Genomic DNA, 71,380 nt, shown 5'->3' on the forward strand with positions numbered 1-71,380 from the left:
TAATATGGGGAGATGTAGACCAATATTCTAAAGATATTAAATGCAGAGGATGTGAATCTTATATTGGAATATGTTTGGAGAAGATAGAGATAACAATAACGTGAAAAGTCATCAATAAATGTAATATAATACTTTTCATCGCCCCAAGATGGAACGCCAAAGGGTCCAAAAATATCACTGTGTATTGATCCTAAAAGTTCATTACTTCTTGTAATAGAATTCTTTGATATTTGTTTGGTTTGCTTTCCTTTAATGCAATCCAAATATATATCCAAGTCACCAAAATCCAATTGAGGAAAAATTGCATTTTTCATTAACCTTGCTATCCTTTCTTTGGATATGTGACCTAATCTTTGATGCCACAAATAAGCATAACTATCATCATAAACATTCTTCTTACTACCAGCATCACATTCAACATTAAACAAGGATTCCATAAACTTTACATCAAGATTGAAACAGTACAAACCATATATTAAAATACCAAATCCATAATAGTACATATCCTTAAACAAAGAAAATACATTGTTTTCCAATCTTGAAACTAAAACCTAATTCATTACACTTTGCAACATAAACTAAATTCCTAGCACATCCAGGTGCATAAAGACATCCTTCCAAATCTACATGACACCCAGTGTCCACGATTAATTTGAAAGTCCCAATGCCCTCTATTCATGTCTTCATTTTGTTTCCTTTGTAGAGAAACTTTTCAGTTCCTCTTATGGTTTGAATCGAAAAAAATCCTTGCATAATGTGTGACACATGAGTAGTTTCTCCTGAATCAAGCCACCATGTATTATAAGGTACCTTGACAAGATTGGATTCAAAATTTACAGGTATATAAAATATACCTTTCTTTTCAACTCATTTCTTTCTTTTTGGACAATCCTTCTTGAAGTGTCATTCTACTTGTAGAAGTAGTACTTTTTCACTTTATGGACTCGTCCCTCTTTAACCTTTGATTGGGATTTGCCCTTGTCCTTTTTACTTGGCTTGCTCTTACTAGTACTAACTCCATTGTGAGTCATGATATGAATCGAGTTGTCCTTCATTTTCTTTAATCTCCCTTCCTACTGAATTAACATGGCCTTAATTTCTTGAAAATTCCATTTTTCCTTAAGAGTATTATAGTTCACTTGAAAATGGACAAATTCAGCATGAAGAGAATTCAAAATAATTTGTACGAAAAAGGAATTACTCATTTGCATTCCCATGGAATTCAACTTTGCTTCCATATTAGCCATTTTTGCCATGTGATCATGAATTGGTTGAGACCAATCAAATTTCTTGTTGGTTAACTTACTTGACAGGTTCCCCATAATTGACTTGTCAGTAATATCAAATTATGAGCAATCCTTGACGAATTTCACAAGCTCCCTTGCATTGTCTATTTTGGGCATAGATGACTTCACATTTGTAGCCATAGTCATTCTTATCATGTTCAATATCAATATGTTAGACAACTCCCAAGCCTCATGGGGAGACTTGTCAGCATCAATACTAGTCTCTATAATGATTTAAGGGCTTGCATCCATTATCAATGTCATATCTAAGTCCATTACACCTAGTTGAAACAAGATTATTTCAGGCTAGTCATTATAATTCAGCCGATTGAACTTGATTATTAAGTTGTCGAAAGCAAACATATTAACCATAGTTGCATACATTTAAACATACTCACACATTAATGCTTTGAGTAAGCATGATGGATTCAAACTATATAGACTTTAATTATGCATGTAAGTTCACCTTTGGGTGAAAAATAAATACATCGTCATATCAATACTGATGCCAAACATATATAACTTTGACATACATGATATCTTTGGATAAACATACACTCAACAAGCATGAAAACAAATCCTTAATATCATTAACTATAAGCAATGGTTCACCTTTGGATAATCCATATATGCCTTATAACTAATGATTCCATCCAACCCAAACATAAATTTACAACATCATTATATCAATCAATCATATAATTTGGAAGTAAAAAATCATATAGATTTGACCACTTTGGTGATTAAGAAATCTCTCTTTAATATATAATTCCAAATTAATTCCTTTATGCAAAAATAAATTTTCAAAAAAACATTACAATTCCATTTTCCGAAAATAATTTTACAAATAACTTTTCAACTAGAACTTCAAATAATCACCAAAGCATCTATTCATGTTCATGTCCAGGCCATAACTATTCTCGGCCAAGCATTTCACATCATATCTTCAAATATGAATACAAAGCATGTATGTTCCAAAAAATGCACTGAACATAATTTATATATATCTGGTGCATATAGCATTTCGTAATGGAAAATAAAAAAACAGAGTAAAAGAATCTCTAATGGAGAAAAAGGTATCCAAAACCTTGCTCTGATACCAATTCTCACATTGTACTCTATAATTTCTATGAGAAATTTAGAGCATGAAAATATCAAATTTTCATTGTTTGACAAGAGAAATAAGAAATAAGTGTTTTGATAGGGTCCATACACAACAAAATTTCCCAAAAAAGAGTTGCTTTCTATTCTCTAACAGATGTCGAAGATGGAGGAATGAAAATCATATAGTTAACTAAAAATACCAATTTTAACCTCTTGATTATTTACCTTCCTATTTTTATTGACTTTCTCAAATTTGCTACTTTTTCACTACTAACTTTTTTGTCACTGCTATTATTCGAATGCCAACTAGCAATCTCAAAATTGAAAGAGGTAAAAAGTTGTAGAGAAAACTTAAATGTTAATACATATAAAAGTTTGAATTCTAAAACCCAATGAGTAATTTCTTGATAAGGTGAACTTTTGTTAAATTTATTGATTTGTGTAATAAAATTTTGTCAGAGTCATAATTTTTGAAATTAGAATAAGCAAAATTTGTATCTACTTGATCTGACTTGTGAGTTTAATTTCATCAATCCTTTTTATACCAATTAAAAATATTTTTTTTAAAAAAATTAAAAATCAATCTTGTTTCTAGAGTTATGCATATTTATAGTTTGAATAGACAATTGTTAATTTGTGAATTTTAGTACAGGTAGGGTATCCTAATGATTAGATGAATGATACTGTTTTATTGTTTCTGAAATGACTATGACCTCTGAAACATTGATGTCTTTCTTTTAATTTAGAATTGGTGCCTTTACACTAATTTGGTATTGATTTTAGAGTAAGTACTCAACTTGATTCTCTAAATTAAGTGTTGTTGATTTGGTTCTCTAATAATAAATATATTAAAATAGTGCTTCAATATCAAATGTTGACCTCCAATTAGGCCTTTAGAGGATGTTTGGTAGGGGAAATTTTTTTTCATACCCAGACATCATAATTCTTAGGAAAGTCAATTTTTGGAAATCATCATTCATGAGATTGATTAAAATATATTTGGTTAGTCATAATATGTTTCTTGGGAATTAAAGGTTTTTACATTTGGTTACATTAGAACTTTTTTGAGTGTATAAGAATTTTTTACAAATATACGTTCATTAAAATAATTTTATCAAATATTTTTTTACTCAAATTTTATAGGTTAAAGAAACATTAACCCAGGATACAAAACAATTCGATGGACCAACCTACACTTATAGCCCCTGAAGCATAAAACAACACATGAATAATGTCTTTCTCTCAAAATTACAATTCAAGAACCAATACCTTTTCCTAGTGCAACACCCCTAAAGCTTTAAAGTCACAATGTCCTCTAGCACGGGGTTCTTTAAAGTCATCCACCTAGTCATCTGTTCCCACAAACACAAGGTTTGAGATCATCATAAGATCCAAACACAAATAGCACACAGGGAGTGAGTTATCACATTTTTTTTAAAAAAATACAACTAAATAAAGACATGATCAAAATAAATTATAGAAGTATTTATAACATAGTTAAACTTAATACAATCCACGTCACTTCACTACTTTATCATTTAAAATTCATTTTTTAATCATCAATCACATTACACATGAATCACACACTCGGGTCAAGACTAATAACACTAATCAATTTCATAATAAACAATTGGCAGACATTATGCAAAAATTATACTAAGACTCAAGCCTATATGCAATGTGGTATCATATCAGTGAAAAACCACACTGGGGCGCTTAAGGGTACATAACAAGACACACTATACAATGGGTATGTCAGGTCACTCTCACTAAGCAAAATCATAAGGTTACTAGTCAGGGTCACATTGTTTTGCGAGAATGCTCCAACCATATGGGATCAACATAGGCTTAAAGGAGCACTCAAACCGAGTGTCTTTACCCTCAAGGCCTAGACTCCGAAAAATCCGTTAGGGCCTCACCTTCCTGATTCAGGTCCAACCCCTAAATCAATTTTTGCATGCAGACACTGCTCATGAATTATACAATACCCACGACCTCACACTCGTGTTTCAAACACATTTAACACATTGCGCTACAATTTAATGCTTTAGGTTCCTAACTAGAAATCCTACACTTTCCCTTTAACACTGCACATAAACACTTTTCTCAAGGTAAACACCAGTCGGGTTATTGTATAATTCATAGCTCACAACACAAGTATTGTCACATCAAGTGTTAACCACACACATATTCACAACCAAATCTCATGTCCACAATTTAACATCTCATAATATCACAAGCCACCATCACATGTTTACATGTATCTCACAAATTAACACATGTTCAATTTGTCACTTACTCACAATTTGAATCACCATTTCATAATCTCAATATAAAAATTCATACAAAAATATTTCTCACAACATGGGGAGTAAAACCCCTCAAAAAATTTGACACAATCATATTAAAATCAATAAATCAAAGTCATAGGTCAAAAACACGAAAACACCAAGAGCACTTAATTTTATCAGCCAATTTGCATCAGGATAACAATTGGTCCGTCAAACACAACAATATCATATTTATAATCATAAAAGAAAATTATAATTCAATAAACATCCCAAAATAAACCTCAATTTAATCCTCTAAGGATCTCTACACATGTTCATTCTAACCCCCAATTGCGATAAACTCATCCCTTACCTCTAAGCGGGCTCATGTGTGTATTCCGACAGCGATAACAGCATCTCTAGTGGTTTCCTAAGATTTCTCAAGTTTTTCCTCTGGTTGCTCTGCTAGGATTTACAAGCGTTAGAGAGAAGGAGAAGGGATTGAAGCCTTCATTCCACTGTCTGCGTGCGATGAGTATTTCTCCCTCCACAGACATTAATTTGAAAATTCCAACGGTGGAGATGTGAGGAAATGAATTTCGAACCTGGTGTCAAATTTCACAATGATCCAATGGTTAACAAATTCGGGATCGTGGTTTTAGTGGCACAAATTTGGGTGTATGTGGGAAAAACGAAATCCCAGTGCGAGAGATATTTCTTTCACTATAGACATTATCTCGAAAATCCCAATGGTGGGTGTGTGTAAAAATAAGTTCTAAATATGATGTTCAAATTTCACAAAGATCCAATGGTTAAAAAATCTAGGATCATTGTTTTACTGAGATGGGTTTGAGTGTTTATAGGAAAAAGAAAAGATTTTGGGAGAGGAGAAGGGAAAACGAATTTGAGAGGAAGAAGAAGTGTAGAGACATATGGTCAATCTAGAAGCTGACCTAATATGTCTCTATTTATAAGTAGGGTACTTTCAGTCTATTATTCACTCTATTTTTTTTTCTTTATTTCTATTATTTTATAAAAAGGAATTCTAATTTATTTCATATCAAATGAATAAATAAAATATTCTTTTTATTTTCCTTCAAACCATTATTTTAATTAATAAATTTATTTCTCCTTATTTATTTAATTATAAAAATCTCATCATTTTTCTAAAACTCTATTTATTTATAAATGAAAAATCTCTTTTAATTTATTTTACGAAAAATGGAATGTTACACCCCCCAACGAACGTTAGCCCAATAATCCTAACATGGTTGTTATTCTATACCCTATATATTGAGAAATAAAATCACTAAACAAAAGATTTCCATAATAAGTTTCTCCCACCAAAAGTCCAAAAATCAAACCTCATTCTAGCCAACATCAATAAAATAAAATCTTGAGAGCAATAGATGCCAACCCCAAATTGCAACACCAATCGTGCCAACCTTTCAAAGCTACATCCACAATTACGAATTCATTCCCCATAATTTCGATCATCACATAAAATCACCTTATTAAAACAACACTAAATAACAATTAAAACACCACATAACTTTATAGTCTATTTATATTATTAAAACATTCCCCTAGGTGGGAAAGTTAGATTCCCAATCCCTTATTTTCATGGGAAAGTGAGAAAAATTTTGTACAAAAAATATAGTTTCCTAGGAATATTTTTTTTCCAAATGTAGACCAAATATGAACCTATGATTTATGGGAAACTCCATACCAAAAGTCCCCTTAATGCTATTTTTTGACATAAAACATTGAAGGATCATTTTGACATACAAATCAAAAAAGGCGTTTACTCTTAATTTTTATGTTGTATCTTAACTATATCAAAAAATTGAGCTTTAAAGACGGCTATTAGAAAAATCGTCTTTGAAAGTTGCATTTTACAATAGTTCACACTAAAATCGTCTTTAAAAACACACATTTAACAACATTTTTTGCTGGAAACCATCGTTAAATGCCGACTTTCAAAGACAATTTTCCCCAAAATTATATTTGAAAACAAAGTTCAAAAACATTTAAGATACCTATTTGAAGACGATTTTAAAAACCGTCTTTGAAAGGTGACATTTAATGACGATTTTAAACTATCATTAAAAGACATAGACCTTTAATGACACTTGTTTGAATGACAATTGAAAATCATTGTTAAAAGATATTTTTGTAGTATTGTGTTATGATAATACTAATTTACTATGTCATTCACATTTGCTATAGGGTATGTATGATGAGTCCGTTTGTTATTATGTTCTAGCACTTGCCATGAATCCAAAAGCAGCAAATGAAATGCAATATTTGAGAATTTGATTAAGGTACGATAACAGAGAAAAGTAGATCAGGATTTGACTGAGGCGAACAAGAGAGTGAAAATTCAAATTAATTGTTATTTTATATTTCCGAGAATTACCTTCTATCTCGTCTTGTTTTCCTACTATGCTACTAGTAATGATATGTCGAAAGCTTGTGACAATCATAATTTGGACCTTCTCCAGATGGAATTTCCATTATAGTAAGGTGTGTTTTAGTGAACAACTTCAAAGTGCTTAGTGAATAAGTACTTATCATATAAGCAATGATGTATAAGTTATTTTTATAACATCAGAGGATATAGGGTTAACTTCTTTTCAAATAAACTATGAGCTATTTTTATAAGTTATACTTGCAAGTTAATTGAAATAAGATGAAAATAGCTTGTGTCATAAGTTTAAATAAGCTATCGAAAGCATTTTCAAATGAATATTAAATTTTGACTATTTTGAGTGGATGAATTACAGGAGGGTCAGTTCCACTATGGAGGTGGTTACTTGAACATGAATCCTAATTTTCCTTACAACTTTTGGATGAGTAAATGACACATTTTTTATCATTAAAGCTTGCAGTAGAAGTAGTCATCCATTTTGGAGAACATTATTTTTCGGTCTTGGACTTGGCTGAAAGAACCAAATAAAGGCTTCCCTTATTCTTTTGTGCAGTGGGCATCTAATCCCGGCATGTGCATTAAGAACATAGTTTGATTTGAATCCTTTGGGGGGACAATAGTTTTCGCTGGACTATGCTGGAGTTATATATCTCTATGCGTTCTATATTGGAGTTATTTCTCTAGCTTGTGCTTCTCTAAAGTCTTCTAGCCTTCGTGTTTTGTTTTTAGATCACTTGTTTAGGATGGTGGTATTAATCACATGGGCTGTAAGGAAGAGGATGTATCACCCAGCACTTTATGTGAAATGTCAGTTATGCCCCTGGGTTAATTTTTAAAAAAAACTTCTGACTCTCTCTCTCCCGCTACTCTCTCTCTCCTCCTCGCGCACCCAACACTCTTCTTCTTCCCCGCGTTCGTCTTCTTCCTTCCTTGCAGCCTCTTCTTCCTTGCATTCTTCTTCTTTCCCCCCACAAAGCCATTCTTCTTCGTCGCATTCTCCTTGTAGCCAACCATTGTTCTTCCTCGCGTGCTACCATCTTCGTCTTCTTCCTCGGCCACGAACCACGAACCACCGTGAAGGGAGCGGTGTTGCCGTCAAGAGGAGCCACGAGCCACGAACCAGCGTCCACCGTCTAGCATCGTCAGCGTCGGCCGTCGAGGTAGGCATTTCAATCGTTTTCCGCCATTGATGTCGGAGCAGGGAAGCTTGGAGTTGTTTACGGATCAAGTGATCCGTAAGCATTTTCCTCTTACGGATCAAGTTGATCCGAAAAATGCTTACAGATCACCTGATCCGTAAACAACTCAGACATAGTTTACGGATTAGGTGATCCGTAAACCACTCAGACATAGTTTACGGATCAGGTGATCCGTAAGCATTTTCCAAATCAAGTTGATCCGGAAAATGCTTACGAATCACCTGATCCGTAAACAGCCACAGCTTCATTTTATCCTCTTTTCAGAATGAATTAGATTGATTAGCATGATTATGATTATATATAGATGTATCCTCTTTCAGGGAATTATTGAAATAGTATATATTGATTAGCATGAATTATGATTATATTGATTAGATTGATTATCATGAATTATGATTATATATTGATTATCGAAATAGTATCCTCTTCTTCATTTAAAAAATTCCAAAAGATACCTAGTATGTGATGATTATACTAATCTTTAGGAACCACACATGGGGTAAAGAATTATGTATAGGCTTAAGTTATGGCAGAAAAAGGGGAGTGAGAGACTTAATATAAAAGCTTTATAAATATCAGAATATTGTGGTGAAATTAGTGGAAATATAACAAAATATAAAAGCTTAGGAATGAATGTGTTAAGACAAAAACTCAGAGTACCACTTATGAATGAAAGATGATCTGATACTAATATGCTGGATACCTACTAAACAATGTAAGAATTTGTTACATTGCTCCTATATAAAGACTACATTGGTCCTATATAAAGACTACATTGGTCCTATATAGCATAGAGCATAGACAAATGAGGAGCCCAGAGTCGTCCCTCAGGCCCTGCAGACGGATATCCCTCGCGTGCCGGAGCCAGGAGCATCGTCGACATCTACGGAGGAGCCCAAACATGCAGTGGTAAGTAATACTAATAATTTACGTCATTTACCTCAATATTTTCATAATAATTTGTGTAATTAGTTTGTTTTGTATGTAACAGGAAGTTTGTGATGACATTGTTGAGCGGTTGGAGCGCCATCTGAGTCTAGGGGTGGTCACGCCTGGCTCATCGACACATGAGGTGATCGAAGAATGCCTCAGATTGGCCAGGAGTGTCACACAGGACCATCTAGTATACGTTAGGTGTAGACGTAGGCGGCGCACTAATCACACTTAGTTTATATACATATTTTACATTGATATTCCTTGTATATACATATATTGTACATGAACTCATTTCATGAGTATTGTTGGTTTTATTTATTTTCATTACTAATGTTAGTTTTATTTATTTTCATTGATTGTGTATTCCATTTGTGTCTATATACACGCGTGTTATAACTTTAAATATAATTGAAATAAAGAAGTTGAAAAGGGTGTAAAAAAAATAATTAACCAAAAAATGGACATCATTCGTTATCTAAGATCGTATATAACGTACTAATATTTTTAAATTCTCTTATAATTACTATTTTCCCACCTATACTAATGATCATGTAAAAAAATGTATTGTAAAGTAGTTAGTATTTTAATTTTTTTATATAATACTAATTATTTTTTTATATTCTTTATAATATTAATAATGATATGATTAATTCTTTATAATATTATCTTTTATGTATTTATTGATTTTTATTAATATGTATAAAATAACCTTAAACAATAATTATAATGGGACTGAGTAAGTATTTTAATATCATCTTCTAAACAAATTTATTCTAAAAAAATATATTAAAAAATTAATTATTTATAATAAATCAATATTTATAAATATATTATATTTAATAAAATAAAAAATAGATTCAATTATATTATAAATAAATATGTTGTATTTAAAAGTATATTATAATTTTTTATCCTCTTATGGATCAAGTTGATCCGTAAGAGACTTCTGGATCAACTTACGGATCAAGCTGATCCGAAAGTGGAAAACTAAGCAAGGGTAATTTTGGTATTTTTCAAAAATGCTGGGTGCACCAACAATAATGCTGGGTGCACCTAGTAACACTCTTTTTTCGGGTTGTTTAATGAGTTTGGTGGGCTTAACAATCATTGGCTCATGATTGGATTAAACTAAAAAATCCACATTTAATTTGACTAAAAATTTTAAGTTCATCGAACAAGTTCAGAATAGTTACATTTACGCATTTTGCCTGTCACCTCTACCGGGAACGTTCCTATTTTTTAATTAGTTAACTTTTTAGTTACTTTTGTCTAATATAACCTATCTCACCTATGCAAATAAACATTCTCTATTACACTTTTTTAATTGTTGATTGAAATTTGTTTAAAATCACAACATTATGTAGATTTCATTCCTTATTTAGTGAATCACACTCATGACTATAATTTTTAATTAATTTTTACAAAGTACAAAGAATATATTAGAAAGAGCACGTGTGTTTCATAGTTTAGGACTAACACTCCTCTCTCTTATTACACCCTGTACGTGTATCATCAGGTGTGGTATATATATATATATATATATATATATATATATATATATAAAAGACTTGACCAATAGCTAAAAAACATACTGGTAGTTGCAGAAAAATGTGAATCACGTGTATGCCACAATGCAACCTAATTTTCCTTTCCATTTCTACTGGTCATGTTGGAACATATGTTGCCTCTTCCTCTACTTCAGTTTCAATCTTTCTTGACTTGGGATTCCCTGAAAATGAACATGGACATGGAGGTATCAACGTCGTTCCATGATTTTCTCTATCGCATGCGACACCCTGCTTCCCTCGACCTCGTTCGATCCATCAAGAGGCATATATTCACCCATTTCTCTCAATTTTTGTTGTTGAATTTCATTGCTTGTATGGTATCTTTGAATTTGTTAATTATGCATTCGTTTGTTATAGTTTTTTTCCCCATAAAATACAACATAATTGTTTTTTCAAAATTAAGCCTTATTAGTGATGAACTTGTGCTATTTTTTTTCTCCTTTTTTATGTTTTATGCTTCACTTAATCCTTACGGAAAATTGTTTTATCAGCTTTATAGTATCATTTTCATTTCACCAACCAAAACCTGAAAATGATGGGAAAAGAGTACAAGACTTCTTTGTGTCAATGGAAGCTGCAATCAGAGATCATTCACTGTGGACTACTGCCTCCGAAGAAGACATTGATTGTGCAATGCAGGTTAGTTCATCAAATAATTGCACATATTATTCTGTGTGGAGGAGTTTGAGGGGATATTTGGCACTTGTGTATTACATAACATTTACTACTTCAATTGAATGAATATATAAATAAATCAAAATAATGGTCTATGTTACAAATGTGTTAATATGGAAGGCAAGAGTGAAAAAGAGTTGAGTTAGATTAAGTTCTATGAAATTTAAATTTAGCTTGATTCCTGAATTTAAGGTCTAATTTTGACTTAAAATTTTATTTCAAATCCTATTTTATATATGGTAAAATCTTTTAAATAAGTAAACATGTTAACTCTTAAATATATAGGTTAAATAAGTCTAAAGACTAAAATTATACGCAAGAGTTGTTTAAGGCTTTAAATATATCAAGTACATAATATTATCATGGGCTTATATAATAATAATAATAATAATAATAATAATAATAATAATAATAATAATAATACATTATTTATATTTCATAGAGGAGTTTAGCAGATTTCAAACTAAGTTCAATGATAGTCAGTGAAATTTCCCGTTCAAAGTTGTTATTTCTTCCTTTTTCTCTTGTCTGCTTCCTTAGGCAAACCCTATACAAATTCATTATGGATTATAGGAATATTATGTATGTAGCTTCCTTAGTGAAATTTATTAATGTAATCTCCTTAAGCTGAAATTTACTCTCTCCTTCATATTTTTTTTACCATAGGGATATTTCTGCTTCCCTTTAATCATGGAGGGGATGTCTTTGATTTAGCATAAGGATCTAACTATATTATGTATTATCTGCAGGGTTTAGAGAAATATATAATGACTAAATTGTTCTCTCGAACATTCTCTGCTTCTGCTGAGGATGCAAAGATTGACAACGAAATCTCATCGAAAATATGCTTGCTCCAAACCTTTCTAAAGCCTGAACATTTGGATATACCACCAATTCTCCAAAATGAAGCCTTATGGCTGGTACGACTCATTAGGATTCAAGATTATTAATTCTATCTAGTTATTATTTTCATTACATTCAATAGGCTTGGTCTTGGACAAAATGGCTGGTATGACTTGTTGTACTTCAATACAATAATTGATCAAGGAAACTGTTAATTTATTAGCATTGTTGAAGGCTGGATAAAAGTTTATGGGGATAATTTTATTCTGACAGCAGTAAAACACTGACATAGAAGAGAAGAAAGGACAAAATGCTTTCTCATAAGCCTTGGAAAACAAACTTTCTTTCACAAGTAATATAAATCATTTGTGTTTTCACATAATAGATTAAGCTTCTAATATTTTTACTTCGTCACCTAATATCCTCTATAGTTAAGTGATCAAGAGTTTGTCCTTGGAACTCCCATTCTTCTAATTTAGATAAAAAAAAAACATTCAGTTTTTCTATAAATAAGAACTATTTATGGGAAGGATTGCAGAATTTGTTGATGGCTATGATCAATATTGACACCATTTTCCTTTTCCATTCAGCTTGCAGAGAAAGAATTGCTGAAAATCAATGCCTTCAAAGCTCCTCATGAGAAACTCTTGAGCATTATGAATTGCTGCAGGATCATCAACAATCTATTGCTCAATGCTGCAATGTCGGAGTATGTTCCAGCTGGGGCAGATGGCTTTCTCCCTGTGCTCATATATGTTACAATCAAGGCAAGCCCCCCTTGGTAATAAGACATTCTGCTGAGTGTCAAATATAGTTTTTGGATAATCAGACACTTTTTTTAATAGTATAAATGCTTAGTTTCTGTTAGAGATCTCATTGACTATTAAGATGGCTAAAATAGTCTAAATAGTCTATAAATGAGTGTGTGGGGGTAACTCTCTTCCTACGAACTATCTTTTTGGATACGAACTATCTTTTTGGATTGAATTAAACTTAAACTCAAATTCTAATTAGATGATATTTGAAGATAATTTAATATTTATGTACGGAGAGTGTAAAATAATTTTACATTATTGTCCAATTACAAATCATCATTGATATTAAAATAATTATCATAAAATTCAATAAATTTATTATATGTGTTGGATTATGATGAGATGTCGGTATAAAATTATTTTACACTATCACTGTATAACCTATTTTTTCTATTTGAATCTATCTTGTATTTGTTGTTGGGGCTATCAGATCACGCGGAAATATCTGGTTGAATAACCTTCATGTACATATAAGTTGGAGGCAACTATTAGAAAAGAAGGACTAATGAGTGTTGTTGCCCAAATTAAAAGGATATTTGTAGAGAACTAAAACAATATGATTTTTTGTTCATCAAAAAATAATATTGCATTGTAATTTCAATTTGTCTAGCTTGTAAAGCATCATTGTCTTGAGACTAAAACTTTGTTTAGGTTAAATATTAAACTTTTTCTTTCATTGATTTTAGGCCTATAGAGTCCACTTTACACTACCCTTTGACACGGGTTGACTATTTTTTGTGTGTGTGTGTGACATAAAGGGGTGATTTATTCCTTTTGGTTTGTCACTTTCAGGCAAATCCTCCAAAGTTGCATTCTAACCTCAAATTCATCAAGTTGTACACAAGGCAAGCAAAACTCATCTCCGAAGCTGAATATTATTTCACAAATCTTGTGTCAGCTAAGACATTTATAGTTGACTTAAATGCCAAATCACTTTCAATGGACGAAATCAAATATAAGGAGAGCATGCAAGCAGCCAAGTTGACCAATAAAGTCACAAGTGAATTATCCTCTGCATGTCAAATGAGCCAGCAAGAGAAGGACGATAGCAGTTGTTCAAAGAAAATGCACAACAAACTTGATGATACTGGAGGTTAGTTTAACTTGTTTTTTTAATCCCTGCAGGTTATTTAATTTTGTTAGTATGTGTACAGTTATTATTTCGAAAACATAATTTTTTCAATCCGTTTGAAAGAGCTTTTTTAAAATAACAATTGTTTCTCAAAATAATCCATACCAAACGTGCATGCTCATTTTTAGATTAACTTTTATATCTATGAAGCACTGATAATTTCATTTGATTCAGTATTCATATCTGATATGTGTTCAATATTTATACTCTTGGATACTTCATCCATATCTATCTATAAAGTATCCATTTTTTTTTTAACTTATAAAATCTGATACAACTATGAGTTAAGAACATAAAATAAATTTAACTTTTCTTGTAAGTTAAAATTAACTAGTGTTACTCAATGGTTTAAAAAACCCACTCATTTATCTTATTTACGAACCAGATTCATATGTTGATTTTAACTTGTGTAAGAAAAGTTTGATTCATTTTATCTCTTTAATTTTCATTTTTTTTTCTATAAATTCTTGTTACATAGCTACCATCCCTTAACACCATCACAGTAATTAACATCTTGCTGTTTTTCAAGTTTTGCAACATGGATCAAACTATCCTTACATGGAAGCAAAGAGCAAAGAGCTAACAGTTGGAGATGTGGACATGTTATTAAGTGATTACAAGGATTTAGTTGCTAAGTACACAATCCTGTGCAAAGCTATTGGTTGCCTTTCCACCGCAGAGAGAGAACCCCTCCTTCGTCATCTAGAAATGCAAGGACCAGAAACTCTACTTAATTTCACAGCACCGTCGGATCATCACAGACACAAGTGATCCACACCCACAAAAAGATAATTAATTGACAATAATGCCCATGTGTGTATATATTTATGTAATTGTTTTAGACTTTTAGTTCTATCAATTTTTTTAAAACTGGACTGGTTATTTTAATATAATATACTTAATAGTTTTAAATAAAAAATAATATACTATTTATAATTTTATAACAATAAAAATTAAGCTTTCTCTAAAAATATCATTACTTATACCGGTTAGCATCCAAAACTATACATAAAATCAAATTATATATCATATAATATTAAACTTTAAAGCATAAAATAATATAAAAGTTGAAAATAAAGTTGAGATTGCACGCATCTTATAATATTTAAACGTTTTTGGTACAATTTTTTTATAGTACAGATGTAATATTCAGCTTCAAAACTGTCGTAAAAAATCTTATATAACCGACTTAGAATCCTATATTTGTAGTAGTGTGTGTATAGTAGTAATATTTAACTTAGCTTGTTGGAAGTTACGTGATGTACTTGTAAAATGTTGTCTCTAATGGTTCAAGTTTTCTGTTAACAGTGCATCCATTTCAAACGGAAGGAACAACACAAGTCCCAAAAACTCACATTGCAAGCATTTTTTAAAACCGATCAAATCGGCGAACCACTGGTTTTTTTAACCAATTTGTTTCTAGGGTGGTTTGACGAATCTTCTTTGGACTGGACGAGAAGTTGGTTCTTGGATCAACCAGTTGAACCGCACGGTCTGATTTTAAAAACCATGATATTAAGTATATGAATCCCACTCTTCTAAAAACTAATTGAAAATGATACAATAAATGATTTTAATTGTCATTGAAAAACTAAACAAATAAAATTAAATACACATGCATGATGAATCATCAATCAATTAGAATATCAATTATATCATGTACCAAAAGGAATATCAATTATTGGTTTTTGATTAAGAATTGGTATTACTTGCACTAGATTTAAACGCGCGGATGATTTAATTGTTTCTTTCTTCTAATAATAAAGGAATTGGTTTTATTATTCTTATGCTAGGAGAGAAGAGTTTTGTGTATGAAATGCAATAAGTATTTTAGAAATTTATGTGATTTAGCTTCGCCAAAGGACTAAAGTCAAATGATGTAAATCACTTACCTTCATACTCCCTCATCTTCTTAGTATGTGATATATTAGCAATCACATTATCTAAGTTTAAAATTTTTATATTTGATAATATTATAATATAAAATGTTATACTTGTATCTATTAATTTGACATTGATAAGAACACAGTAAATATATCAACTTGTTTCTTACAAGTATTTTTTTTTTACAATATGTTCCTTAAAAGTATAAAAAAAAAATTATTTTTAATTGTACATTATTATTAGATTTTACTTTATTTTTTATTTGATAATTTCTTCAATCATTTTGAACTCATTGTTCATTGATGGTTATTAATGATCATACTAACAAACGTTTGCCTTTCATTTTTTACTAATTAAATTATAATCAATAACAATTAATTACAAATTAATCATTAATAGTAAATGATAATTAAATATAATTTGAAATTATATTGTAGGTTACAAATTGTAACAACATTTCATTAAGATTTAAATTTCAAATTATTAGTTACTTAATACAAATTTGATCATGTCACAATTCATCATGACACAATTGTTTGTATTAATTTAGGCAATTAAATTATTTAATACAGACTTTAGTTTTATTAACATTCTCTTTAATGTATGATATCCTAGACATATATTTAAATTAATTTAAATCAATAAATAATTTAAAATAACATTTAAATTTATACTTTTAAAATATACCTAAATTTAAAAGACGAATGCATAAAATACCAATATTATCTCTCTCAAAACAAAATACCAGTATTACTTCAAATTCAAACAACATTGCAAGAATCATGATAATGATATCAACTGGCATTTGAATTTCAACATGGATATAGCTCTTAATCGCTTGAAAAGACTGGATATTCTAATCCTTTTGAATTTCATCTTACATAATCAATTTCATAATATATTTTAATTCATTTATTATAAGATAAATTTTAAAAAAAGTTTTATAAACTAATATACTGAATCTAAAAATAAAAGGATGATAAAACATGTAATTAATTTATTTTACTTTTCATACTATGATTCTCAACTAATAATAAAAAAGTAAACATTTATCAGTATGATCATTAATAGTAACCAATATACCGTATGAGTAAAAAATGATTGAGGAGTTTATATAATAATAGTATAATTAAAAACTAATATTTTAATTCTTGTATTGATTGAATTCAATTAAATAAATTAAATGAGTTATAATATAATTAAATTCAATTAAATAAATTAAATGACTGAGGAGTTATTAAAAACGAAGTATATCGTTAGATTATACATGAGTCTTTTAAATCAATTTAGGTGTATTTTAAAAATATAAACTTAAATATTATTTTAAATTTATTACTTGACTTAAATTAATTTAAATACATGTTTATGGTATCATACACTAAAGTGAATGATGATGAAATTAAGCTTGTGCCAAATAGTTTAATAATAAAAATTGATTCAAGACAATTGTGTCATAAAGAAATTGATAATTGTAATAGAATTTGTATTAATAATTGATAATATTAAATTTTAATTGAAATTAGATATTGTTTATAATTTAATATAGAAATGACAAATAATTTGATTTGTTTATTGATAAGCTATCTTTTTAAATTTGGTTATTCTTCCTCGTGAAATGACCTCTCTTCCGCTAGCACTGCATCCTCCTTACTCGAGGAAAAATAAATCTTTGATTCATCTCCAATATTTTTATTACTCAATTGTCCACTAACATACGAGGCATAATGAGTGAAGGTGTTGTTTTTTAAAAAGGGGCAAAGGTGTTGCGATTCATGATGTTCACAACATAAGTAAGGAGTGCAAACTAAAGAAAAAAGATTTTAATCATTCACGATTGACATCACACTTTAACCCAAAACTTTAAGACTAAGTTTATTTGTCTTCTCCTCATTTATATGGTGTTTAACTTTTTCTCTTCTACTCATGTGGGACTTCATCTCACACTTGTACAACTTTTCCATTTCTACTCGATGTGTGACTTCACCTCACGCTTGTACTTCAACAATCTCTCCCTCAAGTGTGAGTCTTTTTCACATGATAGTCTTCCCCTCGAAGTCATTATCATCCACGAGTATAGCCATTAGAACCCACATGCTCTAGGTACTTGCGATACTTGCATCGCCACTCCTCTCACGGGAGACACCACTCTGATTCCCCAATTGTTGGAGAATTGAGGGGAATAAACACCGAGGAGATTTACTCCCCTCGAATTCCCCAACATCTGCATGCAGTAATGGGATAATGTCTTATGTAAAATAGGAGGCAGTGATCAGCATTGGAGTGGTGCAAATTGAACATGAGGTGGAGACCAAATCTATGAAATGGCATATAATAGATTGAGAGGATGTGCACATTGAGACGTTATTTGGAAAAATCAAAAGAAATAAGTGAAATTACAATTTATAAACAAAAAAAAATGAAGTAATATCACCTGTGATTTCTTGTGAGAATTGCAGTTTGGAAAAATAAGAGTGAAATTATAGACAAAACACTACTAGAAAATAAGTTTTCTACATCAGTTATTAAGAACTTTTAACATAAATTATTAATCAATGTTGAAACTACTAATGTTAAAGTATCAACGTTAACATCGGTTGTTTAAAACCCGATGTTGTTTTAGCAAAAAACAATATCGATTTTTATAAAAAAACGATGTTGTTTTCTTCTCACCAAAAACCGATGTTGTCAACAACATCAAACCGATGTTTTTTGCTAAAGCAACATCAATTTTTCAAAAAACTGATGTTGTTGTTTATTTTATGGTTTATTTTTAGATATCATATATTTTTTTTAATTACCAACATGTAATTAATTCATATCACAACTTATCATTCAAAGTTGGAAAAAACACATAAAATTAGTCATGCACCAAAAGTTATAAACAAAGTATATCAATATATCTTGCACCAAGAGTAGTTATAAACATTTATAAACAAAATATATCATAAATGTGTTCAACATGTTCCAATATTTCTCACAAAATAACTTATAAACAAAAATTTATAAATTGATAATATTAGTGTAGTAATGTACTTTAATTACAAACAAAGCCAAAATAAAACAAAGTTAGAAGTTATATCTGGGAACTCAAATATAATTTGAGTTTCAGGAAGCAAATTATGTGATTGTGCAAAATTCCTCCATCCATTTCCAATTTGCAGTCTTCCTATGATGATTATAAACTATCTTACACTTTGTAGTCTCTTCCAAGTTCAGATGCATGAATCTTGCAGCTTTCATAAACGAGTACATGGTACTCGACACATCCTGAAATTAACATGAAATTCTTATTAGATATGTATATGATTTTAAATTTTGACATACAGAGGAGTGCTTAATTACTCATCAAACTTCTGCAAGTCACTTTGTACTTAGTCAGAAGGACTTTAAAAGTGACTGAGTTAGGAACTTGGTGGTACAAGGAGTGCCATTTAGGACAAGCTTTTGGTTCAAAAGTGCTTTTGAAGATGGTGAGGAGGAAAAAACTCTATCCATAGTGGGTTAAGGTCACCTTATGATTTCCAGTGTGCCCATAGAACTCTCTAAGTTCTGTCCATCCAGCAGATAGAGTTGGACTCACCATATCTTGGTTATATGTGACAGAGTGCATGTTGCCACTAAAGTGTAGCAGATGCCAAGTAGACTCTAGTTCATCCTTTCATCTTATAGAAAATGATCTACAGACTTCACCGTAAGGTTACATTTAACAAACAAAATAATATAAGCAAAAGTGTTATATCATGTCATGTTTATTTGATAATAGTGTTGAAATTTCTAACCTAATCTATAACATGAACAATGTTGAACATTTCTTCTACTTTTTTTGTTAATTTTCATCATTGTGTTGGTCATTTCCTTCTAGTTCTATTGATGTTCGTCCATAGTTTCTAAACTCCATTTACAATATAAACATGACATTAAGTACACGTTGTCAAACCATCTAAATCCACTAAACGATCCATGCACAAACTGACTATGCACCATGCTTATCTAGGAACCAGAACTACGCAAACAAACAATAATGAGACCTACAATGTCAAAAACAACCAAAACTAGAACCATGCAAACAACCAAAACACCAATAAATTTTCAAAACAAACAGAATAGACAATGATTTCACTGAAAATTGCTAAGTGCTCTTGTTATGGAGGAACCAGAACCATGCAACATTTCCTCTGATATTTTACAAAACCAAAACCAGAACCAAAAACAGAACTGTGCCACCAAAGCCTATTTTCTAGTAGTGTGTACATGAAACTACTATGATATGCATAACCCACAAGGTTGGGGTAGATTTCATTCCTATTTTTGTTAGACAAATGGCCTCAGATATCTTAAGAAGGGGGGGTTGAATTAAGATATTCCAAACTACTTCCCCAATTAAAATCTATTTCACTTTCTTTTCAAGTTATAAATTCCCTTAACAATGAACTTCTTAAATATTAATTCAAATAAAACAATTTGAATATGAATATAAAGCAATAATAAACAAAGGAGATTAAGGGAAGAGAAAGTGCAAACTCAGATTTATACTGGTTCGGCCACACCCTTGTGCCTACGTCCAGTCCCCAAGCAACCCGCTTGAGAGTTCCACTATCTTGTAAATTCCTTTTACAAGTTCTAAACACACAAGGACAATCCTTCCTTTGTGTTTAGAATTCCTTTACAACAAGAGACCAACGGTCTCTTAATCCCTTAGAGAATGAGGAGAAGAAAAAGAATGAATCTCTCTAGAAAGAGATAGATTTTACAGATTGAGCACTCAAATAATTCCTTAATGAATTGCAATTGAATTGGCCAAGAAATTTTTAAGAGGATAGAATGATTTTTGCTCTTTGAGAGGATAAACACTTGTTGTTCTGAAAAACTCTGTCAAAATCGTGTCTCAAGTCACATATATATAGGCCTATGATAGCCATTCAATAACCACATAAAAAGATGTGACTGTTGAGAATGTTTTCTGAAAAACTCCTCTGGTAATCGATTACAATAAGTGTGTAATCGATTACACTCTTTAAAATTTGAATTAAAACGTTCAGAAACTGCTGGTAATCGATTACCATATATGTGTAATCGATTACATAGTGCAAATTTTGAATTCAAATTTTAATAGCTGTTGTAAATCAGTTTTGACCACTGGTAATCGATTACATCCTCTGGTAATCGATTACCAGAGAGTAAATTTGTTGAAAAAGACTTTTTTAACTTAAAATTCTTGGCCAAACCTTTTGCGATTTCAATTGGAATTCCCTTCCTATTTAATATCCTTTCTAAGACTCTATAGACTGTCTTGATCATCCATCTTGAATATCTCTAATTGCTTTGTCTTGAGTAAATCTTTGAGAAGCATATGATTCATGTAATCCTTTGGCATCATCAAAACATTCAGCTTGATCCTTTGTCTACAATCTCCCCCTTTTTGATGATGACAATACCTGAAATCAAGACAAGCTATATACAAGATGATAGCACGTTCACACAACCCTTACTCCCCCTATCTTTTGGCATGTATGCCTAATTGATTTCTAACCCATATGTGTTCTCCCAAGTTCTCTCCCCCTTTGGCAACATCAAAAAGAACTAGATCAAAACAATCAATATCCAAACATTAACATAATAAATATCCAAACAAAGCCAACCATTAAATCGAAATAAATCCATACAGCGTCATAATTAACCAAAACAAAAGCGAGAATTATAATAATAGTGCAAGACTAGAACAAAAAACCAAATACATGGCATAAAGCAAAGTACTAATACTATTTGACTACTAGTTAAACTAAGTTAGAATAATAACATATAATCTAAGAGGATGAAGGAGGCGGTGGTGGTGGATCAAAGCAAGTTCGGATGAAGGAGACATCTTCTTCAACCCTAGTGATCCTTGATTCCATAGCATCGAACCACATGTCAACTTGCAATTCCATGGCATCAAACTTGTCACCAACAAAAGTCTGAAGTCCATCAAACTTGTCCATAAGCCTTTGAAGAAGAGTGGAATTATCTTCAACTGGTATGTGGCCTTCATCATCAGCAGGTGGAACACCCTTTTTGACCCAAGAGCCATCACGCTCTTTGCGGTAACCAAAAGAAGCAATCACAACAGCACCAATTAAAAAAGATCGCTTGATTGGAACATAAGGTTCAGAATCAAGAGGAATTTGAAAATGGCGGAAAAAGAGAGTGACAAGCTGTGGATATGGTAGTGGAGCATTTAATCACAATGCCTTATGCATGCGATATCTGGCTAAGTGTGCCCAGTCAAGTTGACGCCTTGTATGAAAGGCCCACATGATAATTAGATCTTCCTCAGAAACCTGGGCAAGGTTGGAAGACCGTGGAAGCAAAATACGCACAATTAAATAGTGAAGGATGCGGCTTTCAAAAGCCAATGACCCGGCAAGAAGACGTCCGGTCATATCCGCATTGTTGGTGCAAACCAACTGGCGGGCATCATGGGCAGAGAAATCAAATTTCCAGTCGTCATTCAGTGTACCTTCAAATGGTACATCGTCACTGGGTAATTTGGTTAAGTCATGGAAAATGGACTGGTCAATAACCATTTTTATCCCAAAAATTTCAGAAATCAGAGTGTTGTCCTGAATTTCAAGATTACAATAAAAAGCTTTAACCAATTCAGGATAAATAGGCAATTGTAATGACATAAAAGGTAGAAGACCTAAGTTCTTAAAGGCTTGAATGCAATCAAAGGTTTCAGCAGAAAAGAATTCCATATCAATAAACTTAGGGTCGATAATGGAACGAGATGAGAAAAGATTGGAGTACCATTTCTGCTGTTCGTCGGAAGAAAACACTGGGGAAGAGGACAATGAGGGTGGAATTGGTGTTGTGGATGCGCTAGTGGCTCCAAAACGATGAGCTCTTGAAGCCGAAGCGGAGGCGGAAGAACCCTTTCGTTTCTTTGACGATTCTGCCATTTGAGGGAGTTTTTGCAGATTTTAATCAGTGAAATCAAAAGAAAAATGAAAAAGAAGAAGATTGCAATTTACGGGAGTTGATTTGATGAAGAAATGAGTGAGATAGGAAGGTTTGGAGGTTTGGGAATGGAGGTACGGCACAAGGAGGAAGGGGCAGCGCAGGAGATTCTGAAAACGTGATATTTATAGAGCAGGACGCGTGGTAATCGATTACAAGTAATGGTAATCGATTACAGGAGGAAGCAGCCTACTGGTAATCGATTACATGAATACTGTAATCGATTACAGGCCATCTGTTCTGGTGTAATCGATTACAATATTCATGTAATCGATTACCAGAACAAAAAGTAGCCTTTTCCTAAAAGAAAACTTATTTCTTAAGTCTAAAAACTTATGTTATTTAAAGAGTTAATTATACTAACAAGAAAAGTAAACTAAATTAAACAAGACAAGCGTCATACTTCATCAAAAACACAATCAATCATTCAAAAAAAAAATTACCTATTCAAATCACTAAGGTCTAAAAGCCCTAATTCTCTTCTTATTGAAAAGAATATTTATTTTGGGAGAGGTTTTGTAAAGATATCAGCAAGCTGATTCTTTGTATCAACAAACTCTAATATACAATCTCCCTTTAGGACATGATCTCTAAGAAAATGGTGCCTAATTTCTATATGTTTGGTTCTAGAGTGTTGAACAGGGTTTTTGGATAGATTTATGGCACTAGTGTTATCACACCTAATAGGTATACGATCAAGAAGGATACCATAGTCAGATAATTGTTGCTTCATCCATAAAATCTGTGCACAACAACTGCCGGCAGAAATATATTCCGCTTTAGCAGTGGACAAAGCAACACTGTTTTGTTTCTTACTATGCCATAAGACAAGAGCGGATCCAATGAATTGACAAGTTCCACTTGTGCTTTTTCTATCAGTTTTAGATCCGGCAAAGTTAGAATCAGAATATCCTATTAAGTTACATGTTGAGTTCTTAGGATACCATAATCCTAAATTTATTGTACCTAATAGATATCTCATGATTCTCTTAACTGCACTCAAATGTGATTGTTTGGGGTTGGATTGAAACCTAGCACACATGCATACACTAAACATAATATCAGGCCTACTAGCAGATAAATAGAGAAGAGATCCGATCATACCTCGATACTGTTTCATGTCTATAGATTGACCAGATTCATTTTTATCTAAGTAACAGCTAGTGCTCATCGGTGTAGCCATGTGTTTTGCATTTTCCATCCCAAATCTTTTTATTAATTCTTTGTAGTACTTGGCTTGATTGATGAATATACCTTCTTGAGTTTGCTTGATTTGTAATCCCAGGAAGTACTTTAGTTCTCCCATCATTGACATTTCAAATTCACTTTTCATATCAAGGGAAAACTCCTTGCACAATGAATCATTAGTGGATCCAAAAATTATATCATCAACATATATTTGAACCAACAAAATATCATTATGTTTTCTCTTTATGAATAATGTGGTATCCACTTTACCTCTAGAGAATTCTTTTTCTAGAAGAAAATTACTTAAGCGTTCATACCAAGCCCTAGGGGCTTGTTTCAAACCATAAAGAGCCTTTTGCAATTTATAAACATGATTTGGTTTATCTGGGATTTCAAAGCCTGGGGGTTGTTCAACATATACTTCTTCTTGAATTAAACCATTTAGAAAAACACTTTTAACATCCATTTGATAGAGTTTAAAATTCATTATGGATGCATATGCTAAGAGCATTCTAATGGCTTCTAATCTTGCAACTGGAGCATATGTTTCTTCATAGTCTATTCCCTCTTCTTGATTATACCCTTTTGCTACTAACCTAGCCTTATTTCTAATAATTATGCCATGTTCATCTAATTTATTTCTAAAAACCCATTTTGTTCCTATGACAGGATAATTTTCAGGTTTTTCTACTAGTTTCCACACATTATTTCTTTCAAATTGATTCAGTTCTTCTTGCATGGCAATGATCCAGTTATCATCTATTATGGCTTCTTTTATATTTTTAGGTTCAATCATAGATACAAAAACCATATTATTGCATAAATCTTTAAGAGAATGTCTAGTTGTTACCCCTTTTGAGATATCACCAATAATGTTGTCGAGGGGATGATCTCTTGAAGCTTTCCATTCTCTTGGAAGTTCATCATTTGATTTGACTTCTTCTGGAGGATCTTCATTGTTTCCTTTATCATTTCCTTTGGAATCTTGTTCATGAATATTCATATGTTCTAAAGAATCTGCAATATCATCTAGCATATTCTTTCTTGACAAGATAGCATTAGATTCATCAAAGGTAACATGAATGGATTCCTCGATATTCATAGTTCTTTTATTATATATCCTATATGCTTTGCTTTGTGATGAATATCCAAGAAAAATACCTTCATCAGATTTTGCATCGAATTTTCCTAGATTATCTTTACCATTATTAAGCACAAAGCACTTGCAACCAAAAACATGTAGATGAGAAATATTTGGTTTTCTACCATTATATAACTCATATGGGGTTTTCTTTAAAATAGGTCTTATTAAGGCCCTATTCATGATGTAACATGCAGTATTGACAGCTTCAGCCCAAAAATACTTTGGAAGAGAAGTATCATTTAATAAAGTTCTTGCAATTTCTTCCAATGACCTATTTTTCCTCTCAACAACTCCATTTTGTTGAGGGGTTCTAGGTGCAGAAAAATTGTGTTCAATACCATGTTCATCACAGAATAATTCAAAATCTTTATTTTCAAATTCACCCCATGATCACTTCTAATGGATGCAATCTTGAGATTTTTCTTGTTTTGTATGACTTTAGCAAGTTTTCTAAATGCTTGGAATGAATCACTTTTATGTGTAATAAATAATGTCCAAGTATATCTAGAGAAATCATCAACTATAACTAGAGCATAGTAACTTCCTCCAAAACTCATGGTTCTAGATGGACCAAATAAATCCATATGCAATAATTGTAAGGGTTGAGTGGTTGAAACAACATTTTTAGGTTTGAATGAGACTCTTGTTTGTTTGCCCTTTTGACATGCATCACATAATTTGTCTTTTTCAAATTTCAATTTAGGCAAACCAACTACTAAATCTTTTGAAATTAATTTATTTAAGTGATCCATGTTTACGTGAGCAATTCTTTTATGCCATAACCATGGATCATCATCTTTGCTAAGAAAGCAATGTTTGTTTTCTAGTTTTATGCTTAAGTCTATCATGTAAACATTATTGACTCTATGTCCTACATGCTTTATATTAATGTCATGCTTATGTTCTATAAGACATTTTTGAGAATCAAATGATACTAGATAGCCTTTGTCGCATAATTGACTAACGCTAAGCAGGCTGTGCTTAAGGCCTTCAACAAGTAGAACATTTTCAATGGAGTTTGAAGAATTTGTACCTATTTTACCAACTCCAAGGATTCTACCTTTGTTGTTGTCACCATATGTTACGTGCCCGCTTTTCTTTGGAGAGATATGTGTAAAATTTGATGCATCTCCAGTCATATGTTTTGAGCATCCGCTATCTATGTACCACTTCTTCCTCAAAGACACCTACATATCAAATTTTTGACTTAGGTACCCAAACTTTATTGGGTCCTTGCATGTTAGTATAAACTGAGGATCCTTTTGGGACCCATATCATTTTAATGTTGCTGTAATTTTTCTTGAAGTAGCAAGTTGATATGCCATGTCCTCTTCTTCCACAGTAAAAACAAGTTATATAATTACATTTTTGTGTGGAAGTAGAAAAGTTTTTATAAAACTTTTGTTGTTTTTCATATTTATACCCTAGTCCATTCTTATTGGAAACATATCTTTGTTTACTTAATATGACATCTAAATTATTTTTACTATAAGAAAATTTAGCAAGTGAATTTTTCAACTCTTTAATTTCTTTTTCATATTTTTCACAACAACTACAAGGATCTGATAGTTTCTTGTCAGAAATAGTGGAGATATTAACTTTTTCATTTGTTTTAGAAATTGAGACTTCATTTCTAGGATGATCTAATTCCTTGTTTAATTTTGAGATTTCATTTTCTAAATTTGAAATTGTTTTCTTTGAAGATGAAACTAATTTTGCAAGTTTAATTGATTCTTTATGCAGATCAGCAAATGCTTCTTGCAATTCATCAAAAGAAATAGATAAGTTATTTGAAGATGTTACGTCTTCATCACTTTCGTAACTTTTAGCCATAAGGCAGAGATTTATCTCTTCATTTTCTGAATCTTCAGAAGATTCCATATCATTTTCATCCCATGTGATGTATGCTTTCTTCAGTTTCTTTTCACTAAGATTTTTCTTTTCAGATTTCTCCATCTTTTTCTTGAAGATGGGACAATCAACCCTCAGATGTCCAGGTTGATTACATTCAAAGCATTTTAAAGTAGAGGATGAAGTTTCTGTCCTTCTCTTTGATTTAAAATTGGGTCGCCTCTGATTTCCTCTTACTTTAAGAAACTTGTTGAATCTTTTTACAAAAAGACTTAGATCATCATCATCTGGATCATTTTCCTGATCACTTTCTTCTTGAATTGAGGATGATGCTTTAAGAGCAATTCCTTTCTTTTTCTTGTCATTTTCTTCATGTTGGTGTAATCTCAATAATTCCATCTCGTGTTCCTGCAACTTTCCAAATAAAGTGGCAAGGGAAATGTTAGACAAATCTCTTGATTCAGTAATTGCCGTTACTTTGGGTTTCCATTCTCTACTTAAACATCTTAACACCTTGTTTATGAGATCCTCATTTTGAAATTCTTTACCTAAGGCTGCTAGATGATTTACTATATGTGTAAATCTCTTTTGCATGCTTTGAATATTTTCATTTGCATTCATTCTAAATAATTCATACTCATGAGTTAGTGCATTTATCCTAGATCTTTTAACATCTGTAGTTCCTTCATGTGTTAATCGAAGAGTGTCCCACATTTCCTTAGCACTCTTACAATTTGAAACCCTGAAATATTCATCCAATCCCAGGGCAGATGTTATTATGTTTTTGGCTTTTAAATTGTATTGTACTCGTTTTCTATCCTCTTCAGACCATCTATCTCTAGGTTTTTCTATAGTTATACTTTCACTTGATGAACTGCCATCTATTGTAATTCTTTCTACTGTGGTGGGTATATAAGGCCCTATTTCTATGGCTTCCCAAATATTTAGGTCTATTGCCTCAATAAAAATTTGCATTCGGGTTTTCCAGTAATGGTAACCCTCTCCATTAAAGATTGGAGGTCTATTGATAGAATTCCCTTCTGGAAATAAGGAGTTTGCTGAGGCCATCTTTTTCTTGAAGCTTCTAAACTTTATACAAGAATGAAGCTCTGATACCACTTGTTAGACAAGTGGCCTCAGATATCTTAAGAAAGGGGGGTTGAATTAAGATATTCCAAACTACTTCCCCAATTAAAATCTATTTCACTTTCTTTTCAAGTTATAAATTCCCTTAACAATGAACTTCTTAAATATTAATTCAAATAAAACAATTTGAATATGAATATAAAGCAATAATAAACAAAGGAGATTAAGGGAAGAGAAAGTGCAAACTCAGATTTATACTGGTTCGGCCACACCCTTGTGCCTACGTCCAGTCCCCAAGCAACCCGCTTGAGAGTTCCACTATCTTGTAAATTCCTTTTACAAGTTCTAAATACACAAGGATAATCCTTCCTTTGTGTTTAGAATTCCTTTACAACAAGAGACCCACGGTCTCTTAATCCCTTAGAGAATGAGGAGAAGAAGAAGAATGAATCTCTCTAGAAAGAGATAGATTTTACAGATTGAGCACTCAAATAATTCCTTAATGAATTGCAATTGAATTGGCCAAGGAATTTTTAAGAGGATAGAATGATTTTTGCTCTTTGAGAGGATAAACACTTGTTATTCTGAAAAACTCTGTCAAAATCGTGTCTCAAGTCACATATATATAGGCCTATGATAGCCATTCAATAACCACATAAAAAGATGTGACTATTGAGAATGTTTTCTGAAAAACTCCTCTGGTAATCGATTACAATAAGTGTGTAATCGATTACACTCTTTAAAATTTGAATTAAAACGTTCAGAAACTGCTGGTAATCGATTACCATATATGTGTAATCGATTACATAGTGCAAATTTTGAATTCAAATTTTAATAGCTGTTGTAAATCAGTTTTGGCCACTGGTAATCGATTACATCCTCTGGTAATCGATTACCAGAGAGTAAATTTGTTGAAAAATACTTTTTTAACTTAAAATTCTTGGCCAAACCTTTTGCGATTTCAATTGGAATTCCCTTCCTATTTAATATCCTTTCTAAGACTCTATAGACTGTCTTGATCATCCATCTTGAATATCTCTAATTGCTTTGTCTTGAGTAAATCTTTGAGAAGCATATGATTCATGTAATCCTTTGGCATCATCAAAACATTCAGCTTGATCCTTTGTCTACAATTTTTGGGGCCTAAGGCTATGGCAGAATTCTCATAGCACCACAAAGTCACATTAACAAGCATTTTCATAACCAAACACAAAAACAACCAAACACACAAACACAGAAATAAAACTAACCTTTCGTGACTGAGAACTGAAACGACAGAGAGGGTGACAGTCGCAAGGAGAAGGAGAATGGGAGGTGCAGTGTCGACACGAGAAGACAATGGTGGCATGGTGGGCACGTCGCGCCACGAGGAGTTGAGCCACGGTGAGAGAGCGAGAGTAAGAGTCGCGAGGAGGAGGAGATGAAAGGTGCGACATCATGAGAGTTGTGAGAACTAAAACGATACAAAAATGAGTTTGGGGGTCAGAAAAATTCTTTTATAAAAAAACAAAACAACATGGATTTCTCTAAATGATCGATGTTCTCTAAGCAAAGACAACATCAGTTTCTGATGACAATTCATGTGTCTTAAGAGAATTTTGGTTTTAAACACTAAGAAGAAAGAAGAATGAAATTTGGGTCTAATTTGCAATGGGAGGAGCAAATTATATAGAGCATAGTAGTAGAGACAATATGTAATATTATAGTAGTAGAATGTAGAATTCATCAAATATTGACATAGGAGCAGTTGGGCTGACGTGATGAAAATTAGTATGTTGACATGACAACGTGTGATTTTGTCTTTGAATTTATATAATATAAATAGATTATACGTTTCTGCCTTGAGAGAAGTAAAATCTACCAAGTAATATAATGGGAAAACTTACATTGCATGTTCATATTTTCCTTTAAGAATTTGTTGTCAAGCAATCAGTTTTGGTCCATTGGACATGTAATTTCATGGCCGTTTAAGGTGGACTTTGTAAAAATGGATACAACAAGGGATGTGTATATTTAATGCTTTTCCATTTATATGTTTAAGAATTTGTGTCAACTAACAAACAATTGTATTATTATCAAGGGGTTTAATTCAATTGATTTATGAGCATGTGCGAGTTGTTGTAAATTTCCTAATGTTAGAGTTCGATTCTTATAAATAAAACAACAACTAAATTATTAACCGTTAGACGACTCATCTGATGATGTTGTTGGCATTACTTTCCTTCATATTGAGTCACCTGATTTTTCTTACATTAGGTATCTAATTTTACTTTTTTTATTTTATAAACACAAATTTTTAAATTTCATTTCCAATTATAAAATAGAAACACGTGAAACATATATGAAATTATGAATACATCTAGTGTAACATAGGAGATAAATAGTTCTATATAGGAACAAATTAACTAAACTAACCAATTCTTGGCACTACTAGGATTAATGTACGATCAAAGACCCATTGCCGTTAAACCCAAAACCACTCCTATCTCCATATCATATGAAACCTAATACCATACACACCACACCACCACATTTCACAACTAGAAAAAGGAAGAGAACAAGTTACACCAATATATTTTTTCTTTCTATCTATCTATCTATATGTAGGAGGAGAGATTCACTTATACTAAAAGTAATTCTTTTAGAATTATTCTCTATTCTCACCTTTCATTTTCATGAAATCTGACAGATAAGATTAGTGTCTTATTACAACCATTAAATTAAAAAAAAAAACTGAATGTACAATATACTATTTGTGTAATAATATAGGGTTAAATATTATATACCTCGAAAAAGCTACCCTAATACAATATGTATAAAAATACACAGGACACAATTTGTTTTACATTAAAATATGTGAATATCACGATGCATATTCAAGTAGAATGATCCATGACTTGAATATATATTTGGAATCTTTGAACAAAATTTTAAATTTGACAACCCATTTTTTAACCTTTGAAATATAAAGCAACAGTTAAAGATGCATACAAATGGCAAATTATAGTTGAGAGTATTTAAGACAAGGTGGCTGGATTGATGAATAAATAGCTATTGTGCATTATCAAGTAAGATTCTCTACTACAGGATTAGTTGCAATTTCCATGGAAGAATCCAAAGAGTTAATAGAGTCACTCATTATTGTTTGGCTAGAGTTGATTTTTTCATCCTCTACCATTGTTTCAAGTGGATATAGAGAAGGATTTAAATTTAGAGGTATTTCTAGGCTCTCAATGTCTCCTTCCAGCATCTCCACTACTTTGTTCATAGAGGGACGATCATTGGGTTTTAATTGTATACACCAAAGTGCAACTATGATCATCTTCTTTGCTAGTTCCTTCTCATCCTCTGTGACATCTTCCATTTTTATATCTCTCTTTTCCAAGTTGATCATAAATCTAAAATGGAAAGTAAAGTTGGCTTGAATGCTCTGCATGAGGATCTAGGTTTTTCCTCTTGCTTGCCATCTCCATCAAAAGCATCCCAAAGCTGTAGACATCAGCCTTATGGGATATTCCTCCAATATTTTTATAAAATTCTGGAGCTATATACCCAATTGTCCCTCTTGCTAAAGTCATAGTGACAATGCTATTATCTATTGGATATAACTTTGCCAACCCAAAGTCAGATGCCTTTGGGGTGAATTTTTCATCGAGTAGGATGTTGTGGGGCTTGATAACAAAATGCAAAATCCGCATCTCACACCCATGGTGGAGATAAGCAATCCCACGAGCTACTCCAATTGATATATCATATATTTCTTCATAGCTTAAATGTATGCTTCCATCTTTGGGAAAAATAAATTTGTCAAGGGATCCATTAGGCATGAATTCATAAACAAGAGCACATTTGGAACCCTCAGCACAAAATCCAATTAGTTGTACTACATTCGATCTGATGATGTATTCTTCCAATTGTTGCAACTTCACTTATAAAGTCGTGTCCATTACCTTTCGATTTGCCCAACATTTTTATTGCTACACAAGGCCCACTACGCAACTTTCTCTTAAACACAAAGCCATAACCTTCCCCTAATTTGTCCTTGAAACCTCCAGTTCTGAATTTCCTCGTATGAGTATCCCCAATAGGCATGAAGTTATTTTGTTCTAGATAATTTTCAATATTTTCATATATTGACAAATAATTATTTTTTGCCATTTGCATAATAGAAGCACAATAAACAATGGCATTCCAAACAAAAATTTGCCAACCCGTAATATACAAATATAAGTGGTAGCATCTGCAAGAAAAAATTACTTGAGTGAATAAATTGTGTAATAAAGAATCATTTGATTACTTTGTTAATTTGAAATGTAATGAGTAAGGTATTTGTTTAGGCTATGTTTGGTAAAATTATGTAAACTATCAATCAAAAGTTCAAAAATTAGTTGTTTGTTGAAAGCTAAAAATTGTTAAACTAGCTTATAAATAATAAGTCTTTGATAAAATTATTAGTTGAAGTAGCTCATAAACATAAATGATAGCAATGAGCATGTTTATATGATGTTTTTATACAAAATTTTATTTTATTACATGAAAAAATATATTTTTTTATATAAATTAATTATTTAAATTATATTTTGTCATATTGTAGATTCCAATATTAATCTTAGATTATATCTTAAAATTAATGTTTCAACCAAGTTTAAAATGAAATCAAAACATAATACTTTTATTATATTGATTAGTGTGATGATACCATTGCATATTATTATTTTCATTTTAATTTATCAATATCTTGAAGTACAATGATAAAATAATAAAATAAATGATGTAAATAGTATAATAGTTAAAATAAATAATGTAATACAAAAATATAAAAAAATATTATAAAAATAATAATAAAGACCAATAAGAAGAAGATCTAACTTTGGCAAATATCAATCAATTTGGCTGCTAATGTTGGCGCATATAAGTCAATTTGTTCTTTAACGTTAGTGCGCATCTAGGACCCAATTGACTAATGTTTATCGAAATTGAAAACTATAGACTTGTTTAGTTCTGTTTTAGTTTTCTGTTTTCTTTTTTGTTATTACTCTTAATTACAAAACTGCTATCTTGTTTTCAATCGGCCTGTTTTCTATTTTCAAATTTCAAATATTTGTACAATAAACAGAGAGACAAAAAAAACTTGTTTTTACCATTTTCTGTACAAAATTTAGAAAATAGGAAACAAATAAAAAATAAAGTGGCAATTTTGTAATTAAAAGTAAAACTAAAAAACATTTTCTCATAGTAAACGAGCCCTAAATTACCTTTTTATTATATAATGCGTCAAAATAAACAATAATGTCAATATTAAGGACGGATTTGATGTTTTACTTATATTTTTTTTCTGAAGGATACTTAATATTGGTTGTATAAACATAGCTTATATTGGTTATATATATAAACTATGTTGTTATATATACAATGAAATCTTTGTTTAAAACTGCTACATATTCAAGCAAATGATTCTACTCATCTATATGTATATATATTAAAAATATTTGGTTATACATAAATTCGTATATTTATCAAAAATAGCATTTTGTTTTGATAAATTACTTCATATACACTTCTCAGTTAAGAAAATAAGAATCTAAATAAACTTTTTGCATAAGTTAAAGAGTGAGAAAAAAAGTTATATACTAATAATATAAAACTGTTTCACACTCTTAATACATAAATATTAAATTTTAAGTTAAAATTAACTTATGCACATAATTTTTATAAGAATTCCTTTCATTTATTTTTTCCAAAATGAAGGTGGATAAATTGATTTTAGCTTATGTAAAATTTAATGCATTCAGCTTTTTTCCCTTTCACATGTGTGCATAGTAAAGTTTTGTTAAATGGCTGTTGAATTTGAAATTGCATATATTAGATTTAATACATTAGGTAAAAGTATATATCATTGAATATGATAGGCATAAAGCATCAAATTAACTTTTTTGTTATTATATATATATATATATATATATATATATATATATATATATATATATATATATACGCACATATATAATTGAAGCACAGGTGAATTAAGATGATACAATTATTACATGTTGTAGTTGATAGCAGCCACCATATCCCTACATCACAAAAAGAAAAGACAAAATAACAATTTCAGGATTCTTTTGATAATAAACGATGAAACAAAGAAAGACATGAAGTAAAAAAAAAAAAAAAAAGCTTAAATATGTTTTTGGCATCTAGTCCCTAATAATTTTTTTTTTTTCGAATCAAGTCCATAATATTTTAAAAGTTTTGTCCGAGGTTCCTATCTCGGGATCCTTTATCTATTTATGTGGCTGTTAATCGAACAAGTAGGTATGCGACGTATGGTACCTCGTGTGACTGCGATTCCACCCACCACATGGGATTGCACGTGCCAATGCCACATCATCAATAACCCCTTCAACCTCCTTTGTGACTGTGGTTCCACCCACCACCACTCCCCCTTTGACACCGACCAGTCCTCCTCCTCCTCTGCCTGTGCACATGCAGTCAAAACCAATTCAAAAGTTTTCCCATTAGGTGGCACCCTTGCTTGCTTCATCTATTGGAAAACCAATAAACCATCACACCCTAAACCATTACTTGTGTACCCAGCAATCATCAAATGCCATGAAGCGATGTTTCTGTCCAACATTTGATCTAACACTCGACATGCATTCTTCTCACTACCACATTTGCAGTAAACCCCAATCAATCTTTTGCTCAATTCAATGTCCCCACAATAGGTCTATCTTCTCATAATTCCATGGACCTTTTTCCCCGATTCGAGTGACCTCATGCTCTCACAAATTCAAGAGCGTGAGATAAACGCGATAATCAGCAACTACACCTTGACCCTTGAGTTCCAATACTTGATCAAGGTTACCCTCTTCACACAGGGCCGCGAAGTCCACATTCAACAGGTTTTGGTTTTGATGGTCGAGCTTCAATTTTTGTTCATTGGGATGTTTCTCCTTAGGCAAAAGAGGGATTTTATGAGTGGAACAATTGTTGGTGTTGCCGTTTCGATGCCTGCTAGCATTAGGAACCGCATAGGTATAGAAAGGAATGAAGGAAGAGAAATGGGTGAAGACTGTGTGTGGAATGGAAGCCATTGATGCGTGGAGTTTGAGCTTCATGCTTTCTACTTTGGTAGTGTTCCAGCGGTAGATAAGGACAATCACCTGGATGCGAGGGAGGTGGTGGAGGAGCTGAAGTAGGTGCGGAACAAAACTATTACAACGGTGAAGGAGAGAAAGAGCTAGGTTTTTTGAGGTAGAAGAGAGATCACTCAAACAATGTTGTTTTTAATTTAAAAAAATTTCTCGTGTAATCCCACTCAAGCAACGAGTACACGTAGCACCACATGTCGCATGTCTGTGTATTCAGTTAACGGCCACGTAAGCCGATAACAGATCTTGATTAATGATAGGGACCTCGGACAAAACTTTTAAAATATTAGAGATCCAATTCGAAGGAAAAATTTATTAGGGACTAGATGTAAAAAATAAGTATATATAAGGGACAAAAACATATTTAAGAAAAAAAAACACAATGAAAGACTATTTGCATTATGTCATAAAGGTTATTGTTATTAACAAGTTAAAAGCTTTGCCTTTTTATTTAAAACTAACTAACGTTTTATTTAATGCACGGGTTCTTATAAATAGGTAAAATATAATAATCAATTAAATTTTTTGTTTGAAAATAAATTTATTAATTGGATGATGTTTTATGATATTGATAAATATAAATTAAAAGATAAAAATAGACCCATCAATTTGTTTTAAAAATCTAAAATATTTATTTAATTGATGAAAGATGGCTTTTGTGACGATTTGTAAATTTCCAAATATGTAAAATGTTAATGTTAAACAAGATAAATAAGATTTTTTTAATTAAATAATTAATTAAAGAAAAAGTTTTAATTTAACCTGGAAGCACTAGAAAATTATAATTATACTTGTCTTGGATGTTCCAAATGAATGAAATTTATTAAAAAAGAAATGATAAAGATTAAAGCAAGGAGTAAAATAATAATTAACTTATTGAAAAAAGTTTTTATAATAACATACATCATCCATTTTTCTTTGTAAATAAATTTTATTCACTTTCTATATATTCTTAAATTAAAAAAAAGCATGTCATGGTTTAAGCAAAAAGGTGCGAGAGGTTCAGGGAGGGACATATGTGACACCCTCTACCCCTCACATATATACTAATAAGAAGAAAAAAAATTCAAATATTAGTTAAAAGTATTTTTAAAACATTTTTTTTTACAAGTCTTTCAAAGGGGAAAAAGGCTCACATTCATTTTCTTCTACATCATATTCAAACTTGTCCAAATAAATAATAAAGTATTCTCAACTTAAACAAGGTCGTCTAAGCTTCATACAATTAATATAGAACCTATATCCTAATGTCACATCCTATCAGAGCGTTGTGTTCCCGTGTCCTCTAGCATGAGGTTCTTCATAGTCATCCACCTATTCATCTGCTCCCCCGAACACAAGTTCAAGATCATCACAGGATCCAAACACAACAACACACAGGGAGTGAGTTATCACATTCCTAGCTAATAGAGAAACAAGACAATTAAATATACATATTATATAAATGAGATACCACTTGCTTAAACATAGCTCACGTAACTTCACCACTTCGTCATTCAAAATTCACTTTTCAATCATCAATCACATTACACAAGAATCCCACACTTCGATCAAGATATAATAACACATCAATTAGCAAGCATATGCAACAGTTATGCTAAGACTCAATCCTATATACAATGTGGTACCATGTCAGTGAAAAATCACCCTGGGGCGCTTAGGAGTACATAACAAGACACACCACACCATGAGTTTGTCAGGTCACTCTCACAAAGTAAGATCATAGGGAGACCAGTCAGGGTCACGATGTTTTGCGAGAATGCTCCAACCATATGGGATCAACATAGGCTTAAAGGAGCACTCAAACCCGGTGACCCCCAAGGCCTACACTTCGAAGAGTCCGTCAGAGCCTCTCCCTCCTGATTCAGGTCCAACCCCTAAAATATTTTTTTTTTGCATGCAGACACTGCTCATGAATTATACAATACCAACGACCTTACACTCGTGTTTTAAACACGTTCAACACAATTGCGCTACGATTTAACACTGGTTCCTAAATAGGAAACCTACATTTTCTCTTTAACATTGTGCATCAACGTTTTTCTCAAGATAACGCTGGTCAGGTTATTGTACAATTCATAACTTACAACACAAGTAATTTCACATCAAGTGTTAACTACACACTTATCCACAACTAGAACTCATTCACAATTTCACATCTCATAGTGTCATAATCCACCATCACATGTTTACACGTATCTCACAAATTAACACATGTTCAACTTTACATTTATACTCAATCTCAATAACAAAATTATAATCTCAAAGCAACATGTTATTCTAGAATTCATCACATACTCACAATTTGAATCATCATTTCATATCCTCAATATAACAATTTATATAAAAGACTATCACAACATGAGGACTAAAACCCCTCAAATAATATTACACAATTATATCAAAATCATAGGTCGAAATATACAAATATCAAGAGCACAATTTATCAAGCCATTTTTATTAGCACATCAATATTTTATTTATAATCATAAAGGAAAAATTGCAATTTAACAAACATCCCAAAATAAAACCTCAATTTAATCCTCTAAGGATCCCTACACATGTTCTCACTAATCCCCAACTGTGAATAACTCATCCTTACCTCTAAACGGACTCACGTGTCTTCCCACAGCGATAGCATCATCTCTAACGGTTCCCTAAGATTCCTCCAGTTTTTCCTCCGACTGCTCCGATAGAGTTCCCAAACGTCAGAGAAACGGAGAAAGGATTAAAGCCTCCATTTGGACTATCTTCATGCGATTCCTTTTTCTCCCTCCACAAACATTATATCGCAAATCCCAACGGTCAAAGCGTGAGCAACTGAAATTCAAACAATATATCCAAATTTTGTGATAATCCAACGGTTAACGAAACCGGGATCGTAGTTTTACCAAGACAGCTCTGGGTTTCTGGGGGAAAGAAAAATGCTACAATGCGAGGGGTATTTCTCTTGGCTCAGACATCATATCAAAATTACCAACGGTGAGAATTCTCGGAAATGGGTTTCAAACATGTTGTTAAAATTTCACGACGATCCAACGGTGAATGAGTCCGAGATCGTCATTTTATCTAAGATAGGTTTGATGGCCTGCGGGAAAAAGAGAGGATTTTAGGAGAGAAAGAGAGAAAAAACGAAATTGGTAGGCAGAGGAGACTGAGAAGTCAGTCTGAAAACTGACCTAGCATGTCACTATTTATAACTAGGGGTATTCACGACCTATTATTTACTTTATTTATTTATTTTTATTATTTTATAAAAAAAGAAACTCTATTTTATTCTCCATCAAATGAATAATAAAATACCCTTCTTATTTTCTCTCAAACCATTATTTTATTATAACTATTTTGCTTTATTTATTTAATTATAAAACATCATTATTCTCTAAAATTTTATATACGAAAAAAAATGGGATGTTACAACAGACATCCCAACAACATTGGCATCCTCTCCCCAACCTAAACTCGGTTGCCCTACAAGATTTGTTTAATATAAAAATTAAAAATTGTAAGGAATTATAAAGAAATTAAAAATATACTAAACGCTATTTTGAATTTTGGAAATAATAAAACAAATTCATAATACGAAAGAAATTACTTAATACTAGTTTTTACTTCCATATATTACCACAGATAATGCCGCTGACTGCCAGAGAATTGCAGTAGTTGCTGTTTCCGAAGCATTGCAATGTCTGTATGGAAGAGTCGAAAAAACAGTTCTTTCCCCGACAATGATTCTCCCAGATGAGATGCACCAACGAAATCTCAAATCCATATAGACTAGTGCCCTATGTATCAAGGAGTAGGATAATTTAATTGTGTTCAAACCCCACCAAGATGTGGTCGCAACCATCTTTACATGACAACGAACTTGAAAGTCCTTTGCTTTTAAGTCACCAGCAATGGCGTATGAATAGCCGTCGACGACACAGGGAGTAGCATCCACATGCTTACCATTGTCAGTTACTGGATGGTTACAATTCATGAAAACTACATGCTGGAAAAGAAGGCGTCGCCAACTGAAATATGGACGTTGACCGGCAAGGTATGGATCCGTCACGTTACGATGAGTTTTGCTAAAATTCGATCGGGACAAGAAGATGCGTGGGGGGAGGAGCAATTTGGTTCTGGAACTCCGGGATCAGCCACTCGGAAAGGTGAAATTATTGTAGTTGATGGCCTGCACATGATATTTTCCGGAGTACAAATATAACACAGGGATCCGTAAGGTTATTTTCACATGCCAACTCGTACCTTTTGTCGCCGCAAACTTATGGGTCGCCTTTTAATCGAAATAGATAACTTATGTTGGAGTACAAATATAGTGCTGCCCCTCCAAAGTGATTCCATATTATTGATCACACCGCTGCTAATGCTCCTGTTTATCAAAAGTAGTAGTAACAAGTGCGAAGAATCGTCTTGATGGCCTAATGAACCACCTATTAGATTTCCCTTTAAACTCGTGAAGGGGATGAAAGATGGATGTGGTTATCCCGGGTTTTGTCTTTTTTGTACTGAAAAAAGTGAGACCATGCTTTTGCTCCCTACAATAAAACTCCAAGTCAATAAAATAAACTACCAATCTCAGAAAATTTTGTTGACTGACCCAGAAAATTGTCTTCCGAACAAGTTTCTAAAACTCAACAATTCTGTCAATCCTCTTTAGCCATATGAATAAGAAGAAACAAACTTGAGCTTCTTCAACTGGAAATCGACAACTGAGAAACATGGAGCAAGCAGATCCATATTCAGAAGATACGATCTCCTGTCCGATTTACATGTTTGATTCAGACAACAGTGTCCTCAAATTGGATTTAACATCCTGTACCAAGATGTTTGATATTGTTGCGCCAGTCAAGGAATTCAACCAACAGGATAATTGGTTGGCTTTGAGATGGTCCAAACCAAATTGTACTGAGTGTGAAGCGAAAGGTAAGAGATGCAAATGGAAGAACAACAACACAGGAGACATTGAATGTTTTGACTGCAAGGGCAAACAAAATGGAATCCAGATTCCCAGATCATTGATTTTTGCTGCTACAGGTGAGACCAGACTCTTTCACACTACTTCACTTATCTTATTCATCTCTCAGGCTCTCTTTTTCAATCATTTGTCTCCTACTGTTTTTGTATGTTCGATTCTTTTGGGGCTGGTGGTCATTGCAATCTTTAAGATAATACACTACTTTAGAAGAAAAGAAGAAGACCAAGCACGAGTGGATAAGTTTTAGAAGATTACAGGACAGAAAAGCCTGCAAGATTTACCTACGCTGATGTTAAAAGAATCATGGGTGGTTTCAAAGAAAAGTTGGGGGAAGGAGCTCATGGAGCTGTATTCAGAGGAAAACTTTCAAACAAGATTTTGGTGGCTGTGAAGATCCTCAATAATACAGACAAAGAAGGGAATGAGTTAATCAATGAAGTGGAAATTATGGGCAAAATCCACCACATCAACGTTGTTCGTTTGCTTGGCTTCTGTGTAGAAGGACATCATCGTGCTCTTGTCTATTGTCTATTTCCAAAAGGATCCCTACAAAGCTTTATATTTCCACCGGAGGACTGTTAGAACTTGCTGTTCTTGCTCACACACACAAACAAAGAGGTAACTCGAGGAAGGATAAAAGTGAGAGAGGTTCAGAGAGAAGCAAAACTAACATAATAAGGAGAATGAAAGAATCGAAAAAATTATTATTGAAAGAACAATGAAACAATATTTATACAAGAGGGACAAAGACTGAATTGTATTTTGCATTTTGGTCCCTCACTAACAACTTGATTACATTCGTTATTAACTAAACAGCTAACTTCCTATATTAGGAAGGCTTAACAAACAAAGTTAGAATTACTATCATTTCTAACACTCCCCCATAATTCTGACTCTCATTCAATCATGATCATCATCTTGTTTCTCAAGTCTTCAAATCTGTTCTTCTTCAAAGGTTTGGTTAGTAAGTCTGCAAGATTATCTTCTGACTTGCAGTATAGCAGTTTTACCTTCCCTTTGCTCACCTTGTCCCGAATAAAATGGTACCTTGTTTCTATGTGTTTACTTCCACCATGATCAATTGGATTTTTAGCAAGGCTGATTGCAGATTTTTTGTCCACCAGTATGTTTATAGTTTCAGTCTTCTGGATCTTCATTTCTTTCAACAGTTTTCTTAGCCATAAGCCTTGACACGAGCACATTGATGCTGTTATGTATTCAGCTTCACAAGTTGATAAGGCAACCATATCTTGCTTCTTTGAACTCCATGACACCGGTGCACTTCCAAGTAGGAAAATATATCCAGCAGTGCTCTTTCTATCATCATTATCTCTTCTCCAGTTTGAGTCAGTATAGCCAACCAATTCCATGTTTGAACTCGTGATGATATTTGGCAGTAGAATACCATAGTTAATTATGCCTCTAATATACCTTAGAATTCTCTTTGCTGTCATCATGTGAGGAGATTTTGGAGCTTGCATAAACCTACTGATCAGTCCAACACTGAATGCCAAATTAGGTCTTGCATTGCACAAGTACCTTAATGAACCCACAATCTATATGTACTGAGTTTCATCAGCAGGTTCTCCTTCATCTCACAAACTCAATGCCAATCTTGTTTCAGCTGGGGTGGCTGCTGCATTGTAGTTAGTCATTCGAAACTTCTTCAACAGGTTTGTAGCATATTTGCTTTGATGCATCACAATTCCAGCTTCAGTTTCCTTGAACTCAATTCCAAGGAAGTATGAGAGAGATCCTAAGTCAGTCATTTCAAACTGATTCTTCAGCAATTACTTAATCTTGTCAATCTCTATCTTGTTGTTTCTTGTGATGAGTAAATCATCAACATAGAGGCAAAATATTACTAAGTCTGACTCATTTTCTCCTTTTTCATATACTCATTCTTCAGTTTGCATACCTTTCCTTCATGTCCAACAACTTCAAATCCTGGTGGTTGCTTGACAAACACTTCTTCTTCAAGAGGACCATTCAGAAATGCGGATTTTACATCAAGCTGATACATTAACCAGCCTTTCATGCTTGTTATTGCAACTACAAGCTGTAAATGTATGTGTACATGATTTTGATGATGTTAAAAGAAGAATCAAACAAGGCTCATTTGCTTCAAGATTAATACAAGATTGCTTCAACAAGCAAAGCCTTGCTTCAAGATTAACTCAAGATCAAGCCTTGCCTTAAAACAAAGTGCTTTCAAGACATTCAAGGCTCTGGTAATCGATTACCATGCAGTGTAATCGATTAGCAGAAGACAGGGTTGAGAAATAGCTGTTGAAAAGGATTTTGAATTTGAATTTTCAACATGTAATCGATTACCATATGTCTGTAATCGATTACCAACAACGAAACTTCTGAAATTCAAATTCAAAAGTCACGACCCTTCAAATTATAACTGTGTAATCGATTACACAAACATTGTAATCGATTACCAGTGAAGAGTTTTCAGAAAATATGCCAACAGTCACATCTTTTCATTGGATTTGTGAATGACCATCAAAGGCCTATAAATAGGTGACTTGGGCACGAATTTTAAGATAGAGTTTTGATTGATCAAAATGTCTTATCCTCTCAAAAGACATTGAGAGAGATTTCAAAAGAACTTCATTGTCAAATGCTCTCTCAAAAGAAATCCTTGGCCAAACACTTGCCAAATCTATAAGGATTCTTACATGGATCTTCATTGTAATATTCTTCTCTTGAAGAGAGAATTCTTCTTCCATTCTTCTTACTCAATGAAATTAATTAAGGGACCGAGGGTCTCTTGAGTTGTAAGGATTCCTAAACACAAGGGATGGGTTGTCCCTGTGTGGTTCAGAAGTTGTAAAGGATTTTCCAAAGATAGTGGAAATCTCAAGTGGGTTGCTTGAGTACTGGACGTAGGCACGGGTTGTGGCCGAACCAGTATAAAACTGTGTTTGCATTCTCTTTTCCCTTATCTCATTTATGTTATTGCAATCAATTTTGCCTTGCATGTTTAAAGAACATCATTAAATTGATTGTTGCTGCTTCTTCTGCATTCTAAGTCTATCCCTCTTAGGATTATTGAGGCCACAAGGTTCAATAAGTGGTATTAGAGCAGGATTCTTGTATAATGTTTAAAAAAATTCAAGAATAGATATGGCCTCATCCAAATTTCCATTTTTTGAGGAAAATTCTATCAATAGGCTCTTATGTTCAATGGTGAGGGTTATCATTATTAGAAAACCCGAATGCAGATCTTTATAGAAGCCATAGATCTAAAGATATAGGAAGCCATTGAATTTGATTCATTTATTCCTACAATGGTAGAGAGAAATGCAACTACATAAAAAAACTAGAGAAGAAAGATGATGATGAAAGAAGAAAGAAGGTTCCTCTTTAGCCCCAAAATGCTGAGTGTGATCAACTTAGGCACATGAGATTCAATTGTCCTGTGTTTAAAAGAAGAATGAAAAAATCCGACAAGATGAATTTCAAAGAGAAGCAAGAAAAGAAAGGATATATCACTTGGGAAGATAATGTCATAAATTATTCAAGTGATTCAGAGAAGAAAATCATAAGTCTGGGTATCATGATGAAAGACTATGAAAATGAAGAAGAGCAAAGTCGATACATTGATAGAAATTTCTCCAAACACATGGCATGCATCAAAGTTTATTCATATTTCTCCCCAAGATAAATGAATATATAATTTATGGAGACAACAAACGAAGGCCACATTTCTCCCCAAGAAAAGTGAATATGCGATTTATGGAGACAACAAGCATAGACCACTTGATCAACAAGCCCAACAAGTAATATCAAATGATACCAACAGGTCACTTATCTTTGATTGAATATTTTTGATGATTTTTGTCTATGATTGTTAACTTTTGATTGACTTTTGATGCTTGTTTTCTACTTGAGTTTAGATTGTCCTTGATGATTGTGATTGTATATTTGATTGATTGTGTTTGATTGTGTTTTTTATTGATGTGCTACTATACTTGTTTTTGCTTGATCAATATTGAATGATTGATTTAATGCCTTTTGGTATCACTTGATTCTCATACATTACAACAAGTGGTAACATTTTTCTGCTCTCTATTCATGATTTGTTTTTTATGTTGACAAAGGGGTAGAGAAAGATAATAGATAAAATAGTAAGAAAAATTATCTATTCTTTATGAGACAATTTGTTTACATATGAAAAATAAGAAATCTTCAACTGTCTCATACAAGCAATCATTGCAAAATCAAGAGGGAGTAAACTATATGCAAATAGATATTTTTCTTTGTTTTTGCTCTTAACCTACAGGTGGTTGTCATCATCGAAAAGGGGGAGAATGTAAATCATGAAGATCTTGATGATGTCAAGAAGAATTTTCTTGAGAAAGGGGGAGAATGTAAATCATGCAAGCTTTGATAGTGTCGAGAAGAAATCACAAGTTTGTCATCATAAAAAAGGGGGAGAATGTAAATGTATGTATACATGATTTTGATGATGTCAAAAGAAGAACCAAACAAGGCTCATTTGCTTCAAGATTAATACAAGATTGCTTCAACAAGCAAAGCCTTGCTTCAAGATTTACTTAAGATCAAGCCTTGCCTTAAAACAAAGTGCTTTTAAGCCATTCAAGGCTCTGGTAATCGATTACCAGGTAGTATAATCGATTACCATAAGACAGGGTTGAGAAATAGCTGTTGAAAAGGATTTTGAATTTGAATTTTCAACATGTAATCGATTACCATATGTCTGTAATCGATTACCAACAACGAAACTTTTGAAATTCAAATTCAAAAGTCATGACCCTTCAAATTATAACTGTGTAATCGATTACACAAACATTGTAATCGATTACCAGTGAAGAGTTTTCAGAAAATATGCCAACAGTCACATCTTTTCATTGGATTTGTGAATGACCATCAAAGGCCTATAAATAGGTGACTTGGGCACGAATTTTAAGAGAGATTTTTGATTGATCAAAATGTTTTATCCTCTTAAAAGACATTGAGAGAGATTTCAAAAAAACTTCATTGTCAAATGCTCTCTCAAAAGAAATCCTTAGCCAAACACTTGCCAAATCTATAAGGATTCTTACATAGATCTTCATTGTAATATTCTTCTCTTGAAGAGAGAATTCTTCTTCCATTCTTCTTACTCAATGAAATTAATTAAGAGACCGATGGTTTCTTGAGTTGTAAGGATTCCTGAACACAAGGGATGGGTTGTCCCTGTGTGGTTCAGAAGTTGTAAAGGATTTTACAAAGATAGCGGAAATCTCAAGTGGGTTGCTTGAGTACTGGACGTAGGCACGAGTTGTGGCCGAATCAGTATAAAACTGTGTTTGCATTCTCTCTTCCCTTATCTCATTTATGTTATTGCAATCAATTTTGCCTTGCATGTTTAAAGAACATTATTAAATTGATTGTTGCTGCTTCTTCTGCATTCTAAGTCTATCCCTCTTAGGATTATTGAGGCCACAAGGTTCAACAAAAGTCTCACTATTTCAATCCTTGCCACAGGGGCAAAGATCTCACCATAGTCTACACCTTCTTTCTGTAGGAATCCTTTTGCCACCAATCTGGCTTTGTGTTTAACTACTTCACCAGCAGGATTTCTCTTTACTTTAAAAACCCATTTTACAGCAATAGGTCTTTTAAGTTTAGGTAACTCCATTAGCTGCCAGGTATGATTCGTCTCAATTGATTTCAGCTCCTCTTTCATAGCATTGACCCACTTGTCATTCTTCAAGGCTTCTTTAAAACTCACAGGTTCAACATCTGCATATAGGGCAAAGTGTACAATATCACCTTCATTTGTGATTTGGCTATCTTTCATGACTTCATAATCTTTCAACATTTGTGAGGGTTGCAAAACCCTTTGAGACCTCCTGGTTCCTCTTTTAGTGTTCCTTGTAAACAGTTCATCAGTAGTGTCACTCAATTCTTCTGGAATGATTGAATCTACCAGAACCTTGATTGTATTGTTTATAGGGTCCTTCTTCCACTCATATTCCTTTAGTTCATCAAATATCACATCTCTGTTCATAGAGACCTACTTTGACCTTGGATCAAGTAGCTTGTAACCTCCAGTTGCATGATAGCCTATAAGGATCATTTGTTCACCTTTATCATCCAGTTTCTGCCTTAGCTGCTCAGGGACATGCTTATAACAAAGTGAACCAAAAATTTTGAGTTGATTCACTTTTGGTTTAGTACCAGTCCAGGCTTCTTCAGGTGTCACTCCTTTCAGTCTCTTGGTAGGGCATTTGTTGAGTATATAGACTACTATTGCAGCTGCTTCACTCCATAGGAAATGAGGTAGCTTCTTAGTCTTCAACATGCTCCTCACCATATTCAGGATAGTCCTGTTTCTTCTTTCAGCAGCACCAATGTGTTGTGGTGTATAAGGTGGAGTGAACTCATGAGTGATACCTGCCTCATCACAAAACTCAGCAAATTCCTTGGAGGTGTATTCACCACCTTCGTCAGTTCTTAATGTCTTTATACAGTGGCCACTATATTTTTCTACTGAGGCTGTATATTTTTTGAAAATTCTAATCACCTCATTTTTCTTCTTGATTATATAAATCCAAGTCATTCTAGTCAAGTCATCTATGAATGTTACAAAGTACCTGTTTCCTCCCAGGGATTCAACCTGAAGAGGACCACAGACATCTGAATAGATCACCTCCAATTTCTGTGTTGACTTCACTGGTACAAATTTCTGAAATGCATTCCTTGGTTGCTTTCACTCCAGGCATTCTCTGCAGTTTTCTGTCATCTGTCTCAGCTGAGGTATTCCTTGAGCCATTCTGTGCAGTTGACTCAAATCCTTGAAATTCAAGTGTCCAAATATGTAGTGCCACAACCATTCCTCTCTACATGTCTCAGCCTGCAAGCAATTGTGCTTCATGACTTGAATACCAACCGTAAAAGTTCTATTCCTGTTCAATGGAGCTTTGATGATCAACCTTTTGTCCTTGTCATAGATCATCATTTCTTTGTCCTCCATCACCATTTTGTATTTCTTTTCAAGTAGTTAGCCAAGACTCATAAGATTGCATCTCATGTTTGGAACATAGAGCACATCCTCAATGTATGACACTGTACCATCCCTTCTTTTAATCACAACCTTGCCATGACCTTCAACTTTTATAGTGTTGTCATATGCAAATCTGACCTTGTGATTTACTGACTCATCAAGGCTAACAAACCAGTCCTTGTGACCAGTCATATGTGTTGAACATCCTGTGTCCAAGTACCATTAATCTTTTGCATCGGCTCCAGTCTTTGTTGTGACCAACAACAACACTTGTTCAGTGTCAGAAACAGCTCCTGTGGCTGATTGCGCTTCATCATCAGCGTTTTTCTCCTTATACCAACATTCTTCTGCATAGTGACCTCTTTTTCAACAATTAAAGCATTCAACATTTCTTTTATCCCATTTCTTTTTGCCTCCTCTTCCACGAGTACTAGAACTACCACTTCTTTTACTGCAGCTATCTCCACTTCTTTGATCAGGTTGAGGTTTGCCTTTATCTTTGGAGTAACCTCCTCTACCTCTTGTGTTTTGGAATCTCCCTCTTCCTTTCTTGCCTTTGTGATTATTAGAACCACCATTTCTTGACTGATGGTGTGCTTGCAGGGCTTGTTCTGTAGCCTTATCATTTGCTCTTTCTTGCAATCTTTGTTCATGTGCCTCAAGTGATCCTTGTAATTCATCAACAAATAATGATTCCAAGTCCTTTGATTCCTCAATTGCAACCACAATGTGATCGAATCTTGGATTCAAGGTCCTCAAAACTTTCTCAACTAACGTCAGATTAGTAATTGTATCACCACAACTAGTGATTGAATTTGCAAGAACCTGCAATCTTCCAAAGTAATCTTCAATGTTCTCAGTCTCTTCCATCTGCAGCAATTCAAATTGCCTTCGAAGAGTCTGAAGTCTCACCTTCTTGATCTTATCAGCTCCTGCATAAGCCTTGTTCAGAATGTCCCATGCTTTATTTGCGGATTTAGCATTTGCGATTTTCTCAAAGTGAGAATCATTGACACATTGATGCAAGATCACCAAGGCTTTGCAGCCTTTCTTCTTCAGATCCTTGAATTCAGTCTTCTGTGAATCTGAGGCTCCTTCTTTTGGAATTTCTATTCCATTCTCAATCACATCGGTCAAATCTTGAAATCCAAGCAAGGCTTTCATTTGCACACTCCATATGTTGAAGTTCTTGCCGGCTAGAATTGGAAGATTTGAGGGAAAATGACCATTGGAAGCCATGATTGGAGAATTGGTCCCTTTTTCGAACCTAGCTCTGAAATACCACTGTTAGAACTTGCTGTTCTTGCTCACACACACACACGAACAAAGAGGTAACTTGAGGAAGGATAAAAGTGAGAGAGGTTCAGAGAGAAGCAAAACTAACAGAATAAGGAGAATGAAAGAATAAAAAAAATATTATTGAAAGAACAATGAAACAATATTTATACAAGAGGGACAAGGACTGAATTGTATTTTTCATTTTGGTCCCTCACTAACAACTTGAATACATTCGTTATTAACTAACCAACTAACTTCCTATATTAGGAAGGCTTAACAAACAAAGTCAGAATTACTATAATTTCTAACAAGGACAAGGACCATTTCCTTGGCTGGGAGAAATTGCAATGAATTGCTCTTGGTATAGATAAAGGGATTGAGTATCTTCATCAAGGTTGTAATCATCTCATTATTCACTTTGACATCAATCCTCATAACGTGTTACTTGATGACAATTTTACTCCATAAATTTCTGATTTCGACCTAGCCAAATTGTGTTCCAAGAATCCTAGTTTGGTGTCCATGTTAGCTGCTAGGGGAACCTTGGGATACATTGCACCTGAAGTTTTCTCCAAGAACCTTGGTAATGTGTCTTATAAGTATGATATTTACAGTTACGGAATGTTGTTGCTAGAAATGGTTGGAGGAAGGAAGAATGTAGACATCTCACCTACACAGAATTTCCATGTTCTCTACCCAGATTGGATCCACGACTTGGTTGATGGAGATATACATATTCATGTTGAGGATGAAGGTGATGTTAAAATTTCAAAGCAATTAGCAATTGCTGGACTTTGGTGCATTCAATGGCAGCCAGTAAACCGTCCATCCATAAAATTAGTTATAGAAATGCTAGAAACTAGAGAGAAAGACCAGTTAACTGTGCCTCCTAATCCATTTCAATCAACAACGGCCACCAATATTAGTGGACTCACTTTGGCAAGACGACCTTTAAAGTTGGAAGCAATTCAAGAATGAGAGAATTGCAACTTTTACACTCACAAAGATATGTGTTTTATTGATTTATTCTCACTAGGAGAAAATAATGAGTATTTTAATTGTGGAAAAAGTAACAGTTGTATATTATGTAGTCAGATTAAATCCAAACCCTAGTACTTCAATGTATTTGGTTCTACCCTAGCTAGAAAGGAAAAAATGTTTTGCTAATTTGAATATGTTGTAAAAAATCATATCTGACAAAGAAAAACTTAAAAACATGAAAGATAGCTAGCACAAAGAAGAATTTGTTATATATGAAAGCAAAAGATAATTTACAAAATTGAATAATTTAATTAAGAAACTCAAACTCTCATAAATCTTTGCAGATTTGATTCTCATGTGTTTCTTCTTTTTTTAAAACTTTTTTTCCTACAATTTCTTGCATCACCTTTTTATATTAGGTTGCAAGTAACACGAGCCTCTCGTCTTGAATAGTTCAAACCACAAATTAATGAAATAATGTTTTACACTTATTTACTAAATATAGTAATCCTCAAACCATATGCTACAAATCTCAACTTTGGCTTCCATTTTTCTCGCCCTCACTCTCCCATCGCAACTCTCTCTCGCTCTCTTGGATGGCACATATATTTTGATGGGAAAAAAATCTCCCTAAAAGAAAAATGGTTGCTCAAAATATCCTTGGCACAACTTATTTTTACAATATTTAATTATAATCACTACTAGAAAAAATGATTTTAACATCGCTAACTTAACATCGATTTTTGATAAAATGGATGTTAATAAAAATGTGGTGGCATATTCATAAATTAAATGAGTTTGTTAAGATCAATTTTTTCAAAAACTGATGTTAAGATGAGTTCATTAATGCCGATTTTTAAAAATCGAAGTTAACGAACTCATGTTAACAACGGTTTTACAAAATGAATGTCAATAAACTAAGGTTAACATTGATTTTTGAAAAATCGTTGTTAATAAGAGTTCATTAACATCTATTTTGTAATAATTTGATGTTATGAAATGATCAGTTAACATTGGTTAAAAAAATCGATGTTGGACTTGCATTTAAAATTATATCTAGCCTCCATGAGCCCTAACTCATTTAATTTATGAATATGCCACCACATTTAAAATTATATCTTGCTTTTAAATCGATGTTGGACTTGCAGTTAAACAAAAACATTATGTAGTAAAGAGAGTGATCTAACAATGTGGGAGGAGTCACAAGAGGAAAGATAAGAAGGACAAATGTGTCTTTTAATTGTATTGTGTGGAAGACAAAAATTTGTCCTATGTTTTAGTAAGATACAACTCTTGTGTTTTTTGTCCTATCATCCTTTAATTTGATACTTATTTTGTTTTGTCATACATTTATTTTTACAATCAAACATGTAACAAGAAATTTTGTGTTGTCTTGCCCTTTACTTTTTTGCAAATCAAACAGACCCTCAAAGGATCGTGGATGTAGATTTTGGCAAATAATTGGGTTTCCTTGAAAACATATATGTGCATGCATATCTCACAATAGACTAGAACCTGAGATGTTTTGTGACGATTCACATTCCACAGCTGAGTTAAGAACTACATATGCTAAAATAACAAGGGTGGTTATCCTGATATTGACCTAGAAGGCCTAGAAAGGCTACAAAGAAAAGTGTTGTTGAGGAGCCATCAGGAAATCAACAACGTAAAAGGTCCAACACCTTAAGGTGCTCTACTTGCAATCAATTCGAACATAGTAGTAGAACAAGTCAAAAGGAAGAAGTGAAGAACAAAAAAAAGGTGAGCATGATGTTATATATTGTGATTTGTTTGTAGTAATTGCCTAAATCTGATTTTTTTTGTTTTAACATAGACAAATAATGGTGAGCAATCTTGTACCTAACCACATGGTAACTTTGGAACCTCTCAGCATGTGCAAAGTCGGGTTCCTCTTTCTCAGCAATCAACAACCACAACTATGGTAATCTAAAAACAATTAGAATATAATTTATACCCAAAAACAATTTTAGTTAATACATGATTTTTTATATTGATTGGTGGTTTTTGTGTACATAGAAATGCAAGTAAATTCATAACTTCCTACTTCATCGTCAACTAATCCAAAAGAGAGAAAAATACCAAGAGCAAGCCAAAGAACAAGCCTGATCAACTGAAGTGGAAAATTCATGTGCTGCATTTTTTGAAAACAACTTGTTGAACTATTTTTTTATAGTACAAACATGTTTATATGGTATAGACAGATTTTAGGAAACTCTTATGTTTAGAAATGCTGATTTAGGTTTGTTTAATGGGTATAGTCAGAGTGTTCTTACTTATAGTTCACTTGTGAAGGGTAACTACGTATCTTTTTTTGGGTATAGTCAAAGCATTATGCTTGTAAATGGGCCGTTTATTTTGGGTAACACACTTATGTGTTGCTTATTTTATGAACAAATTCAAAAGGGACAATATTTCAAGGGGGAGAATGGCATGTAGATTATTTGTTTGGGCAAATACAAATTTATTTACCTCCTAAAGGACCATCTTAATGAAGATACAATACACCTAACATAATTTCTTATTACAAAACAAATTCAAGTAAATACCAAACATCTAACATAAAGACCATCTTAATTAAGTAGCTACATCATTTCTAAAACCATACAAATAACAACTACATACAATTAGCTACTCACTTAACTATAATAATTAAAATTCCAATAACAATCACAATTAAAATTCCTTCAAACACTTTCAATTTTTCCTTCGATTTGGAAATCTTTGCCTTCACACTACTAAAAACGTACCGTGATACCCCAGGGCATTTATGCATTTCTTCAAACTCATGTATGTACAGTATGCAATCATTAGGGCATAGATTTATTTTCTAATACTCCATACCGATCAAACACAATATCTTATTCTTCTGATAATAAATTTTTGGAAACATTTTTTCCTCTAGAAGCATATCGTGCACTACTTGAAGCAGTGAAGTGAAGCTTTTGTCACTCCACCCATATTTGGCCTTGACATTAACCAGACTTAACATTGCTGACAACAGGGTCAAAGACTTCTTGCACCCCGGATACAAAGACTTCTTTGAATCACTTTCCAATGTATCATACATAGGGGAATGTGCTTGCTGAAAAGACTCTTGCCCAAGATCACGAATCATATCCTCTAATTGATCTCTTATTTCTACATCAATCGGTTCAGTTTGGGACCCCCTTTGTATGTCTGTCAATTCACTATGTCATATTCATGTCATATAATTTTTCTCAATCCCATCACACAGAAAATGTTCCCGTATGTCGTCTATTACTTGTCGTCTCTCATTCAAACAGTTTATACAAGGACAAAAATATTTTTCCTCCTGATCCGGTCTACTTCTTTCGGAGACAAATTGCAAGAACTGTTCAACGCCTTCCACATATGCAGGGCTCATGTGACTTGCATTCATCCAACTTCGATCAATCTAATTAATAACTCTGTGATACTCACAAAGTTATTCCATGCATGAAAACCTCACTTTTTTCATTAAAGGTATGGCCATATCCCATTCAGGAAGACATTTTTTATAGTAGATTCATACGTAAAGGTTAAATCTCTTTTCTTAAATTTGACAAAATTTCAGTAACATTTCACATTGATCTCTAAGTACACGACATGAAAGGGGTGACATGAATTCATCCACAATCAAGTATGCACTCAAAGAACAAAGTGAAATGCATTGTACCAAAATTTCATTAAATTTAAGAAAAAAGACTTAACTTATACATATGAATCTACTATAAAAAATGACTCTTTTCAAACTGTCCAAACAGACAATTCAAGATTCAATACAACAATTAATCTAAATTGTTCAAAAAAAATCATTATATTCAATCTCAAACAAGAAACTAAGGTTCACTCATAATGAACATAACTTGTATATAAAGCAATAGTACACCATTAATCACATAATATAAGTTATAAAAGCCTTCGTAACAAACAAAAAATCCCGAAAATAGTATGACAAACATTTGTACTTGTGAAGATGGTCACTAACAATAACAATGAATGATCATGATGGAAACAAGAAAAGAAAAAGTGCCTACAAATTACAATTACAACTACAAAATTTTATTTAAAGGAACTAAAATAAAAATAAAAATATTTAAAGTACTAAAATAAAAAAAAAGATTACTCCTACCAAAATGTTATTTAAGCCTAAAATAAATTAAAAAATTATAAATTATTTTCATAAGGTCAAGTGAATTTTATATAATTATTTTCATAATGATAAAAAATTCAAATAATTTTTATGAATTCTTAAATTTAAATTAATTATTGTTTTATACAATAAAAAATGTATTATGATGCTGAATATAAGAAAAAACTTAAGTCATGCTAATTAAAAATGAAAAATAGTGTCATTTAATTTTATCAATTTCATTTAAATAAAATGTCCCTCTTAGGTTGTGGAATTTCATTTAATTGTATCAATTTCGATACTCTTGTTACACCTTCTCCCTTAGTTGTTATCACCATTAATTATACAATTCTCTCTGATTTTTTAGTTTTTAAAAAAAAATGAAAATTAGAAAAGAAAATAAATGAAATATACAACTCGAACATAAGGGTACGTATATACTTAGTGATAATTAATTACACAGACTTATGTTTTCAAAATCAATCTATATATCACGATAAAGATGGAAGCAACAATTCCAAATGTTCCATTATATAATTTATTCTTCTTAAATTCATTGGAGAAAGATGAAAAGAATGGAAGCTAGTATGAAACTTCTAATTAACGAAAGTGTACAATATGTAGCTAAAGCAAGCTAAATCTACTCAAGTTTGTATCCATGTCAGATGTACTTTGGGAGATTCAAAACTTCTTCCACATTCTATTTATTATTTTTTCCAATGGATCTCAGATGTAAAAAGTGGAATTGTACAAAATAACATTACACCAATACCATTTTTTTATTGATACACCAATACCAATTATTATAATTAAAAAGCTTAACTTTTAGCACGAGCATATAACAATGTTAAGAAGAGGAACAAACATATTAGTAATTTGAAGTCTAGCTAATCCCAATCATTGATTGGAATAGTTCAGAAGAACACAACATTCTTATGCGTAATCTCACATTCTTATGCGTAATTTTGAGCCCCTATGCGAATGTGACCAAATATAAAAAGTCTCATCCAGCATTCATTCTGTATAATTGTGATTTATGAGCAAGTTGCCTAGGACAAAATAAATATGGTCACGAAATGTAAATGATTGATTCAGAAAAATGGCCTGAGTTTCACGTTTGATGCTAATCCTAACAGCAATTATCTATTACTACTACTCAGAAGAATATTAGCTTCCTCATGGTTATTGACGAGATCAAAATACAGCCATACAAACATGTGTTGCTTCAAAATTTCAGTTTCACCAAACAGATTTGAAGCAGATTTTCATCAAACAGAATTGATGAAACAAAGTTTGCAGAAGCCACAATTGGTTCAGCACAAACACAAACACACACACGCACCTTTCACACTTTAAACGAAAAAGAAAGAGAAAGAGAAGTTCCTAGCGGAGATGCGACGCTCCGGCGAGATGTGACAATAGTGCAAGACGTCGATGGCGGACTACAAAAACACAACTCTGCGAGAGGAACAAAGTGGTGGTGCAAAGAGAAAAAGAGTGGAGGCGCGAGAGGAACATAGTGGAGACAGAGAGGCACGGGAGAGAAGAATACCAGATTTGGGTATAATTATTTATATAAATAATACTATGTCATCCAAATCTTCAAGTCCCTCCTCATGGCGCATGGTGCTCCGTTTGTGCCTCGTGACGCCGCCGCAACACAAATCCAGTGATCGATAATGGGCCAAACGTGAAGGGGACGACGTGAACCTCAAAACCAAAGTCAACACAGCAGTCTACGTGACATTAAAATTGCCAACGATGCACCTCATTAACGGCATTACTTTCAAATTTAACCGTAAAGACTATTATGCAACACTTATGCAAAGATAGAGACTATTTTAACATTTCAATAAGCTATGGACTAATATGCAACAGGGTTACAAAGTTAGGGACTAAAATTCCTATTTACTCAATTTTTTTATTAACAATTACAAACAAACATTGAAACCTCACAATATACCCCACATTTGGCCTTTTTTATAACAAAGGAGAAACCTATAGTAAGCCCTACACATTTGACAAAAACCACAAAACCAACAATTAAATTGACCAAGTATATGCACAAAACGTGACTGGACTCAAATACCTCCACAAGCGATGACAATGGTACCATGAAAGGTTGCAAAAGACAAACCATAGCATGCAAGCAGTCTAACATGTGACTACAACCCTAGCATCCATAATCGCAAACAAGAAACTCTGCACAAAGAGGAAGATGGGCAATGGTTCAAAGATGAAGGAATGGGGATCACCTATCAAGATGAAAGAGAACACATGCAAAGGTTCAGAGAAGAAGGAAGGAGAACATGAGGACGGAGGAAAAGGCTTTCTTAGCACCTCCACGAAAGAGAACACGGGGTAGAGGAGAACCTTAGAACGACCATTTTCAGGTCTCCACCACTATTTGCATGGAGAAGATGAGCCTCTGTTTTGATCGAGAACACGAGAACATTGAGGGGGCTCATACTCTGTTTGGGTCACTTACAGTGAGGGACAATTTCAAGTTTTCATAAAAACAAATTAAAATTTAATGTAAATCAATTTAAATTTCCAAATGGCATATTAACACCAAGAGAGTAGAGGTGCCAAAGAAATGATTTTTAAAAAAGGGGATACATGTATAATTAGTGTAAACCTCATGCAATTTGCTCTAAAAAACATTAAGTGTGCACACTTTCCACTAAGAATTTGTTGTAAACAAGGATGACAATGAGGTGGGTTTGGATAGTAACTATCTGCCCTGTTGGATGAAAATTCGTCCCATTGCCCATTTAGTTACCTTCCAGATACTTGTTTCAAAATTATTGTGAGTTTTTTTATATCCTCAGGTATCCATGGATACCTATGAATATTTCTTATAATATAAAAAAACTAAAGGAATATCACTTCCAAATAGTGCGACATTTCTTGAAGATGGACCCAACAAAATGGAATCTGGAAGTGAAGTTTGGCATGTTGGAGCAGTGGCTTTTCAATAAGGCGAGTGCAAATATCACTACCATGGAGACTTCGTCATTCATAACCTACCATCATTAGGAATACCTCGGGTGGTAGTTGAGCTCACTTTTCCCATAGGATTGCTCTCTGCACTGATTGGAAGTAGTGTGCTATAAATCCAAGCACCAATGACAAGTATGCGTGTTCGCCTCTCACTTTTCACCCTTAGAGGCGATGAATGATATCCTATTGAGTTTGTTGACAAGGGTGATGACTAGTGTGTCGATACTACTATGCTAGGATTCGTGAGTTAGAGTATTACTTAATAGTGATAGGACATGTCGATATTGCACTGTATGATTTGATTAAGTATGTTATGCTATGTTTCTTTCCCTAATATGGTTTGTATTATTTATTTTCCATATTTATATTTTAACGTTTATCACGTGAAAAATTTTCAAAGTTTTTCGTAAATAAATAAATTTAATAATTTTATTAACATACAAATCAACAACGCTTGATGCATGTTTTTGGACAGTATAATTAACAAGGAATATATGTTACAATTATGAAAAGGAGCATTGGGGTTGTGCTAGCTCCTTTTCCTTATATATAAGGATCCAAAGCCCCTCACAAACCAAATACATTTGAATACAATTCCAAAGGCAACTCATCAAAAATGGAAAAATTATGAACACCCAAATGCGCAAGTATGGTGCCACTAGGATTGTATGCTTAAAGACAAGCAATTAAATCCAAAACTAGTCCAATTTCTAGACCATATGAAACCCAATACCATTCACGGCACACCACCACACCTTTCACAACTAGGAAAAGTGAAAACCAAATACTCCAACATATTGTTTTTTTTAATCAAAGTAATAATATAAGGTTTAACATTATAAGACCTGGGAAAAAGCTAACCTAGTCCTATATGTATGAACAAAGACAAGACACGATTTGTCTTTCATTAAAATATGTGAATATCACCATGCATATTAGAGTAGATTGAATCCATACACTACTAGAAAATAGGGTTTTTACATCGGTTATTACAGACTGATGTTAATGTAAAAATACAACATCGGTTATTTAAATAATCAATTTTATATAATAAGAATTATAAAAAAAAGATATATATCTTCAGATAAACATCGGTTTTAAAAAAAAATCGATGTTGTTAGTGACAGCTAACATCGATTTTTTAAAAAACTGATGTTGTTAGTGGCAGTTAACATTGATTTTTTAAAAAACCGATGTTGTTAGTGTCAGTTAACATCGATTTTTTTCAAAAAATCGATGTTGTTTTTAGGATTTTTTTTAATATACTATTTATTTTTTCAATAACCCCAAAATTAACCTGCAAATTTTAAAAGCAGACCATACATCATATAATTTTCATTCTGTTTTGAAACAGTTTTTACCAGAAATTCCATGAGAAATTTTTTAATTACTATGAATTAAAAGAATATTTAATGTTAAGGAGACATGGATTGTAAAAAATGTAAAGTAAGTAAAGTACAATTACAAAATTTCCTAAACATCCTAAGTTTCATTTTTAACTTTCAAATAATATTTTTCCCATTAGAAGCGAAGCACCTTCAATCTCTTCGGTTCCAATGGTCTAGCATCATTGAAATACAGCATCATATAATAAAATATAAGTTAATAATATAATACCATCATAACAAAATGAAATTTGTTTGAATTAAACAATTACCGTTTCCTAATTATTCTTGAAGTTCCTAAGATTATAGTTGACATATAATGCATGACGTAATACCCACATTCAGTGCTTCCTTTTTGTCTATTACACTGAATACATTATGAAATTTAGATATTCAACGTTAAGTATAAATTAGTCTACACAGTACTAAAATATAACTTGAAGCATTGTTTAAATGACTTACTTTAACAACAATCCACCTAACAGCAGCCTCGGATAACTTTGTGGAGTATCGTCAAGTCCTTTCAAAGCACTGCTGAATACAAACATGGATGCTTATTGTACGATTAAAATATTGATATTCCTAACTAATGCTAATGCAAATGTATTGAAAACAACATTGACCTATTAATTATTCCTTTGAGATAGTTGTCTGGCCTATTATGCAATGAACAAAACCTGATGACAACATTTTCCTTAGGCAAAATGACAACCATTTGCCAATGTGCACCGTAGTGAAGACCAATATAGGTTATTATCCTATTATACATTATTTAAATTCATTTGTTCAGTTTAACTTACCCATTCAGGTAGGCTCTTAGGTACACATCCCATTTTGAATTCTACATCCAGTTCTTAATGTAACTTTCTTATTCAAATTGTGATTGCCCATATCTTTGGATGGACTGTGGCTCGAGGAATCCATACACATTGGAATTCCCCACTCGCATATTTGTCTCAGTCATAGCCTATTGTTGTTAACATAAAGTAAATTATGTAGAATTTAAAACAATAAGTTAGGTAATAAACAATATTGTAAATTGACTTACAAAATCCACAATTGTATAAAAGAGATGCTGAGACATTGACCACAACATGTTATTTCAGATAGGTCTTCATGTTTTATGTACAAGGAGAAGTTCTCATTAAACACCCCAAACACGGTAACATCCCACATAACCTGCAATGACTTCAGAAAAAGTTGTGGGATGGTCAATGTCATCAGATATAGGGGATCATCTACATCATGATCCGGTCTATCTGCAGGTTTCACCGGTCCCACAGCTCCCTATTTATCCAACATAGTTAATTAACATGATTTAATTAAAGTGAACACTTTAATTGAAAAAAGAAGCATTTAATGACACTGAAATACATGTTCTGATAAACGCTTGATAAGATGTGTCGGCCAAGCAAGGAAGGTGTTAAGTGCCTGCCCCACTAACTTAACCTCTTCAGTGGGTACAGGAATGGGAAAATCTGCATCTCTAACCTCCTCAACACCAACCTTGACTTGATCATGCAACAAATGAATTTTGTGAACGATTGTGGATCCCTCATATAACAACTCATATTTGTCTGAGTCACCCGTCTCTGGATCGTTCCCTGAGGGATCAACATAACTCTCCTTTGTACTGACACGAGCAGATGAAGGACCAACCTCAGGCTCAGGAGGCAATGCAAGTCCCTGTGATTGCATCTGCAACTGAAACTAGGACTACATCTGGCCGAAGGATAACATTAGTTGTCAAGTCACTTTTTCTGTGATCGACTCCTCTAGTTGGTCTCTGATTTGTTGCGTCAGCTGCTCCAGCTCTTCGGGAGCAATGAAGGAAGACGTGTGAGAGGTCCTTGGAGTCGGTCTAAAGTATTGCTTGATCGTGACACCAGCTCTAGCAGCACGCACAAGACCAGGGTGTTCTGGTCGCCCAATAGCAACAGTCAGTACATCCTGACATCCATGGGCGACAAAGGAACCCTGTAAGGCTTACTCCTCCAACGAATCCTGTAAAGAACACATTTGTTGGTTTACTCAATCACACAATAAACATACATAATTGCAAATAATAATTGAAAGTGACTTACATTCTTCTCAGCAATTTCCTTTGATGCCTTAGACATCATTTGCCCAATTTTCTTGGTGCGGGTCATCTTCCACTTCACGTGTCGTCTGATGGGAGATGGAGGATCAATCACAGTGTCAGTGCTTCCGGATTGAGCAGCTTCCTCTAATTTTTTCTTTCTCTTCTCATCGATCAACTTGTTTTCTAAATATTCACAACCCCCATGAGACAACATGTGAGGGGCAGTGTTTTATTTCTAGATAGCCTGTGCCTTCTTTCGCACATCCTGTACAAATTAATCATTACTAAAAGTTATCATTACAATGTATAACAGTAATTCAATTTAAAGTTTAAAACAATAAAAATCACAAACTTACCTCCCACGAAGGGTCTCTACAGGTCTGACAAAATTGGGCCCACTTCTCCTTGCTAATGTTGTACTTTTCGCATACAGTGTCGTCAACACTTTCCTTGTCGGCTGCAAGTGCCCATTTCGATGTTAAATTGTCTCCATCGCTCCCCCACAGTCTGCAGTATTTTTTTTTGTCCTCAGATCAGATGCTTCAGGGATATCAAATTCAGCCTTACAAACAGAAAATTACATTCTATTGTTACTAAATTACAATTTCATTGTCAATGAACAAAATGAAAGATTTAAATAAAATACCTGAATATCCTCCCATATCAAATCCTTCTGAGCAGCAGGGACTTGTTTCCAATTCTCGTATGTGACATCCACCTTATCATGAGTGACGATCCCCAAATATGTTCTTAACTTCTTTATGTGGGGACCGTCAGCTCTCTGCCCCAACTGGTCTAGTCGCCAATGATCTTAGCCGTGTGGCTTTTCTTGTCTGCTTCAAGGTAGATGGCAACTGCGAAGAAAAAAACATTAGTAATTTAACATTATCGCAAAACTAAATAACTTATGTAAATGAATGGACTGAAATGAAATACATAATAAGAAAATTACATTAGACGAGGTTAATTAATTATCCTTCATCATGATCATTACGATTAGCATGAACATCGTCAGCTTCTTCTTCTTCGACGATGTTAGGCAACATTAGTATGGACAAAGGACTAACATAAGTATCAATGTATTAATCATCATCTTCAACATTAACACCAATTCTTTTCCCATGTAGAACCATTGACCACCTTTCATCACAGGGGTCTTGAACATAAAATACTTGTTTGGCTTGTTCTGTCATGATGAAAGGGTCATTCTAGTAAGCGAGTTTCTTTAGATCTAGCAACGTAAATCCTACATCATTGGTCTGCACACTGGTGTTGCTGTCAACCATTTCAATTTGAAAACATAGATAATAAATTTGACATAGTTAAGCTCCCAAATTTCTTCAATGAAACCAAAGTAAGGGATGGAAGCTACACGGGGATTTTCATCATGTACACTAGCGAAGTGTTAAGATTTAGCCCTTAGGATGACCCCATTGTTTTGCATTGTACTTTTTCTCGTATTGTGCTTTTGTATAGAAGGAATACTTGTTTATATCGTATCTTTGCCAAGTTATAACATTTCTTTTAAGCCTATCTGCTAGTTTTCTTAACGTTTCAGAAGCATTATCATCAGCAAAGATTGTATCTTTAAACCAATCTAGGAAAGTCTTGTTATGCTTTTTCAAGACCTTGTTCTTCAACATTTTTGGATTACTTTCCTTCACTAAACCTTCATGGCGATGTATGTATGGCAAAACTTCATTACTGTTATTCAACACATACAAATGAGCTTGTTGCAAATCTTCTATAGTTGGAGTGATAACATATAGTCCTCTTGAACCCTTTCCTCCTACTCTTTCTTCATGCCGAGACTCAGGAAGCCCAACAGGTTTAGCTTTCTCAATGTACCCTGAACAAAATTCAACGGCTTCTTCTGCAATGTACCTTTCAACAATAGATGCTTCCGAACAATGTAGATTCTTGGTATATCATTTTAAGATCTTCATGTATCGCTCAACTGGGTACATCCACTGCAAATAAATAGGACCACAACATTTGATTTCTCTGACCAGATGAACAATTAAGTGAACCATGATATCAAAGAAAGCAGGAGGAAAATACATCTCCAACTGACACAATATAACATTTTCCAACTCATCTAACTTCACAGGATCAAGGACTTTGCTACATATGGCATTGAAGAAAAAGCACAGCCGAGTTATGGCAAACCTGACTTTGTTAGGCAAAATGTCTCGTATGGCCACGGCTCAGCTAGATCTTGACAAGTATTCAAACCATCTTTCGTCTTGCCTTGAATGTTAAAAAGCATCCCAATGACACTATCACATACATTTTTCTCCACATGCATAACATCAATACAATGTCTAACATCTAGATGAGACCAGTATAGAAGATCAAACAAAATCGACCTCTTCTTCCATATGCAAGTCTTACTTTTTTTCCTTCTTTTGGGTCTTTCCAAATATAGTATTCAGGTGTTGAACCCACTGGAAGACCTGGTCACCAGCTAATGGTATTGGCGCAGTTTCATGCTCTTGACTTCCATTAAATGCGTTTTTCAATCACTTGTAAGGGTGATGAGGTTTTAGAAAACGTCGATGCCTAGTGTACACTATTTTTCTACCATGTTTAAGTTGTATGTAGCTTGTGTCTTCTTCATAGATGGGGCATGCATAATGGCCCTTAACATTGTAACTGCTCAAATTCCCATATGCTAGAAAGTCATTAATGGTACAAAAAAGCATTGCATGTATTTGAAAAGTCTCATTCTGAAACCCATCAAACACTAAAACCCCCTCGTCCCACAACTTTGTCAAGTCTTCAATCAACAGACTTAGATAAACATCGATGTCATTTCCTGGCTATCTTGGGCCCGATATCATCATAGACAACATCATGTATTTTCTCTTCATGCACAACCAAGGAGGCAAATTGTAAATTACTAGCAAAACTGGCCATGAACTGTGTTAAGTGCTTAAACTGGCATATCAATTCAGTCCATCACTAGCTAGTCCAAGCCTAAGATTTCTTACCTCTTTGCCGAAATCCAGATACAAACAATCAATCTTCTTCCACTGGGAGGAATCAGCCGGATGACGGAGCATTCCATCATAGTTTCTACCATTTGCATGCCATGTAAGGTCTTTTGCATCGTCTTCATTAGCAAACAAACGCTTAAACCTTGGAATGATGGGAAGATACCACAATACCTTCGTTGGGGGGCCCTTTTTTGAGTTTTTGTCACTACTACACTCGTCATCATCCTTCACTTTGAACCGTGATACCCCACGCCTAGGGAAGTTGGGCATTTCTTGAAATTCATGTCTGTACAGTATGCAATCATTTGAGAAAGCATGAATCTTTTGATACTCCATACCCATTGGACACAAAATCTTCTTGGTCTGATAGTAACTTTTAGGCAACGTGTTTTCCTCTAGAAGCATATCGTGCACTACTTGAAGCAGTGAACTAAAGCTTTTGTCACTCCACCCATATTTGGCCTTCACATTAACCAAACTTAACACCGCCACCAATAGCGTCAAGGAATTCTTGCACCCTAGATACAAAGGCTTCTTTGAATCAGTTTGCAATGTATCATACATAGAGGCATGTGCTTGCTGAAAAGACTCTTTTCCAAGATCACGAATCATATCCTCTAAGTGATCTCCCATTTCTACATCAAATGGTTCAGATTGAGACACCCTCTGCATGTCTGTCAATTCACCATGCCATATCGATGTCGTGTAATTCTTCTTAATCCCATCACACAACAAATGCTCCCGTATGTCGTCCAGTATTTGTCATCTTCCGTTTAAACAATTGATGCAAGGACAAAAATATTTTCCATCCTCATTCGGTCGACTTCTTTCAGAAGCAAAATGCAAGAACTGATCAATGCCTTCCTCATATGCAGGGCTCATGCGACTTTCGTTCATCCAAATTTGATCCATCTAAATAATAACTCAGTGATACTCACAAAGTTATTCCATGCATCAAAATCTCACTTTTTCATTATAGGTGTGGCCTTATCCCATTCAAGAAGACATTTTTTATGGTAGCTTGATACGTCAAGGTTAAGTCTCTTTTGTTAAATTTAACAAAATTTTGACAGCATTTTGCATTGGTCTCCAAGTACATGACATGAAATCGATGAGATTAATTCCCCGATAATTAAGTATGCACTTAGAGAACAACTAGAAATGCATTGTACCAAAATTTTATCAAATTGAACAAAAAAATCTTAACCTTAACGCATGAATCTACCATAAAAATTTGAGTCTCCCCAAACTGTCCAAGCGGACAATTCAAGATTCAATACAACGATTAATGTAAACTATCCGCAAGAATCATTGTATTCAATCCCGGGAATCTAAGGTTCACTCATGATAAACATTAACTATATGCACAACAATATTCATTAATCACATAAAACAACGTAAAAAAAGGACATGGTTTGCATTCGTACATGTGATAATGCTCACTAACAGTCTCCAACAATGAATATCGTGACTGACGATGCAAACAACAAAATGATTAGTGTCTCTGAGCTTATGCTGTAGCAAACAAGGGTTCAGTCTATTATTGCTCAATTGTCATTAATACTCTACCTACCATGTAACATAATTGTGGGAAAGCAGACTATGTCTTACAATAGTCGTGTAAACTTATGTACAGAAAGCTTCTAAATTAAAAAGCCCATTTGCATGGACATCCATGATATAATACTTCTCAAACAAATTCTCACCATTAAAAGTAAGCAAGAATTAAAATCATAAGCAGCTTCATGGAGATCACGGCATAAGTGCTTATCTAATTAAGACTCAATAAGATCTATACAATGTTTCTTATTCCTAAATATCTCCTTAATTGGATTCATATTTATATCCCTCGGCATATGATAATAGCCAATGGAAGTTTTTCATCTACATCAACACTCCTTAATGATCTGATTAGAGAGGGAGTTGTTGTATTTAATTCAATAAGAAATATGATTTCAAAATTGCTTATCTATCAAAAGTTGAAAACATTTCCAACATGTTTACCATAACACAGTTTTTGCTAATTGGGCTAGTAATTAGTAAATGCTTTTTAATTAAAATGTAAGGTGAATATAGTAGCAAAAATACATATCAAAGACTAGAATTTGAAACTACTAATCAAGGTGAAACAACTCTACATCAGTACTTCTTGGTAATAATCTAGTTTGGGTGGATTATTGATTGTTCAACTGAAAATAGATGTTAGGAAAAGTTGCTATTGTTAAATAGTGTACAATGTCAGTAATTATCCAATAGCACACAATGGCAAATTGTCCAGCAGCACTAATTAAAAGAAAAGGAACTAAGCAACACTAATTAATTTGATTTTTAATTTTAAAAAACACACTTTAATTATCACTATTATCATCATTTTCGTATGACTACCATTAGCAGGCCCAGCTGGCCCACTCATGACTCAACAACTTCAGCTGGAAACATGTGAAACAATATTTTTCGAACCCTTCATCACATCTAAGACATTGACGTATTTGAAAAATGAAATCCCAAAAGAGCAGTCCATTAAGAAATTGATCAAAGTTCTTTTCATCAGTCCAACTAGCAGTGGAAATTCTACATTCATTTTTAAAAAGAGAAAAAACATGCAATAGAAGCTTTTAAAAGAATGAGAATGGTATACAAATGCCTAAAGGGGATAAAAGAAAATCAAGTTCAATGCATACAAACTACACAATTCTTTACTGGCATAAATAATCATTCCCTCTGACTAACAAAATTTGTTGCCAGTCATTGCATTACTTACTTTTATGGTATTGGTCCAATAACAAGCTTGCTGATATCAACTAGGCATTAATCTTCAACTAATAACTTAAACTTCTAGCTTAGTTGGTTTGGTCCTTTGATGGTTTTCGTGTATATTGACTAACTGTCCTAAGATGTTGAGCATGGTTAGTATAGATACATTTCCATTTGATATGACCCTACCTACTTCAAATTAATAACTTAACCATCCAATTTTCTCACTGCCTATTAAAGCTTAACTTGTAAATTAACATAGAGAAATATGATAATAATAACTGCTACACGTGTCGCTTTCTTCATACCTAACTAACCGTGTGACCTAAAAGTAAGTAGTACCCAAACGAAGCTCCAGATCCAAATCATAACCTATAGGCAAACCTATCTCCAAGTCTATCCTAAGAATCTTTCCATTCTTCAACATTTTGCACCCATCATGATGAGGCTGAGTTGTTGTTAGGGTCAAGATTAAGGTTGTGCCTTATAGGTCCAGCAGCTTGACCTTGAACTTCATGAATTGAGGGTGATGACTGCCTCAACCTTGGTCTATCCCTCCTATGAACATTCATGTGTCCACCAAGTGCCTGAGCAGACTTAAACTCCTTTCTACAAAAGCTGCAAGTGTATGATCTTGGTGGCCATGGGAAGCCATTCACGTAGTCCTGATATGCAATATTATGTTTCCCAATTCAGAATTATCATTTATCATCCATTCTTGAAAGGGCTCCTGAGATCTTGTTTTTCAAGACCAGGTTTATACATAACTTCAAACTAGTGCCTCAAAAGCTTGGACAACCAATATTGTCGATTAGTTGTGGTAATTCTTTGGTGGAGCAGGTGCTTCAAGCCAATTTTCCATAGTCTTTATCCATTAAGGCAAAGGAAGCTTCTTACTCCTTTAACATCCTAAGAAATCGACCATTCTAGGACAGCTTGAACTCTAGAATGATCAATTTCCATAGTCTTTATCCATTAAGGAAAAGGAAGCTTCTTACTCCTTTAACATCCTAAGAAATCAACCTATACATTGTCAAAGAAAACTAACAAATGCTTCAATAATAATGGCCTAAATATTGAATTCGTGGTGGATTGGAAGCTGGAGGTCCAAATGGCATGGCAAGGTACTTATATTGCCCCTCATGTGTGCAAAAAGCAGTTTTGTGAGTATCCTCATCTCTCACACTTATTTCATGGAAACCAGATTTTAAATTCATCTTAGAGAAAGATGTGACCCGTGCAACTAATCCAACAACTCATTTATGGTAGGCATAGGTCATTTGTCTAATAGAGTGACCTTCTTCAACACCTTAGCTGGTATCACTAGAATAGAAAACAAGTGAAAAAAAAAAAGAGTAACCTTATTGCACGATGATGACATGATAGTTGGATCTACAAGGTGGTAGTCCCTTGGCCCTTGCTATTATAGAAAAAAAGAGTGATGCTTGTGAAGGATATGCTCTAGTTCTCCTCTATAGGAAGAACCTTGGTTGTATTATCATTGACAAGAACAAGGTGTTCTCACCAACTATTCCATGTCTCATATTATTCGATGCGAAGCTGTAGTTTGGTTTATATCTAGAACTTAATACCCCTTAAGTGTAAAAGTATTGCGACCATTATCCTGAAAACTTGTCCTCTTCTTTCTCCAATTTTTGTAGTCTTGCATAAGGTCTCCAATAACTCAACCTCTAGAATGATATTCACTCCTCCAAAATACAATACATATGCATCTACCACTATATTGTGCCTCACTCCTAACCTTGTCCTCAATAGCTTCAAATACCCCTGACTCTACCCTCTTCCTTATATAACAGACAAAAAATTTATTCTCTCTATATAACTAACTCCCCCTTTCTGTTAATACTTCTTATAGTGAATTATGGGCCCTGGTTAGCAAGTTGAAACTTCGGTCACTAAATCGGCCATATGAGATTCATGGCCTTGTTAAAAAGCCACCATCTACTAACTCTTTTTTATAATAGTAACAATGACGATTCTCATGCATCTATCCTAATTTGTTACTAAGTTGATCCTAGTGGGTTTACACTTCAATTTTAGTGACTTCCCTGGGAAAAGAAAACATAAGTTTAATGTAAAGTTCTTTTTATGCCTACACATTATTAAACAATATATATATATATATATATATATATATATGAATTTATGTTAAAGAGACACATAACAGAACCATGCTATACGGCCACATAACCAAGATTTCAAGGGATCCTCTAAAAAACCAATAACAAAACTTGTTAAGGGAATTAACAAATAGCAGAATTTTTATTTAAAAAATACAGAGAGCAAATACAAAACAGAGCCATGCTATACTACCATATGTTTAGTGAAATGTTAGAGAAGAAAAGAATAATTTTACCTGCAATATTCCTTTTGTGGATGAAAGAAATAGCAAGTACAACTCCTAAAGCTACAGCAACGGAGGTTCCAATAATTATTTTGGAGCTCTTCTTGCTCTTGATAGATTCTTCACAGTTGAATTTGATCAAATAAAATAGAAATGGTTAAAGTCCACATTGAAGGATCAAGATTAAATTCTCAAAGATTATGTATTTTGATTTACATTTAAGTTTAACACAAGGCTTACCTTTGGTGAAGGAGCAAAGACTGGTTGTGGCTTAAGTTCTACTGATGGTGGCGGTGTAACTGGGGTTGCAGGCTTACTTGGTTGTTCTTCGTGCAAAGAAATAAAAAAACAAGAACAATGGTTACCTATGATTGTTCATAAATGTTTGAGGAAACATACCAAATAATATTTCTACATGTAACAAAAACACTATGCATGTATTCTATGAGAACTGAAATTTGTGTTGTGATCCACTATCTCAACCATGGACCTAACTCTCAAGCCAACATTCCTTCTCATGTGCAAAGCAGGAACGCCAAATTGGTTCACCCTAGATCCGCTGGGAATGCGGATCATAGGGTTTGCCAGGATTGATTCCTTAGGCTTATATAGAAAACCAGACCAACAATAATCCTTAGGAATTCAGCAGACGAAGTAAGATCAAAGGAAAATTATTCTCCAAAAAATTCACCTTTACATTGAAATCCTATTGCAACCAATTAAAATTCATACTAGATAGTGCTTCATGAACAACAACACAAATAATAATTACTAGAACAAAGGGGTCACTGCTAATAGGCTCACTCACCTCTGATATAGTGTAAATCAAAGGGCCTGAGCCTAGTCTCAGGGTATCTAAAGCTTGAAACAGTCAAAGTACAACTTTCCTAAATAGATCACATGTAGGTTGCGACCAACTAAGGGAATTTAAAAGCTTAGTTTAAGGGAATTTATAACTAAGGGAAGTTAACATAATGGCAAGCACAAGCAAAACTTACCCTGTGATTGCGAGTACAAAGAAGAGCAAAGAGTGCTTTGGTGCCAATGAAATGGCTGCAAGGAAAGCAACGAACGTCATTCAAAGACAATGGCAGTGACGACATGAATTTTTCCGAAGCAAGAAAACTTACCAGGACACGGCGATGAGCATCATAGCAGACACAACCAGAGCGCGGCGACGACCTAAGGGTGGCTTTGCGAGACTGAGCGTGGGGGGTCAGGGACAATGGCAGTGACGAGGGTGGGTTTGCGAGACTGAGCATGAGCAGAGAAAAGGGTTTTGGGTTTTTAATTTAAGTAAAAACACAACATCGGTTTTTTTTAAAAATCGATGTTAACATAACCCCGTTAACATTGGTTTTATCAAGAACTGATGTTAACATGACCCCGTTAACACCGGTTTTGTCAATACCGATGTTAATAAACTCGTCTTATTTACAAGTATGCCACCGCGTTTGTGTTAACATCGGTTTTGTCCAAAACCGATGTTAACCTAGCAATGTTAAATGTATAATTTCTAGTAGTGATAACATGACTATATATATTTGAAATCTTTGAACAAAGTTTTAAATTTGATAACCCATTTTTTAACCTTTGAAATATAAAACAACATTAAAAGATATAGAGCAATGAAATATATAGTTGAGCAAGTGTTCAAGAAAAAAGCTATTGTGCATTATCAAATATTATTTTGTACTAGAGAATTAATTATTTGCAATTTCCATGGAAAAATCAGAAGAATTAATAAAGTCACTCATTATTGTTTGGCTAGAGTTGATTCTTGAATCCTCTGCAAATTCATGCGGATATAAAGAAGAATGTCTCTTTCAAGCATCTCCACTACTTTGTTCATAGAGGGGTGATCATTGGGTTTTAACTGTATACACCCAAGTGCAACTATGATCATCTTCTTTGCTAGTTCCTTCTCATCCTCTATGACATCTTCCATTTCTATATCTTTCTCTTTTCCAAGTTGATCATAAATCTAAAATGGAAAGTAAAGTTGGCTTGAATGCTCTGCATGAGGATCTAGGTTTTTCCTCTTGCTTGCCATCTCCATCAAAAGCATCCCCAAGCTGTAGACATCAGCCTTATGGGATATTCCTCCACTATTTTTATAAAATTCTAGAGCTATATACCCAATTGTCCCTATTGCTAACGTCATAGTGACAATGCTATTATCTATTGGATATAACTTTGCCAACCCAAAGTCAGATGCCTTTGGGGTGAATTTTTCATCGAGTAGCATGTTGTGGGGCTTGATATCAAAATGCAAAATCCACAACTCACACCCATGATAGAGACAAGCAATCCCACGAGCTACTCCAATTGATATATCATATATTTGCTCATAGCTTAAATGTATGCTTCCATCTTTGGAAAAAATAAATTTGTCAAGGGATCCATTAGGCATGAATTCATAAAAAAGAGCACGTTTGGAATCCTCAGCACAAAATCCAATTAGTTGTACTACATTCTCATGATGTATTCTTCCAATTGTTGCAACTTCACTACCAAAGTCGTGTCCATTACCTTTCGATTTACTCAACATTTTTATTGCTACACAAGGCCCATTATGCAAATTTCCCTTAAACTCGGAATAATAACCTCCTTCCCTTAATTTGTCCTTGAAACCTCCAACCATCTTCTTAATTTCCTTGTATGAGTATCCAATAGGCATGAAGTTATTTTGTTCTAGATAGGTTTCAATGTATTTGTACATTGACACATTTTTTTCCGCCATTTGTATACCAACAACACAATAAACAATGGCACTCCAAAACAAAAATTTGACTACCCATACTATACAAATAGT

General features: G+C 33.4%; 1 protein-coding gene and 3 pseudogenes across 1 annotated transcript; 2 read left to right on the plus strand and 2 right to left on the minus strand.

Moving 5' to 3' along the window:
• Positions 1-10,902: 10,902 nt before the first annotated feature.
• LOC114409372 (vacuolar protein sorting-associated protein 9A-like) lies at positions 10,903-15,129 on the plus strand. Its single transcript, XM_028372804.1, has 6 exons — positions 10,903-11,056; positions 11,286-11,433; positions 12,219-12,389; positions 12,903-13,079; positions 13,920-14,220; positions 14,789-15,129. Exons 1-6 carry the CDS (start codon positions 10,905-10,907, stop codon positions 15,028-15,030), a joined length of 1,191 nt encoding a protein of 396 aa, XP_028228605.1. The 5' UTR covers positions 10,903-10,904; the 3' UTR covers positions 15,031-15,129.
• Positions 15,130-31,472: 16,343 nt separating this feature from the next.
• LOC114410571 lies at positions 31,473-40,285 on the minus strand (annotated as a pseudogene).
• Positions 40,284-49,820, plus strand: LOC114410572 (annotated as a pseudogene).
• Positions 49,821-70,268: 20,448 nt separating this feature from the next.
• LOC114410573 overlaps positions 70,269-71,380 on the minus strand; it is a 5,233-nt pseudogene continuing 4,121 nt past the window's right edge.

Source organism: Glycine soja, chromosome 4 (assembly GCF_004193775.1).
Source record: "Glycine soja cultivar W05 chromosome 4, ASM419377v2, whole genome shotgun sequence".
Classification (NCBI taxonomy): Eukaryota; Viridiplantae; Streptophyta; class Magnoliopsida; order Fabales; family Fabaceae; genus Glycine; species Glycine soja.

Excerpts from the sequence above, each read along its gene's own strand:
- LOC114409372 (XM_028372804.1), top strand. The coding sequence starts at position 10,905 with ATGTTGCCTCTTCCTCTACTTCAGTTTCAATCTTTCTTGACTTGGGAT. Across the intron at positions 11,057-11,285 it reads CTCGTTCGATCCATCAAGAG|CTTTATAGTATCATTTTCAT; the intron begins GCATATATTCAC and ends TTGTTTTATCAG. Across the intron at positions 13,080-13,919 it reads TCATATATGTTACAATCAAG|GCAAATCCTCCAAAGTTGCA; the intron begins GCAAGCCCCCCT and ends TGTCACTTTCAG.